Source organism: Eschscholzia californica, unplaced genomic scaffold, assembly GCF_041429995.1.
Source record: "Eschscholzia californica isolate CP2 unplaced genomic scaffold, dmEscCali1.0.p SCAF_1, whole genome shotgun sequence".
NCBI classification, from domain to species: domain Eukaryota; kingdom Viridiplantae; phylum Streptophyta; class Magnoliopsida; order Ranunculales; family Papaveraceae; genus Eschscholzia; species Eschscholzia californica.
This window is the reverse complement of record NW_028238198.1, coordinates 50219059-50291147: the sequence shown is the minus strand read 5'-3', so window position 1 is coordinate 50291147 and position 72089 is coordinate 50219059. Positions and strand designations below refer to the sequence as shown.

At 38.6% G+C, this 72089-nt stretch overlaps 1 protein-coding gene and 1 long non-coding RNA gene across 6 annotated transcripts; one reads left to right on the top strand and one right to left on the bottom strand.

The window, feature by feature from the left end:
• Positions 1-53773: 53773 nt before the first annotated feature.
• Positions 53774-65145, bottom strand: LOC147567403 (uncharacterized). 5 transcript variants are annotated; one of them, XM_086654061.1, is made up of 9 exons: positions 63436-65145; positions 62805-62873; positions 60655-60703; positions 58827-58956; positions 57570-57636; positions 56515-56565; positions 55548-55812; positions 55204-55446; positions 53774-55110 (listed from the first exon to the last, which is right to left on the bottom strand). In XM_086654061.1, exon 9 carries the CDS (start codon positions 55097-55099, stop codon positions 53858-53860), a length of 1242 nt encoding a protein of 413 aa, XP_086510187.1. In that variant the 5' UTR covers positions 55100-55110; positions 55204-55446; positions 55548-55812; positions 56515-56565; positions 57570-57636; positions 58827-58956; positions 60655-60703; positions 62805-62873; positions 63436-65145; the 3' UTR covers positions 53774-53857. The 5 variants fall into 5 exon arrangements, 4 of the variants coding, with proteins under 4 accessions (XP_086510187.1, XP_086510185.1, XP_086510184.1 ...); XM_086654059.1 differs by lacking the exon at positions 56515-56565 and having other exon boundaries at positions 55548-56475; XR_015230757.1 differs by lacking the exon at positions 58827-58956 and having other exon boundaries at positions 55016-55110; positions 63436-63772.
• LOC147567402 (uncharacterized) lies at positions 64409-67893 on the top strand. Its single transcript, XR_015230758.1, has 3 exons — positions 64409-65052; positions 65402-65489; positions 67736-67893. It is a non-coding gene; the product is annotated as an uncharacterized LOC147567402 (long non-coding RNA).
• Positions 67894-72089: the final 4196 nt, after the last annotated feature.

Here is a 72089-nt window from a genome sequence, read left to right as displayed (position 1 = left end):
TGTCTCCTTTCTTCTTCTCCTTTCTTCCTTCCTTCTCTTCTTCCCTTCCTCTTCTTGCCTCTCTCTCTAACTCCCACCAAGAACACTCTCCCAAAACCCTAAAAACTTGATTGAGAAGATGATAGAATGGCTGGCCTCTTTTGTTTCTCTATCCAAAAAGTTACTTTACCAAAATGCCGTTGGGCTTAATTAAAGAGGATGCCTTCAAGATCATCTTCATTTCTCTTATCTTCTCTTCTTTCTTATTTCTTCTTTGTCATGGGCTTGGGCTTTGGTTGTCATTTAGAAACCAAGAGGTGCCTCCATATTATGTCTCTAATCTCTAATTTTCTGAAAAGGACCAAAATGCCCTTTGGCTTCTTTCTTCGATAACTTGTCTGTCCTAACTCGGAATTGACTTCCGTTTTCACCGTCGGACTCGTCCTTGACTCCACTTGTCATTTGATTTGCTTGAAATTCTTTTCTCTTGTTTTGGGCACATGAAATGATAGCGACTAATCCTTCGTTTTATTCTAAATAACATGCTAAACTCCAAAATGGGTACCTAACATGGAAAACACATACAATATTATTAATAATACTCAAAACGAACTAACTAGGCTTAGTTAGGCTCTCTAAATGTGAAATTTTCGTGTCACATCAGGAAGCAGGAGTAGGGTCAGAGAAACGTGGTGATGTTGGACCACCAGCTGAAGGAGATGGTGCAGTTGGCAGCAGATGAGTGGGAGGAGTGGTCTGACGTGTCTCAGTGAAGGGTACAACTGGACCAGGAGACGAAAGAGGAAAAAGGGAATTTGGGCTCCATGTCCAATTTAGGGCTATTTTGAAATTAGGGTTTTCTGTAATTGATTTTGGAGAAGAGGAGAGAGGAAAGTTTTCTTCATCAAATAGAACATGGCGGGAAATGAAAATTCGTGAGGACGACTCATCGAGACATCGATATCCTTTGTGATTAGGGCTGTAATCAATGAAGATGCATGGTTTCGACTTAAAATCCAGTTTCGAAGAACGATAGGGAGATAATCGAGGATAACATCTACAACCGAAAGTACGAAGTTCTTTGTAATTAGGTTTGATGTTGAGGAGTTTTTCAAAGGGGGATAGACCAAGAAGAGTATTGCTAGGTAGTTTGTTAATGGTATATATGGCAGTTTGAAAAGCCTCTAGCCAGAAAGTATGAGGAAGAGAAGACTGATGAAGAAGAGTGACAGAGGTTTTGACCAAGTGCCTAATTTTGTGCTCAGTCACTCCATTCTGCTGTGGGGTATGAAGACAAGAGCTTCGATGGTGAATGCCATTGGCATTAAGAATTCAGAAAAGGCAGAGCTGACATACTCGCCACCACCATCAGGCTGAAGTACTTTAATGGGTTTTGAAAACTGTTTTTCCACAAAGATTTTAAAATTTTGAAAGTATGTCTGAACTTCTGATTTAGATTTTAAAAAGTAAAGCCAAGTAAACCTTGTGTAATCATCAATGAGAAGTAAGACATAACGATGACCAGAGGGTGAGATAATTGGAGAAGGGCCCCAAAGGTCTGAATGCACAATCTCATTTGGAGAAGATGAAGTATGAATAACAGAATTAAAGGGAATACGATGATGTTTGCCTGAAATGCAACTTGAACATTTAATAGATTTCATTACAGACTTTTTAATTGGTAGAACATTGTTTTTAACTACTAAATTAAAAAACTTGAAAATGAGGATGAGCTAATCGGCGATGCCAAACTTCAGCTGTAGCAGAGGATGCAGATGATAGGGATGAAGCAAAAAGGATAGTTGGGGTTGAAGTGGCTTTCTTTGGGGAAATTCGAAAGAGACCCTCATCAATTGTTCCTACGAGGAGATTCTTCCCTGATGGGATGTCCTGAACATAGAATCCATTACGATGAAATACAACAAAGCAATTAAAATCACGAAGATGTGAAACAGAGACGAGATTCTTTTTGAAGGAAAGAACAATTAGGACATTTTTGAGTTTGAAATTAGTAGAGGGAAGAGAAATATTTTGTATACCTGAAACAGGGGTGACATTTCCAGTTCCCACCATAACATGGTCAGGGATTGGAGCATTAGATCGAGAAGAAGTAGAGGCAACATCAGAGGAGATATGCATAGTAGCCCCTGAGTCTAAGTACCAGTTGGGATCAGCAGCCACTGAGTCAATCCCCATTGAAGCAAAAGAACGAGCCATATCATTTAGTTGGGGTAAGCTATAGCACTGGGAGCAGTGTGGCCAGCCTTTCCACAGTATTGACAAATAACAACTTGAGGATGAGGTCCAAGAAGAGATGAGGTGGGTCTTTGATATCCTCCTCTGTTGGAATAACCACCTCTGTTAGATCCTCGATAGCCTCTGTTATTGTTATGACGACCTCTACTATAGCGAGGAGAAGAGAAGGAAGGAGGTTTAGGAGCTGGAGGGGGTTGAGAGAGGAGAGCTGCTGGTTGAATGTTCTGAGAACGAAGAAGATCAATGCGAAATTCTTGAGTGAGCAGAAGAGAGTGTAACTCAGAGGAAGTTGGAGGTACCATACGAGTAGTAATGGAGGTTACAAAACCTTCGAAGTCTGGACCAAGACCAGAGAGAGTCACAAGAACCAGCTCAGAATCAGAGATAGGATGACCTACAGCAGCTAGAGAATCAGAAATGGACTTGATTCGAAGAAGATAATCAGTAATGGAAAGGTTTCCTTTCTTAGTTGTTTGAAGTTGAAGCTTAAGGTTCATTAACCTAGCAGGGTTAATGGAAGAAAAATTTCTTTCGAGTGAGTCCCACACAGCTTTAGAGGAAGTAAGTCCAAGAACATGACTCAAAATAGGTTCAGTGAGAGTGGCATTAAGCCAAGAGAGCAACATTTGATCGATTCTATACCAAAAAACATAGTCAGGATTTGGTAAAGGAGAAGAGGAAGAAGATGACTCAGAAGCTGAAGGAAGGAATTCAAGGGGAGGAGGGTAAGAGCCATCAACAAACTTGAACAAGTCTTGAGAATGGAGGATTGAGAGAAGTTGGCTTTTCCATAAAAGGTAGTTAGAGTTATCCAAACGAATGGAAACCAGATGTGAGATGTTGGAGAGGTTAGGAAAGGAAGAAGAAGGTGATAGAGAGGTATTGGTGGTGTTGGATAGTGATGGAGGAGGAGGAACAGTGGAGGATGTAGTGTGGACAGGGGTGTCGGCCATTGAAGACAAGAAGAAGGAGAAAAAGAAAAGAGGAAGTAGTAAAGGCACTGAAAACCAAAAGGAAAAACTTTCTAAAGAGTTGCTCTTGATACCATGAAATTGGAGAACTCAAGATATCCTAAAGGTTAGGGTATTGTCTTGTATTTATAATCAGATGAAAGTTTACAATGTACAAAAATAACCTTAAAAGAATATAGAAAATACATGAGTGTATATTTACACTAATAGTTGGATGTGATCTGATGGGGCAATCTTTTTGGTTTCTGTAAGTAGTTTAGGATTTCCTTGAGATGACAAGAGATGTCTGTCTTTCATTACAAAAGTTACTGAGCTGCTGCTAGAGAGATCATGGTCACCTAGAAGGTATTGTTGAGAGTTAAGGTTCTTGATGTTGTGGTCTTCATTAGCAACGCCAAGAGAAGAAACCATGAACAAGAAAACATTGAGTAACACTATCATCCTAGGTATCTCCATATAAAAATATTATGAATGCTTTATATTTCATATAGAACCTGATTGAAGTAGGCATAAATTTATATAAATCCATAACACCAATTATCTATTGCCTTAGTTGCTTATCTTTAAGATTATCAATTAGAATGTTTTTATCTTTAAGATTATCACTTAGATCCTTTTTAGAAAGGGTTAATTCTGTTTTGACTCCCAATTTGTGACAATTCGCCATTTTACCCCCCATAACTGTTTGGCAGTTCATTTAGGCTACTAAGGGCAAAAAAATTCAACTCTTCCCGGAAATACAGTTAGGGACCAAAAGGGATTCTATAGAACATAAAAACAAAATAAATCCAATTCATCTCTCCCTCTCTCCTTCATTTCGTAACCTATCTCTTTCACTCCATCTCTCCTTTCGCCATCTCATCATCTTCTCGGGCAAACTCTCCCACCGAGCAATTATTCCGGCTATATGCAAACCCAATTTTTTTTTATTATCTCTTCTTAGCCTCTCTTCTCCCATCTTGCAGAAATTTTATAATCTCAGGAAAATGTGAAAAGGGATGAACCTCTTGATAAATAAAGAGAAGAAAGATGGTTGAGACTGAGAGAGACGGAGAGAGAGAGAGAGAGATAGAGAGAAAGAGAGAGAGAAAAATAATTGATATTAGATTAATTCTCTCTGTTACATTCTTGTAAGTTACATAGATGCCTATTTATAGGATACAAGGTGAATTAGGGTTTCCTAAATTAAGATACACAATTGCTAAACTAAATTATGCAGTTACTAACCTAAAAAATACCTTAAAGATCTTCATGGACCGGTCCACTCAGTTTGGCCGAGTGGAAGTGGGTCGGTTGATCCTAATACTCTCCCTCATGGTGGAGCGGAGATGGAAGTAACGCCCAACTTGCCAATAATTTTCTTGAACAAAGCCGCCCCAGAGGCTTGGTGAAAATGTCTGCTAACTGGTTTTCTGAAGATATGAAGCGCGTGGCATAACGTTGTCTTCGATCTTCTCACGAACGATATGGCAGTAAATCTCAATGTATTTTGTACGTTCATGGAAGACGGGGTTGTCTGCAATATAGAGAGCCGCCCTATTGTCATAGTAAACTGTCATCGGGCTAGAATGATCGATTCCAAAATCAAGTAAAAGATATTTTAGCCATTGGAGCTCACAAGTAAGAATCGCAAGAGCACGATATTTTGCCTCAACAGAGGATTTGGCAACAGTTTGTTGCTATTTCGATTTCCATGATAAAGGACTAGAACCGAGCATCGTAAAATAGCCGGTAGTAGAACGACGGGTGGATGGACAACCAACCCAATCAGAATCGCAGTAGCCCGTGATGTGAAGAGAGCTGTCAGCGGAGAGAAAAATACCTTGTGAACGTAACCATTCAAGTAGCGTAGAACTCGATGAGCGGCATCTAAGTGAGTCTGACTAGGAGTTTACATAAATCGACTGAAATTATTTACCGCATAACTTATGACAGGTTGTGTGACAGTCAGATAGAGAAGGCGAGCAATGAGTCGGCGATAGACGGAGGGGTCAGGTAAAGGAACCCCGTAAGTAGGACTTAAACGATGTTTTTTATCCATAGGATAATCAGAGGGACGGGAGGCGGTGCCACAATCTTTAAGTATATCAAAAGCATATTTCTGTTGACGAAGGAAGATGCCTTGAGAGGAGCGAGAAACCTTTATACCATAGAAATATTATAAACGACCTAAGTCTTTAAGAGAAAACTTATGGTAAAAAAAAATTTAAGTTTTGAAATGACAATCTCATCATTTCTTGTAATGACTATGTCATCTACATAGACGAGGACAAATATTTTTATGGAATCTGAGTGATATTTAGATTGAGAGAAGCCTCTAACCAGGGGCACGGAAGAAAATTTAGAGAACCACTTGTAGAGTATTATACCCTTATACTAGTGTTTATTGCGGATAACGACATCTAATGTCTACCACTAGTATCCCCCAAGATCATCATGCAAAACTAGTAATTAACTAATAGGAAGATAGTAGATTACCTTAATCGCTATTTCCCTCGAGCTAGTTGAATAGATTAAAGAAGACCAAGAGCTTCAAACGTAGCTCTTCTACTTGGGACACCAAACGGTGTATTTAATCCCCCTCTTTGAAAGCTCGCTAGCACTCCAATGGTGGTTTGATAATAAGAAGACCTTCTTCTTGCTTGACTAGAAGATAGCTTGGGAGTTAGCTCCTTCTTCTTGCTTGACTAGATGATAGCTTGGGAGTTAGCTCACTTTCTCCTCTCTACTTGATGTGGTAGAGTAAGAAAGCTTAGAGAGAAATTCCACACCTTATTCGTTGCCCTAAGAGTGTTTATATAGAACCCTAATCAGAATACACCTCCTCAAAGGTTTCCTAAAACACCCTTTAGAATAAGATTTAGGGAAATAGTCGAAAATAACAATTAATGATATTTTCTCAATTCCCTAAGGAGAAGGTATCCAAACACCACGAAATTTTTTGTGAATACTACTGGGTATGTCAGCAACTCACCCTCAAAAATTCATCCCAATCCGAGTGCCGGAAGTACCCGAACCGGCCTAGGCCCAAAACCCTTATTTCGGGCCTTTTTGCTATCTTTTGCCCAAATTCTATTTGAGCCTGTGAGATATATTTATGGGACATTCCCAATGTTATATCACACTCCCACTAGTCATATCATCCGATTCAATATCCATTCTTATGTGTAACCCGATGTAGGATCCGATCGAAGTTAGCCGCGAATTACTTCGTAATTCGACGATCGTAGTTGGTTTCTAGCTAAACACTACGACCCCTAAATCAATCGGACTTGATGATCTTCTTCATCAATTGTCCTAGCCGACATATTGCTCGCATTGCCATCTTGGTCGAAGGACATCTCCTTCAGACTCCCACTTGGACTTAGAACAAGTGCAATGCCTCGATTCCCGTGTCAATTTAGTATCCCATCTGATACGTCACGTCATTCAGACACTTTTGACCTAATGCGATTAGGATGACATAATCCATTCTTGCGCTACCACTTAACTTCATGTCTATCCTGTCCGTTCCAGTATCTTTCTTTATAACCTCCTTTTACGGCGCGGTGTTTGACGGAACCAAAGTCGGACATTCCTTACATAAGATGAGTGGAGCACTCATGTTTTGAGGAATCTCTCCAATCTTGTCTTTTGAGAAGTATTTGACGTTCATCAAAAGTGATGTACTTCTCATTAAAGGGTTATCCAGTGTATAAACTTTTTACACACCCACGTAGTCGAATCGAATACATTATTCCTATAACCCATGAAACAACGCTATCCCATCGACTCCCGTACTAGTCTTCATGAGTCATTGTTGTCCATGCAATGACCTGGACTAGGGATTTGACAATAAATATTCCAAGTTCACTTAATAGGGTTTCATTTATCAGATCACGTATCTGACAAACCTATTCGGAATGTTTTATCATCAATGGACTGTCGTTTAAACACTAAACCAAATTTAGACGACTTGTGAAATAACTCTATTATTTCCGATAACGAGAGTTGTAAATCTGAGCCTCTTCCGTAAAACTCTTTTTACCCACTCAGTTTCACTTGTCGAGGTTTATTCCAAATTTACCTCATGCCTTAGACTGTGTATGAATATCATACTATGTCTTAGGTGACAATTTAGTTTGACTACCGTGGTAGTCGGTTTTACACTTTGATTATTATCAATTAATTTGAAGATTGTTATCTTGAACCTTGATAATATCTAGTAATCTTTACTAGAGTTAAGGCTTTTAATTTCTTATGTAGAATTTACAACGGTTACGGCTTAAACACTTTTAAGCCTACTTTCCTTCCATGTCTGGAAGTTTGCTACGATGATTATTTGTACTACTTTCATCCTTTAGCCTTCTAGGATGTTTCAGTAGTGTTTCGGGTTTCCAATCCGAATTGGATGTCTAAATGCTAATCACGTTCAACATGACTTGACTTTATGTTTTCAAACATAAATGTCTCTCTCATGCATGCTTGCTCATCGGTGTCTTTTCAAACTCCGATTTGGCAACGCTCTTTGTCGTAAGTTTTGGGTCGAAATTCTTTTAAACTTTTCAGAGTCTTAGATTTTCTGTTTCGGATCTCGAGCATCTCAGCGTACTGAGTCTCTCTAATCCTATCATCTTTTTGATTATGCTTATAGATCTTCAGATGCCCAAAATGGCATTTCATCCTTGTGTGTGGTCCTTTTATTGAGTCAGTGTGTTCACTGTTACACAACATCTTATGTCGTACTCAATCTTTTGTATGTACTCTGCATACGGACTCGGAAGGTTTGTTTCTCCCACTTACCTTCTTGAAACTCGTGATTCAAGATTTTTCTTCATTCCTCAGGAATCAAACTTCTTTGATTGCCTCTTTGAATCGAAGATTCTAACTCTTGCGTTCTTTTAATCCGTCGATGGATTTCTGAAGCATGCCTATGGACATAACTTGATTGGAAGAATCTTATTCTTCTTGTCTAGTTTCGGGAAACATGAATGTTTCCATCCTTCTCAGTTTTCTACTTTGGAAAACCAATTTATGTCTTCCATTGACTTAAATTATCAAGATTCATGTCTTGACGAGATATGGATTCCATGATGATTTTGGCTTCTAACCAAAATCTAGAGTCAGTTTCCGTTTCTGCGCAGGTCTCTTATCTCTTCAGAAATAACCTTTATTTTCTGAGTCTTTGAGATTTTACTAGTGTTTACAGCGGATAACGACATCTAATGTTTAACACTAGTATCCCCAAGATCATCATGGAAAACTAGTAATTAACTAATAGGAAGATAGTAGATTACCTTAATCGCTATTTCCCTCGAGCTAGTTGAATAGATTAAAGAAGGCAAAGAGCTTCAAACGTAGCTCCTCTACTTGGGACACCGAACGGCGTATTTAATCTCCCTCCTTGAAAGCTCGCTAGCACTCCAATGGTGGTTTGATAATAAGAAGACCTTCTTGCTTGACTAGAAGATAGCTTGGGAATTAGCTCACTTTCTCCTCTCTACTTGATGTGGTAGAGTGAGAAAGCTTAGAGAGAAATTTCACACCTTATTCTCTTCCCTAAAAGTGTTTATATAGAACCCTAATGAGAATACACCTCCTCAAAGGTTTCTCAAAGCACCCTTTAGAATAAGATTTAGGGAAATAGTCAAAAATAACAATTAATGATATTTTCTCAATTCCCTAAGGAGGAGGTGTCCAAACACCACGAAATTTTGCGTGCATACGACTGGGCATGTTAGGAACTTACCTTCCAAAATTTAGCCTAGTCCCAGTCCCTGAAGTACCCGAACCGGCCTAGGCCCAAAACCCTTATTTTGGGATTTTGCTATGTTTTACCCAAATTCTATTTAGGCATGTGAGATATGTTTTTGGGATATTCCCAATGTTATATCACACTCTCACTAGTCATATCATCCGATTAAATACCCATTCTTATGTGTAACCCGTTGTAGGATCCGATCGAAGTTAGTCGCGAATTACTTCGTAATTCGACGATCGTAGGTGGTTTCTAGCTAAACACTACGACCCCTAAATCAATCGAACTTGATGATCTTCTTCATCAATTGTCCTAGCCGACATATTGCTCGCATTGCCATCTTGGTCGAAGGACATCTGCTTCAACTCCTTTAGAAGCTACATATTAAACCACATAAGAATATTGTGACCGTAATGGTGTGACCACAACCTTACGAATAATTCACTAGATGAGAAGATGAATCAGACCTTGTATTGTGGATTTCTGGGTAATCGTACACATTCATTCATTTATGAACTTCGATCAGATTATTTTGAGAGAGTTGAGGTTGACTTTGATCGAGTTGTTTCGAGCATGTATTGGTTCAGTTTGACTACAGATAAGGTATGATCTGGTTGAGAGAGACACATATATTTTTATTGACTATAGTTATTGGTGGTGAGATTTAAGGGCATCAGACACATAACCTTATCGATAGAGACTACTTCACTGAATGGTAGTTAGTCACCTACAAACTATAGATGTGTTGGTTTTCAAGTTTGTATATGTGGCACAGGTGTTCGTTATGTCTCGGCCCAGAGTAGTTGTCAGGATATAACCAGTAAGAGGGATAGTTCTCAGGGTCAATGGTTATCGGTCACATATTTTCTCTTAGTTGTTGTATATATGAAATGGTATTCTCATGGTATATATTGAACGTAAATATGATATCGAGCCTGATCTTTCTGAACAATGGATATCTTTTCATATAAGAATATTATGGTTTTCATTAACAGTTCTGTTTAGAGTTTAAGGAAATATAACCTAGCAGGCTAATGTATGGGATTGAATTATATTGGTTCAACGAGATACTTCGATAGTAGAGGTTGTATGGATTGAGATAGTGTTGGGTGTCAAAAGTATCGGGAGTTCTAAAGATATTGCAGAATTTTTTAGTGTTGGTTTCTTTATGACTTGTATAGATATTATATCGGTCTTCTATTTCTGTTTATCATCTTATCGACAACAACTATATTTTCCTGAGATTATAGTGTGAACGGTAGTGTTGACTTGAATTTATTATAGATGTCTTCATTCTTTATTTTCTTACATTATCGAAGCAACGGCATTTTCTTATATTATTGAGAACAATATTTTGTTTGAGGATGTGCGATCAGCGACAAGTTATTATTATATATTGACTATAGAGGCTTTCATTTTTCTTCATATTTTCATATCAGGGATAATTATTGTTATAGAATATTCTTGGGTCGTGTGGTAAGATGGAAACTCGGTTTCATTGGTCAAATGTTTGACATTTTAGAATTTGCTTCAGAGTGTGAGTTCGATGTGGGAATAAGAAACATATGTGTCATCTTATTGCACATATTAGTGTTTATCCTCATTTCACTTCATAATATTATAAGTTTTGTAGAACAATTCGAGTAATGAAGGGTTGGATCTAGGTTGTTTATAGAGTTTAGCCAGATTAGTTTTTGTTAGATAAAGTGAGTTTGTGATTTCAGAAATGGTACAGGTTTTCTCGAATTTAGAGTTGGTCGAAAGAACTGAGCAAAAGAATATAAGAGGTTGGTTAGTTGTCTTCTTAGCATACAGTCAGATTTATAACATCGTAGTCGCTGGTTAAAATGCCATCGAGAGATTACTTATCAAGGGTTCATTGCATTATCTAGTGAATTGTCAGATTCCACAGATTTCAGTGTGGACTACTTTGGAAAAGAATTCGGGAGTTGGTTTTAGTGGTGAAGTTATCTAATGGGGTGTCAGTTTGAATTTTATATCCATTCCTCGACAGGTGTTTTATGTTAATAGGCTATTCAGATATTAGAGTATATGTAATCTATCTTTTGTTTGAAGCGATAGAGTATTGTGGTGTAAGTATTTTCTTGACAGTGTTTTCTCACAACAACAACAATACTCAATTTATTCTCATCAGAATGATTCGTTTGAGTTTTTGTGTGGGAACTTGTGTTGTCAGCATTTATCGGGTTGAGTTATAGACTTTCTTGGGTCGGATTGGAAGAGAGGATAAGGGAGTTTTGCTGACCATTCGTAAGGATTCTTTACTATGAGCGCGAGTTTTCTTCTTAAGTTAGAATGTCACGACAGAATAGTTAAGGAGATTCAGACTTTGGTGATGTGCACATGGAATCATGAAATCGTAAGAAATTTATTCGTTACAGAAGTTTGGGTTTATGTTGAAACAGGTTGTTCTTTTGGTTCGACATTTTGTTACAGATTATATTGAGATTGACAACTGTAGTTTGATTATCTTCTCTCTTAGAATTTCGAGGACGAAATTCCAATTAAGGGGGGTAGTATTTTAACACCCAGATCTTTGAGTTGGAGAATCAGACGAGTTAGACCACAGAAAAGAGCTCGTGATTTATAGGATTTGGTTTCGAAAACTTGTTTGGTTGAGCTTGGGAATTCACCAGGCAGATTTCGAGAAACCAGGAATTTGCTAGCTATTTGTGAGGTCCTGACGTTTTTGACTTCGATAGATAGCGGGTAGAAGTCACTGTGAATAAGAAAAGTCGGCCAGTAATCGGGTGAGAAGATTTTCTAATGACTGATAATAATATTTACTTCTTTTTGTTATTTTAGACTAAAATAGTTTACAAATAAAAATGATTTCTAAAATGATCATATTTGTAAAACAATTTGGTTTAGATTTCTACTTTATTGAACTTGTATATGTTTTATTTAAATTTAATAATTAGTGTCAAAATAAAACACAAAAATACTTAGATTTTAAATGGGTTTTGTCATGCTATTTAGATTAGAAGTATTTTAGTATAAATAAAATAAACCAATTTGAAAAGTCAATGAGTCAAAAGCTTTTGAAAGTGGAATGGATTTTATGAAAATTAATTGGAAGTAAATAAAGGGGGTGTTGTGTCGGCTTTGCATGAAAACGTGGTAAGTGGTGGCAAATGGAGTTTTAACCAGATTTTTATTTTGGACCCGCCGGTTATTTTGAAAACATTTCATTCCATCTTCTTTACTAATCCACCAAACCAGAGAAAGGATAGAGAGAACCGAGGGTTGAAAGGTGGTTTTAATGGTTCAGTTTGTGCGGTTGATTTCTTCGCGAATTTCCGAATTCAATGAAATTTGTTTCAGGTAATCCCATTCTACTTGTTCTACATATCTATCCGTTCAGAATTTTCTTTTTCGTTCAAATTTGGTGGTTATTTCGATAACTGTATGGTTTGGTATAATTTCTTTTGGGTTCATGATTTGGAGCAGTTATTCTTTAATTTCTTCGAATGACTTATGTTCAGGATCACGTTTAGGATATTGTGGACTATTTTGGGGTGTCTGTATATAGACGGGTTGCTGCCGAATTATTTTACTGCTTGAATTTCATATTTGGAATAGTTTTGGAAATGAACTGGAATAGAGATGGTTACCCGAACTTTGTCATATTTTTGAGTTATAGATTCATATAATTGGGTTTGTTATATGATTTTTCAGAATATGAAGACTCGGAAATGTAAAATAGAGTTCATAGTTTGTGGGTTGGTTCAAAAGTGTATTAGTTGATCGGTGGAACGTCTCAGTGACCTCTTTAGTGCCGATAGGAAATTTTTAGTTTCGTTTCATACTTCTTATGCATTCTTGTTTCGCAAGAAAACTCTTGACAGTTATGTAACTGTCAGATGACTGTTTTGTTCTTTTATATTTCAGGAAGACTATTGTACAGCTATAGGGAGGTCGAGGAGAGGTGGAGTTTTGTCAGGAGAGGACTATTGGAGGCATAAGAAGAGGTAGGATCCCATGAATCTTACTTGGAGCACGGGTATTCCCCGTTTCACCACATATATATATATATATATATATATATATATATATTCATTTCCTTCTTTTTATAGTTCTCTAGTTCAATTTATGATATGATATGGTATGATATGAATGTATGTGGTGTGCTCTATGTTATGGATGTTTCTCTTTGCAAAACAAATTGATTTTTCTGAAAAATAATCACATGGAGGCGGAATCGCTTGATCTGTGTGTTTTGTGTGAATCCTAAACACGTGGTAGCGGAATCGCTTGAGCTGCGTGTATAACATGGAGGCGGAATCGCTTGATCTTTGTTACGTGTAATGGTTGTTTTATGACGGGCATTGGTACACTGCAGTAGTCAAAACGTTCGATAAGGCGCCGCCTGCCAACATACTAACAAAGGCCTACCGGTTCTTCCTAGCCGAATAGTAGGTGACCCCGACTGAGGGCATATTCAGTCGTGATCTTGGTAAGCTAGAAGAATTATCTTGCTATATTGCTTTGCTTCTTGTGCATAATGATATCTTTGTGTATATACATATCACTTATAACTATTGATATATCAAACTGTTGATGTGTGTGGTGCGGGTAGGATGTCTAGGTATCCTCCTACTGAGCTGACCTTCAGGTTATCTCATTCCTATTTGTTTTTGTTCAGTTGCAGGTACTGGTGGCTCGAAGTGACATAGTTTACTTCGTTGGTTCACATTATGTAAGAATATAATTTCTATTATATTTTCAACTTACGATTTTATCACGACATTAATATTATATATGTATCATCTAGAATAGTTAGGATCGTTAGCTCACTTGTCTGTGATTGTCCACATGTAAATAGTATGCACATTATCACTATGAATTTGATGTTAAAGTTTGTGAGATATGTATGAATGTTTGACAGGTTTTTCAGGTTCCATATGTTCAATTTGTAGAAGAAACTCTGTCCAAATTTAGTCTCTCATGTGAATTGTTCATATATGTGAATTCAAGTTGTTTTTCTCTTTATGAAAACTATTTTTGGGTTACATATATTTTCCTAGCATATTTTCAAAAGGTTTAAATTATATTTAATATTCCGTTGTGTTTGTTCTTGATTTGTAACCCGTGATGAGAGTTTTGGCTTGGGTTTATATTTGAAACTAGTTTTAGTGAGTCTGAGACCGAGTTTCTTTTATAAACTGCATGGCAAACCGTGATTTGGAACAAGGGGCGTCACTATTCCATGATCCTTTGAGACCTATGAGGGGCTTGAGGAAATATTGGAGTTTTCTCAATTGCTTGAGATGTCTCTTGCAAATTTGGTTCGACTTCTGCAAGAGGTTCCTCGAGTTCCTCTAACTCTACCTCATTATCCTCTTTCATTCGTTGTGGATAGATAGGAGCCGTTAAACCTCTTGATATCTCCATATCATTGTTTATTTGTTGCTCATATCGAATTTCATGGATATCTACATTTCTCCCACTTGTCTTCTTGGAAATAAATTTCTTTTCAAGGAAAACACTATCACGAGCAATGAACACTTTGTTCTCTGATTCGTTGTAGAAGTAGTAACCCCTTGTCTATTTTCGGATAACCCATAAAGAGACATTTGTCTGACTTGGGTGCAAGTTTATCTCCTTGTAAACGCTTTACATAAACTTCACATCCCCAAACTTTGAGAAAATACAACTTTGGAACCTTTCCATACCATAACTCATATGGCATCTTTTCTACAGCTTTTGACAGAGCTCGGTTAAGTGTGAAAGCGGTCGTTTCTAGAGCATATCCCCAGAACGTATTTGGAAGGTTGGCTACACTCCTCATAGATCGTACCATGTCTAACAATGTGTTCTTTCTCCTTTCGGAAACTCCGTTCATCTGGGATGTTCCAGGCGGAGTGTGTTGGGATATTATTTCGCAACTCTTAAGATGATCATCAAATTCTTGACACAAATACTCACCACCCCAATCGGATCGGATGGATTTTATTTTCTTGCCAACTTTATTCTCTACTTCGTTCTGAAATTGTTTGAACATTTCAAATGATTCGGACTTATGCCTCATCAAATATATATAACCATATCGAGTGAAGTCATCCGTGAACGTTATGAAGTAGCTAAAGTTAACTCTTGGCGGTGTGTACTCATTGGTCCACATACATCCGTATGTATGATTTCTAATGGTTCTTTGGCACGTTCTCTTTTTCCCTTAAAGGAAGACTTTGTCATTTTACCCATTAAACATGATTCGCATATGTCGTATGATTCCAAGTCATACGATCCTAGAAGTTAATTTGCATGAAGCTTTTCCATGCGTTTTAGATTAATGTGACCTAAACGACAATGCCTGAGATAACTTGGGTTTGAATCATCCGATCTTAGCCTCTTGGTTTCTATGTTAAAGACCTCGTTATCTATACTTGTCATATAGAGACCATCGTATAACTTAAAACTGGTATAAAACATTTCACCTTTATATAAGGTAATATCCCTCTTTGTCTAACACTAAGACAAAGATAATGTTTCTAGAAATAGAAAGTACATAATAACAATTATGAAGTTCTAAAAATAGACCAGTTTCTAAAGGCATACTATAGATTCTCACAGCTTTCGCAGCAACCGTTGATCTATTCGCTACCCGTAAGACCAGCTCTCTTTTAGACAAATATCTGATTCCCTTAAGCTCCTTCACATCAGAGATGATATGAGCACCACATCCGGTATCAAATACCCATCAGGGTGAATCAACTATATTTGCTATGTTAACTTTAATAACATAGATACCTTGGTTGGAATCGTGAATTCCTTCCTCTTTCCCTTTGTTCCTCTGAATCAATAGAAGTTCCTTCTTTGATTCAAACATTTCAATGCCCTGCCGGATTGCCTTGGAAGTCCTGTACTTCCTCAAACACGATCTGTTTCGGGACATGTCCCTTAATCGTTGGATGATTGTGTGCGCATCCATTTTCTTGAATCTTTTTTGAAGATTAGGTTCCATTGTGGCCAATATAAGGCATGTTACTGAAATCGATTTCATCCAGATACTTTTGACCTGCTTTTGTTCCTCAACAGTTGAGGTCGCAGTTATCATTGGAATTACGGTATCTAGTACGCTTTCTTTCTTTGTCGATCTGAGAACACTTATCAAATTAACCTCCCAATTGTGGAAGTTATCCATGTTAACTTTGTCCTCATAGAGGATGAACACATGTTGAAAAGACTATCTTTTGCCATTGTAAAACTACATGAAACAGAAAAAGGATTTTGCTAAGTAATACATTCGATATTTTGCAAAAAGACTATATATTTGCCACACCATCCAAGAAAACTGTCCCTGGTTGAATAATGCGATTTCGAGATCCCATTTCTCAAGGATTAAGCGGGCTAGGGCCCTGCCCTTAATCTCATCGATTTAGGTGAGTGAACTACTTCACTGATCATACCCTATGACTCTCGGTTGATAGATTACATGTTTTACGTAAAATCCATCCTTTTGCTCGTTGAGTGAAACCATTAAGACGTGTAGGCCTCAGCCATAGGCTTACCCGCATTGGCCCAAGGTAGAGATGGCACCCTAAGAAGGCAGCCCCACCATCACGAATATGGGATCAACGAGTGTCTTAACCTGGATAGGCACTTCACTCAAAATTGCTTTTAGGGACTTTTACGTTTTGTCAAGCATGCGTTATAGTGAACTATTTAACCTACCCATCCACGACATAAAAAGTAAATAAATAAGTAAATGCACGCGAGCAAGTAAATCAAACACATATGGATCCTAGTATGACCCCTAACCTAGAAGATCTAATCTCCTTTGGTTTCTTCTTGTTTCGCCTCGATCGCCATGTTTGAACCTCCATTGATTTCTCCCACTCGAATTAGGATTCCATCCTTGAGCTTCTTCAATGGACTCATAGACCCTAAACTCTAATTACAAGACTCAAACGATTCGCAGAAAGTATAAACTTGAAATTAAAGTTATTATAAATTTGCACCCATCCGTGCTTAAAACAAGAATAGGATTTCTTTGGCCATACTAGTTTCTGCATTCACATCACATGCATTCATATAATATCCAAGGCTAACAATTACATATGCATGATTATCCGGGAGATACTTTTGTCGACATCTCTACGTAACATACAGACATTAAGTCTCTATTCAAGGTATTAGACTAATGGTGCGTCCCGGCTTTGACTTTTATGATTTCCAAGAGAAATTCCGTTTGGGCCTACGAGTGGCCTGGGTCAATTTCGGAAAAATTTGGTTGGAATTGGGAGAAAATTGCAAAACTTTCACTCGAATTAAGGTCCTTGAACTAGCTCAAAAAGGCCAGGGATAAGTCTTGACTAAAGCTCAAGACATAGTCCCCACCTAGGCCTAGCTAGGCCCCTATCATTAGCCGGACATGGTACTGCAATAGGCCGGCATGTCCTGGCCCTAGGCCAGGATGCTGGTCTTTCGACCCAGACGGGTCTAGCCAAGATCGGACCAGCTCTGAACGTCTCGGGTAAGACCGAGACATTCCAGAGCTTCCCAGACGCGTCTGGTGGAGTCCGAGGTCTTAGCGTCTCGGTTTCTAAGACCGAAACCTACTCGGACTCTAAGACGAAGACCTACTAAGACTCCCTGGACGCGTCTAGGACGCCTCGAGGAGGTTCTTGGAAGTTTCCGAGGTGATCTCAATCTCCCAAACCGAGACGCATCCTCGCCCGCTCCGGCCAAGAAGCTTCCAACCGCATCCTAGCCGGTTTTTGGGAGTTTCTAAAAAAACTCCCAAGCTTCCAACCGAGTTGAACTTTTTTTTTCTTCTTTTGCAACCCTAATTTGCTATTTCCTTCTTTTAGAACTTTTTGAAAAAAACCAAACTTGTTTCTCAATCTAAACAAGAATAGAATGATCTGAAACTTAGCAAAAATTAGCAATGTGAAAGAGGCTCTGCAGCCACTGTTGGATTATGGTGTCTTCTAGTGTTGTAAGAGGAATCTCATACATCTAATGTCTAACACTAGTATTCCCAGGATCTCATGCGTAAGCTAATAATGATAAACTATGTAAACTAGTTTGATGATTACCTTAATCGTTAGTTTTCCCTCGAACCTTTCCAATCGCTTTTGAGAAGACCAAGAGCTCCAATTGTAGCTCCTCTACTTGGGACACCGAGCAATCACCTTGATCTCTCACCTTGTTTCTAGCTAGAACACCAATGGTAGTTAGTTGAAGAACACCTTCTTCTTTGACTAGATAGATAGGTTGGAATTTTCTCTCTTTCTTTCTCTACTTGATGTTGTAGAGATTGAAAGCTTGTTGAGAATTTTCCACACCTTATTCAAGTCCCTTAGAGACCCTATATAGAACCCTAAGTTAGAGTCCAACCCTAATTAGGTTTCCTAAAAGTCCCTCTTGAATAAGATTAAGGAAATAGTCGAAAATAGAAAGTAGTTTCTATTTTTCTTGTTTCCTTAAGATGTGGCCGCCCCATGCATGCCCCTTTGGGCAGATCTGTTCGGTCCTATTAGGGCACCCGGCCAAACATGGGAGGCCCCTCTTTTGGGCCCAAAACATCCCTTCAGTGCCCCGACCCAAAATCCTTCCATTCGGGCCTTTTGTACTATCTTTTCCTAAACTTTTTTTAGGCCCTTTGGACATATCTTATGGGTCTTACCCATGTATATAAGCCTCATCCCTCTAGTCATATCTTCCAATCAAGTTGACACTCTTTGTGTAACCGTTGTAGGATCCAGACAAAGTTAGCCGTGAATCGCTTTTGCGATTCGACGATCGTAGTTGATTTCTAGCTAAACACTACGGTCCCTAAATCATCCGGACTTGATGATCTTATTCATCAATTGTCCTATCCGAAAAATTACTCGCATTGCATCCTTGGTCGAACGACGTCTCCTTCAGCTACCCCCTTAGATGAAAAGTCGGGTGGAAGTTTCATATAGACTTCTTCACGGAGATCTCCTTGAAGAAATGCGTTGTTGACATCAAGTTGGTGAAGGGACCATCCTTTGGCGGCGACAATTGATAATAAAACTCTAACGGGGACTAATTTTGCAACCGGAGCAAATGTATCATTATAGTCTAGGCCCTCTATTTGAGTGTATCCTTTTGCGACCTGACGAGCTTTGTAACGTTCAATGGTACCCTCGGATTTGAATTTGATTTTGTATACCCATTTGCATCCAATTGGACGCTTGCCGGGAGGGAGCGAGACAATGGCCCATGTATTATTTGATTCCCAAGCTAAAATCTCTTTGGCCATGGCCTCCCTTCAATGAGGAGATTTCATTGCTTGAGTGAATGAAGTGGGTTCTTCCGTTGTGATAACAGATGAGAGTAGTGACTGGTGAGATGTAGAAAACGAGTTGATAGTCTCAAGTTAACATTTGATGGAGGAATTATTAGAACATACGAAATCCTTTAAATGGGTCCGCGGAACATCGATTTCACTGGGCACGAGGTGGGCGAGCAGCGATGTCGGAGGAGATGGAGTCATCGACATCAACCAAGAGAGAAGGATTAGCCAAAGTAGTCGACGGAGAGGGGAGCACCGAAGCTGAAGGAGATGTCCTTTGACCAAAGATGCAGTGCGAGCAATTTGTGAGATAGTGAAGGATATATTCCCTCGGTCCGAAGGAATGGTATCCTTCTAAGGGATGTCCTTCGATCAAGATGACAATGCGTAAGATTTGGCGAATAGGATCATAATGACCTTATTTGGAAGATCATTAGTCCGGTCGAATTAGGGGTCGTAATGCTTAGCTAAAAGCCAACTACGATCGTCGGATAACTTCGGTAATCCGCGGCTAACATAGACCGGATCCTACAAGGGTTACACATAAGAGTGATGGTTTGAAGGGAGAGATATTGACTAGATATAAAGTGGAAAATAAGTGGATTGGATCCATTATTTGAGGCCAAAAGGAGTTCGGAAGAGTCCGGACAAGTGTACATAACCCCGGGCTAAAAAGGGAGCCCGGGGGTGCCCAAAAAGGGGTCGGCCATGTGATGGCCGACCTTAGGAAGGGGCCGGACAGCACATGGCCGGTTAGACCCCTTGTGTGGGCCGACCATAAAGCCCATAGAGGCTTATATTGGCCGGCCACACATAAACCCTTTTAGGGTTTTATATGGGACACAAAATGATATGTCTTGAAGGAGATATATCTTTGACTAGACGAATAAGATTCGAGCTTGAATGACTAGAAAACACCATTGTTTGAATAAAGATTTGAACATGAAAATCAGGGATTTTGATGTAGATTCAATAGCTTAATACACTAAAACTTTAGTTTTTTGAAAAAGGTTTTCGAAAACTAGTTTTAGGGTTTTGAAATTTAGCAAAAAAGGGTCAAAAACCACTGTTTTGATGATGAAAATCATCAAAAACAGTGAAAAACAGCAGCTGAACCATATAGGAATAAAAGAAAAATCGAGGGACTGCAAGAAAATAGGAGGAAGATGAAGTCTGTTGATGGGCCTAGAAAGTTTCCTAAATAGGTCTACACCCGCAAGTGCACGGGTGGCAAGTTGTAAAATTCCGGTAAGACCGGTTCGTTCCTCAGAGACTAAGTCAAATTTCAATTCTAATCTTAAAACTATTAGGTCTTCAAAAAGTGGTTTGATTGATAATATTTTTTTTTCAAATAATAAAAAGATAAATAGCAATTCAAAATTAAATAATACTAAAGTTGATATTCAGATAAAGGGAACCTAGGGTTTTCGAATCCGTTCTTATAATAATTCTAACAATGATTCATTATGATGTAGTTAGCATATTCTTTATATAACTCAGATTTTTGGTCCATGAATGGTCAAAAAATCCGGAATATTTTATCATGAAAATCAATAAAAATTATTAACAAATCATATATAATATTAAGTACGAAGAACTTTATCTAAAACCCTAGATAGATAAGATTAGTTACTCATAGGCATTATGTAAAAAGAATTGGAAAATAAAGTAAAGGGAGGGAGAAGAAAACTTAACTTTTTCCGCTATTTCAAAACCAAACAGGGCCTTAGGGAAAGGATTTCCTTCTGTTTTCCCAGAATTCTGCCAAACGCACCCTCAGGGAAAATTATTTTCTCGTCTTCCCGGAAACGATTTCCAGGTGAGAAATAATTTTCCTTCCCTGGTTTTTCTCTTTCCTTCTCTGTTTTCTCTTTCTTTCTCTAAACAAGCTATGAACACTTTGTACTATTTTTATAACCGAACCAATGAAGAAAGAAGAAGAAGAAGAAAGTTTAATGAAGTTTTATAATTTGAAATAAATCTCTTTATCTCTCTCTCTCTACAATATCTTTCTCTCTCTTAACTCTCTTAAACTAACCTTCTCTCTCTCACTAAGATGAAGAATCAGAAGAAGAAGAAGAAAAGAAACATAAATAAACACTACAAATTTCTCACTCTCTCTCTAGCTCTCGGCTCTCGGCTCTAATGGTGGAGTGATTCTCCTCTTTCTCTCTGTCTAAACTCTTATCTCCCTTTTCTTCTTGGCCGTGAGAGATCATCCTTGGTTCCTCCAACTCTTTGTTTCTTATAGCCCGAGTTTCTCTTCTCTCTCTAACTTCCATTTTAAGCCGAACCTTACCATTTCCATCTTTTGGTTTTAAAATTTGTTTCCATCTCTTCTCATTCTTTCCTTCTCTCTCTCGGTTTCTATCTTTCCATCTTTACAACCTTCCATTCTCTAATTTATCTTCAGCTCAAATCATCTCTAATCTTCCTTCTATAGATACTTCCCTGTTCGGTTAATATACTCCACTTGATTGCTCCCAAAAATTTCCATCTCTCGGTTCCCTCTCTCTACCAATTTCTCTGTTGGTGATTTTCCAAAGATGGAGAAGAAAGGAGTGATTTGTTGTAACAGCAGCAATATAAGAGGATGAGATGCACAAATTCGAGTTGCTAGATAACAAGGGTTGCACGGCAGCCGTTAGATGCAGCATGAATGGTCGTGAAGCACTCAGGACCATTGTAATATCTTGCGCCTGAGATTACCGTAGCGAGAATTCTAAGAATCCCGTGATTTAACAGGTGGTGTGAAGGAGTTGTTATAGTGCTTCGTGGACAGATTAGTAAGATACAACGAGCTTTAGAAGTAATACCACGTGTAAGAAGTTAACAGCAACCGTCCAATCGAGTACGTGGTTCAAAGTGAGATCACTGGATCATTCGGGGAGCACTGAAGTATTGCTAACGTATTGCACCGAATCATAACCGGTCTGACTCCCGAAAATATCTCCTCTGCCCACCAGTGTACCGAGAACGTGTCCCTCACCGCCAGACTTTTCGCCACGTGTCTTTGACAATCTAAGTTGACTTTGGTCAACTTATCTTGGCCCAAACTTTGACTTGACCTAGTTTTGTCGTCCGGACTCCGATTTGACTTCCGTCTTCGCCGTTGAACTCGTCTTCAACTCTATTTTCACCCGCGTATAAATATTGACCAGAATACCCTTGTCATTAAAATGCCAAAATACCCCTCAAGTATGTCTTTATTACGATGTTTTCGCATCGAACTCCGTAATTGAGACCTGAGAAAGAAAATCAAACATATAATCAGAGTAACCGCTCGAACTGGACTAACTAACCCGAGTTAAGAGATTCAAATGAGACATTTTCATGTCTCATCAAACATCCCCAAACTTAGATTTTGCTAGTCCTCGAGCAAAATAGAAAAATAAAACTAAGCCCAGTTCACCACTTTTGTAGGGAATCACGATTGCACTTAGCTCGTGCAACAAGTCGTTAAACCTCTAGGTTACCCTAAAGGACGAGTTTTGTCTCGTGAGGGTTTGCAGTGAATATACCCACAAAATTCAAAAATTTCAAAAATGCAGAAGGGTCTAAATATGATATGGACTAAAAATGTTTATCCGGTAAGTTTTCGAAAGTTAATAGAAATGAAATCAAAGTTGACCAAACCATACAAATGCTAAAAATCCCTTCACTAGTAATCAAGACCTAAAGTGCACATGACCAGCCAATATGAGTATCATTTCGGTTCCAAACAGACAAGACCTCGATTACCTTCTCAATACATTTCGCCTCGACTACTGCCTCATGGTCATACACTCAAAAATTTAAGTCACTCAGAAATGGTTCGCTCAATGTGCGAGTATGAGTATGAAGGAAAACTCAACACATTACAAAAGACGGACTGAATTTTTGGTAAACGACTGATCTCATAGAAAGGAAACAACCACTAATACGGAATGGGGAAGCTAACCAACTCTTCTCACCTGATCAACTATCTAACAATGCTTCCTAGAGGTTAATAGACTATAATGATGATGTCACTAGAACTCCTGAGAACTCGACGTCTTCAAATCTTCAAAAACTACTTCAAGGGATAAACACTTAAACAAAACTACACATCTTACTTTCTCAACAATTTCCTTGGGTATAATTTTCTCCTCTTTGTTTCATGTCTTATTCTCAGGGTTCTAAATGATGGATGAGATCTATTTTCCTCTAGTTGACATTGCTTTCAAGTTTCTCAGACTACAAGAGAAGGGTTTACTTCCTGATGACATCCCTAGTGGTTGTAAAATTTGAACTCAGGAGATCAAATGAGTTCTAATGAATATTGCGAGGCTGAGTAGCTCTTCACTCTACTCGGAATTAGCTCAGAAGAAATCACTCAAAACAACAAGAAAGGCTCAGAATCTCACATAGGTTAAGTCCCCACTAATGATTAATCAGGTTTTCTTAGAAGTGTCTACTCTTCACCTATCTAACACTCACATGGCTAGTGCAAAACAACTCCAAGACTCGAAATTCATGGAAGAACTTTCAGCAAAAGCAAAGTACGACCAACTAGACTCTATAACTATTAACAAGCAAAAACAACTAGACTCAAATTTTCAATCAAAAAATTAAAATTTTTGAACCCTTTTGAATTTTTGAAATAAGGACTAAAAATTCAATCCCCTATCCCCAAACTTAAACCGAACATTGTCCTCAATGTTCTGAAGACTATGCAAAAATAATAGGATGTAAGGAAAGATGTTACCAGATTTAGAAGTCCTATGCATGGGTTGCCTCCCAGAAAGCGCTAAGTTTAACGTCTTCAGCCAGACGATACAGATGATTCAACAATCCTTAAGTAACATCTCCATAAACCAATAGGCGAAACATCTGAGGATCTACCCAAGACACGAAGTGATTAGTGAATGATAGTCTCACACTTGTGCAAATATGTTGCAGTACCCGTGAGACTATCATGATCAGGTAAGAATCCCCAAACTTAGACGACAATAAAGTCGTTAAGTTTGGCCATGGACTAGAAAGAGTATAGTCCTCGTAGAAAGGATCTAGGTATGGAGGAGAAACCAAGTGAGGTATTGCACTAACTTCTAAACATGCTTCCGAGGGATACGATACAAGAGGATCTAGAGGACTATCAAATACACCCAGAGTTAAACAAGAGGTTTCTAAAACAGGTACACGGAGTTCTTCCAAAGGAATCACTTGGTTACCAGACTTAAGCTCTACCAAAGTTGGTTCAGATAAACCCTCTATAATTTGTTTGATTAGGATGTCATTAGTGTCCTTAAAGAACTCCAGATCCTTGACTAAGTCAAGCGAGTCATCATTCTCATTTACTAGATTGAGCAGCCAAGATTCATCATCATCTTTTATGGTGGGTCCATAGCTCAGTGATAGAGCATTGGACTCATACGATGGAAGTGGTGACTCTAAGGTTGGCAAAGTAATCGGCTCAGACACTAACAAGGAGGTAGACGCTGACATGTTATCTATCTCATTAATACTATCCTCCTCATCTAAGCATAAAAGTGCCAATAGAGTTTCTAAAGGATCCTCGGATAAAGTCTCAGGTAAAGAATCCTGAACGAACATATCTATTAGGTTCATCTCACTAAAATCATTAACATCATCAGGGAAAAGTCCAGCCTTAAAGATGTTCATCTCTACAGTCATGTTTCCAAAAGATAATTTTAAAAGTCCACTCCTACAGTATATGACAGCATCAGATGTAGCTAAGAATGGTCGTCCTAGAATGACGGGAATTTGGTTTTGGGTATCACTAACTGGTTCAGTATCTAAGATGATGAAATCTACCGGAAAGATGAATTCACCAACTTTTATTAAAACATCTTCCACTATCCCACGTGGTCGCCTAACAGACCGATCTGCCAACTGGAGAACTATAGAAGTGGGTTTTATTTCTCCTAACCCTAACTGTAAGTAAACCGAGTAAGGAAGTAGGTTAACACTGGCACCTAGATCTAACAATGTTCGTTCGATCTCATGTTCCCCTATGGTGCATGATAAGGTAAGGCTTCCTGGGTCTTTATACTTAGTTGGAAGGGTTTGCTGGAGAATAGAGCTGACTTGATTAGTCAAGAATACTTTCTTATGCACATTCATCTTACGCTTCATAGTACATAGGTCTTTAAGGAACTTAGCATAAGCTGGGATTTGTTTAATAGCATCTAATAATGGAATGTTAATACTAACCTGTTTGAACATTTCCATTATCTCCTCAAACTGAGTCTTCTTCTTTAGTTCTACCAAACGCTGAGGATATGGGGCTCTAGGAACATACGACTCAGGCACAATGGGTGGGTCTTCAGACTCAGGAGCCTTCTCAGGCTCTTTACTAGGGACACTAGTTGGTAAGGTGGGTTGTTCAGAGTTTAGTTCACTATCTTCGAGAACTCCTACCTTATTGTCAATTACCCTACCACTTCTAAGGGTGGTTATTGCATTGGCCTGGTCCATCGACTGTTTACCCTTCGGGTTTGGCTCTGGTTGACTAGGAAACATACCCTGATCTCTTTGCCTAAGGGCTTCTACCTCGGTTTTTAGACTAGAAATTTCCTTGGAGGTTTGTTGCATAAATTTAAGCATGGTTTCCTCTAAAGATCCCTGAGGAGTATTTTGGGTATTAGGCTGACCCTGATTTTGAGCATAAGGATTCCTAGGAGCATTAAACCCATGAGGGTTCATGGAGCTACTAACCTGACCCTGATTTTGACCATTGGACCAAGCAAAATTGGGGTGATTTCTCCAACCCGGATTATAAGTGTTCGAATAAGGATCATATTTCTGACGGTAATCTTGCCTAGAGTTTAGGTAAAGAGCATTAGCTTGCTCTTTTTCGTCAAAACAAAGAATAGGGTACACTTATTCCCTGTATGAGATGGGTCTCCACAGACGGAGCATGGGTAAGAGATGGATTCATTTCCAACACTCATGGCCTGAGTGGGATCCTCCCTAACTGCTTTAGGCTGACCAAGCTCTAGGGGTTCTATCCTTCTCGTCATGGCGGCGAGTTTAAGTTCGGAGTCATCAACTCTATAGATGCCGCCTTTATTCGGAGTAGGGTTTGCCCTAGTAGGAGGTCCTCTAGAAGTTTCCCATTGATGGGATTTCTCAACTAAATCTTCTAGAAATGTCATGCAGTCATCGACGGATTTATAAGTAAATCCGCCACCACAGAATGACTCTACCATGGATGTAGTGGGATAGTCTAGTCCGTCATAGAGAAATTGGACTAGTCTGCTCTTTTCATAACCATGGTGTGGACACTGTAGTTCCAGTTCTTTAAATCTCTCAAGATATTTGTAGAGAGATTCTCCTTCTTGTTGCACAAAATTATTAAGACTTTGCCTTAAAGCGGTGGTTTTGTGCTTGGGAAAGAATTTCAGAAGGAATAAACTGGTTAATTCTTCCCATGTGGTGATGGAATGAGGTTGTAAGGCATACAACCAAGATTTTGCTTTCTCTCTCAAAGAGAAAGGGAACAACCTAAGCCTCACTATTTCATCAGACATATTGGGGAATCTTATAGTCCCACAGATTTCTTCAAAATCCCTAACATGGTGGTAAGGATTCTCGTTCTCAACTCCACGAAAGAGTGGGAGCATTTGGATAATGCTCGGCTTTAACTCAAAGTGAGCCGTGGAGTGGGGCAACTGTATGCATGATGGTTGACATGTTCTAGTAGGGTTCATGTAATCCCTGAGTGTCATAGGTGGATTTCCATCCCTGGCTTGGTTTAGATTTTCACCCATAGTGTCACTTAAAGAGAGATTGGCCAGAAGATTACTTAGATGAGTTTCTCTACTAATGAAACGACCTCTCTTATCACGATATCTATCGGGCATAAACTAGAGCCCAATGACCAAGGATATTCTCAAATATATATATATATATATATATATATTTTTTAAATCGAAAACCGAGGAATCACTACGAAGATCCTAGAGGAAAGCAAACACAATCAGTCTGACTCTACCAAGCAACCTAAACAGAATCTAGACAGACAAGTTGGTCAGATTCACCCTAAAATTCTAGACAGCTCCTACTTCATTACAAAGCTTGAACTATAATTGTTATGAGGGTTACTCCGTCAAAGTAATACGGTCAAACAATTCTTGGTGACGACCAACGATGAACGTTGTGATAGCCGTCCAACCTTCAGTAGCGTTGCCTCTTCTCGAGGTGACCTTTTAAAGAATTGATTAACACTTTCCTTTGAGGAATGCCCAAATAAAAATTAAGTCCCTGAATTGTTTCAAAGATCCTATGAGCTCGAAAACCTTAAGGGCTGATGTCTAATTCAGATTTTAGATTTTAGGTGAAGTTTGGGATCGTGAATGTTGTTACCTATTTGGGCAAGAGAACGGTGATGAAATCCGTCTCCTATCTTTCAATTGGGTTATTGCCCTTACTAGAATGCTTACACTAAGCAATTCGATCAAAACAATTAGGCACACGAAACACGCAAATACCCACTGACAGGGGAGGGGCTTCGTGGGTGATTAAAGAAATTACCTCCCGTTCAGGACGGGCGATGACCCTTGCAGACGACCCGGGCCACTCTCCCGTTGAGTGCTCCAACCCGAGGCTTCGTTTTGGTTTTCGGTTACAATTTATAAAGCCCTCCAATTTAGGGTCAAAACTTTAATACCAAAAATTAAAACTAGAAAGTCTAAAAGTCTCTCTCACCAAAAATACAAAAAATAAAAAATAAAATGTAAATTTTCCTTCTTACGCTCCTCTCCTTGTTGCGCCTTTTCCTTCGCTCCTTAGCGTTCTACACACCAAAAATGGAAAAGCAAGTCAAAGTGTCCAAAAATAAAAACTTACCAAAAATAGAAATAAAATTATATTCAATTCAAACTAAGTCCCCGGCAGCGGCGCCAAAAACTTGATGGGCCTAGAAAGTTTCCTAAATAGGTCTACACCCGCAAGTGCACGGGTGTCAATTTATAAAATTCCGGTAAGACCGGTTCGTTCCTCAGAGACTAAGTCAAATTTCAATTCTAATCTTAAAACTATTAGGTCTTCAAAAAGTGGTTTGATTGATAATATTTTTTTTTCAAATAATAAAAAGATAAATAGCAATTCAAAATTCAATAATACTAAAGTTGATATTCAGATAAAGGGAACCTAGGGTTTTCGAATCCGTTCTTATAATAATTCTAACAATGATTCATTATGATGTAGTTAGCATATTCTTTATATAACTCAGATTTTTGGTCCATGAATGGTCAAAAAATCCGGAATATTTTATCATGAAAATCAATAAAAATTATTAACAAATCATATATAATATTAAGTACGAAGAACTTCATCTAAAACCCTAGATAGATAAGATTAGTTACTCATAGGCATTATGTAAAAAGAATTGGAAAATAAAGTAAAGAGAGGGAGAAGAAAACTTAACTTTTTCCGCTATTTCAAAACCAAACAGGGCCTTAGGGAAAGGATTTCCTTCTGTTTTCCCAGAATTCTGCCAAACGCACCCTCAGGGAAAATTATTTTCTCGTCTTCCCGGAAAAGATTTCCAGGTGTGAAATAATTTTCCTTCCCTGGTTTTTCTCTTTCCTTCTCTGTTTTCTCTTTCTTTCTCTAAACAAGCTATGAACACTTTATACTATTTTTATAACCGAACCAATGAAGAAAGAAGAAGAAGAAGAAAGTTTAATGAAGTTTTATAATTTGAAATAAATCTCTTTCTCTCTCTCTCTATAATATCTTTCTCTCTCTTAACTCTCTTAAACTAACCTTCTCTCTCTCACTAAGATGAAGAATCAGAAGAAGAAGAAGAAAAGAAACAGAAATAAACACTACAAATTTCTCACTCTCTCTCTAGCACTCGGCTCTCGGCTCTAATGGTGGAGTGATTCTCCTCTTTCTTTCTGTCTAAACTCTTATCTCCCTTTTCTTCTTGGCCGTGAGAGATCATCCTTGGTTCCTCCAACTCTTTGTTTCTTATAGCCCGAGTATCTCTTCTCTCTCTAACTTCCATTTTCAGCCGAACCTTACCATTTCCATCTTTTGGTTTTAAAATTTGTTTCCATCTCTTCTCATTCTTTCCTTCTCTCTCTTGGTTTCTATCTTTCCATCTTTACAACCTTCCATTCTCTAATTTATCTTCAGCTCAAATCATCTCTAATCTTCCTTCTATAGATACTTCCCTGTTCGGTTAATATACTCCACTTGATTGCTCCCAAAAATTTCCATCTCTCGGTTCCCTCTCTCTACCAATTTCTCTGTTGGTGATTTTCCAAAGATGGAGAAGAAAGGAGTGATTTGTTGTAACAGCAGCAATATAAGAGGATGAGATGCACAAATTCGAGTTGCTAGATAACAAGGGTTGCACGGCAGCCGTTAGATGCAGCATGAATGGTCGTGAAGCACTCAGGACCATTGTAATATCTTGCGCCTGAGATTACCGTAGCGAGAATTCTAAGAATCCCGTGATTTAACAGCTAGTGTGAAGGAGTTGTTATAGTGCTTCGCGGACAGATTAGTAAGATACAACGAGCTTTAGAAGTAATACCACGTGTAAGAAGTTAACAGCAACCGTCCAATCGGGTACGTGGTTCAAAGTGAGATCACTGGATCATCCGGGGAGCACTGAAGTATTGCTAACGTATTGCACCGAATCATAACCGGTCTGACTCCCGAAAATATCTCCTCTGCCCACCAGTGTACCGAGGACGTGTCCCTCACCGCCAGACTTTTCGCCACGTGTCTTTGACAATCTAAGTTGACTTTGGTCAACTTATCTTGGCCCAAACTTTGACTTGACCTAGTTTTGTCGTCCGGACTCCGATTTGACTTCCGTCTTCGCCGTTGGACTCGTCTTCAACTCTATTTTCACCCGCATATAAATATTGACCAGAATACCCTTGTCATTAAAATGACCAAAATACCCCTCAAATATGTCTCTATTACGATGTTTTCGCATTGAACTCCGTAATTGAGACCTGAGAAAGAAAATCAAACATATCATCAGAGTAACCGCTCGAACTGGACTAACTAACCCGAGTTAAGAGATTCAAATGAGACATTTTCATGTCTCATCAAACATCCCCAAACTTAGATTTTGCTAGTCCCCGGGCCGGACTGGCCTGGACGCGTCCCAGTCCGTCTCAGACTGGGACTCCGAGATTGTCTCGGACGCATCCCAGTCCGACACGGACTGGGATATCCGAGTATATCTCGGAAAGGTCGCGTCTCCAGACGCGACCTGCAATATCTTCGGACGCGTCTTCGATTAGACTGAGACGCGATTTTCTTGGCCGACTCCAGACGCGTCCGACGCATCCCTAGCATCTCGGATGCGATCCGAGATGCTATAAACTCGGACAGACGCGTCAAGATGCATCTGTGACCAAAGGACGCGTCTGTGGTTCATGGGACGCGTCTGGCCTAGGACCAGGACGCGTCCACCCAACGGACACGACACAGCTCGGAACGTGCCGAGCCGGGTCCGGACCTTGACCGACCTTGGTTCCTCCTTGACTGGTCAAAGGTCCCTTGACCGAGTTTGACTCGGGTTTGACTAAGGGTTTGACCAGAGTTTGACCAGGACTTTGACCAAAGGTCTGTCCAGGGTTTTACCAAAAGTTGACTTGGGTCCATTTTTGAGTTTGAATCGAAGATTTTGGATCTTGACCCGAGTGGGAGTTTTTCAAACTTTTCTCCGAATTTCAAACTTATTTTTCCGAAATTGACCCGAGCCATCAGATGACCCAAACGGAGTTTTTCCTAGAATTGATTTTGGAAATCATTAAGGAAGAAACATAACATGTTATAAGTCTGTATTTTACGAAAATAGACTTAGAACTCACGTTAGACATAGGATTGTCACAATTTCCCACAATTAGCTATACGAGACATAGCGAATCTATAAACGAATCTAAGATACATACTTTATCTTATATGATTGTCATATTTCTGGATGTATGTATATTTTATGTGATTTCGTAGCTTAGTATACCTTTAGTTAGGTAAACGTTTCTTGTTCCTAAGCACTAGTGAAAGTGCCCGAATAATACTTAGAGTATAGGGTCTTTAGTAGCCATTGACGAATCGAATGATGAGATCATGATTTGAGTGGGAGTACTCAATGGTTGTTCAAGGATAAGAATCCGTACGAACCGTAGGCGAACAAGAAATAACCTAGAAGATGAGATCTTTTAGGGGTAATACTAAAAGATGTAAGAAATCTTTACGCAAACCCACATAAACTTTACGTAATAGATCATAATTGGTTATGCCAGAGTTCATAGTAACGCAACTTGATAAATTACGTAAAAAGTCCCAAAAATAATTTTGAGTAAATATCTACCTAAATTAAGACACCTGTTGTCCCTTGTTCATCGATGGTGGGTTAGTCTTTGCAGAGTGCCATCTTTTACCTCGGGACAATACGAGTAGATCTATAGCAGAGATCTACATGTCTAAATGGTTATTCTCAACGAGTCAGCGAAAGGGTTTTAGATTTCGAGGCAAAAGGACAATTTGACACACAAGAGTGAAATTTGTCAACCAAGAATCATAGGAGTATGATCAGTAAGGAGTTACTCACCCAGGACGATGGATTAAGGGCAGTGCCTTAGTACGCTTAATTCCGGAGGAATGGGATCTTGGAATTATATTATTCTTAGGGGATAACAAATATAGAATAATATAGGCATACAGGAATTATGCCAGGATAACAAGTTTAAATCACTTCGTGTTTCTTACATGTAGTTTAATTATGACAACCAAAGAATCCTTCAACATCCGTTGGCTACTAGAGAAAGAAAAACTGAACGGAGATAACTTCATTGTATGGGAAAGGAATCTGGAACCTCGTTCTCAGATCCGAAAACAAGGCAAGCATTCTAGACACACCACTTTCGATAATCACTGAAGATTCGACTGATGAGGAGATAGATTCACAAAGAAGTCTCCGGAAGAAGGCTGAACCCGTAACATGCCTTATGATAGCAACCATGGAACCTAATCTTCAGGATAAGTTCATTCACATGGATGCGTACACCATGATTCGTCAACTTAGGAATTTTTTCCAAAAGAAGTCGAGGATGGAAAGGTATGAGACTTCAAAGACAATATTGGATATGCGCCTTGAGAAGGGAAAGCCTGTAGGGCCACATGTTTTCGAAATGATTAGTCATTTTGAGAAACTAGCTCGACTTGGAGTCGACCATGGCCGAGATTTTGCCACAGATATTATCCTGCATTCACTTCATGATGGGTTCAGTCAGTTTAGAATGCACTACAACATGAATGGATGGGATAAATCTCTGGAAGAACTACACGCTATGCTCCAGACAAGCGAAGAGAATATCGCAGTGGTGGAACCTAAGAAAGAAATTCTGATGGTTCAAAAGGAAAAGGGATTTAAAAGGAAGGAAAGCAGAGATTCAAGAAGATGGGCAAATGGAAAGGCAAACAAGTTGCCAAAAAAGGAAGTGCCCAATCTAATTCCAACTGTTTCTACTACAATGGCATAGGCCATTGGAAGAGAAACTGTCCCAAATTCCTGGAAGATAAAAAGAACGTAAAGGTGGTTTCCGGTCAAGGTAAAATATATTAAAAGTTGATTCAATTAAATACAATTCAACAAAAGGTATTGGATACCTGAAATTGTTCTTTTCATTATGAATGACAGGAACAAGTGGAAGCTGATTATTTAATGAGTAAGGAAATGAACCTGTCAAAAGCTAAAAGGAGCAATAGTTGCTGCATAAAGCTAGAGAAGGATCATGGACTCCATAGGGATAACCCTAAATTAGTTTTAGTTTTCCTTTTTCTTTTTCGAACAATGACTCTGTAATGAGATTATGGAGATAAATAAAATATTCAGTATTTTATGATGTTCTTAAAAGATGCCTACTCAACTTTTAAAGAATTATACCAAAGAATCCAATTTAGTTATTCTAATCTAGTCAAACAAATTTGAAAGAACATGGATGAAGCTAAAAGTTGAGTGATCTCGTATCCCTCAACGATAGTTAATCATGGTTCAAATAAATGTATTTGACAAGATCTCAAGAGTCAATTACTCACTAAAAGCTTATGTTAGACATAAGAAAGTGATTAATGTGACTGGAATATACTAAATACTAGATTTAAGGAAGTCTTGGAGACAAAACCTGAATCAAGTAAGGATCAAATGTGACTAAAAGATTATGATAAGATCATAAGTCTATAAGTCATAAAGTCTTCCGAAAGCAAAAGTCTAAATGCATAAAAGACATACCACTAAGACCTAGAAAGCTATAGTGAATAAAAGGATTCCATACGAATATGGATTTTAGAAGAGTTCTAAAATGATCTTTTATTCCAAGTCTAAAGACCTTTAAGACATAGATTCTTCAAGCGAAGAATAACAGGGTTTTTCCACAAATCATCGAAACACAATTAGATTGTTGCTCTTGATGGTGTCCTATTAAAAAGAAAGAGTTCTTTGATAATCGGACAAGTGGGAGGAAATAAAACATTCGAAAGAAGTTCGAATAAAAAGAGCAACAAATAGGAGCAAAGAGTTACTCGCTATAATGGAAGTAAGGAGTTACTTGCCATAACGAGAGTAAGAAATTACTCACGATGAAACCTTTTAAAGAAACTAAGAAGGTATTGCTCAAAACCCCGTGTGAGTCTTAGAGAAGATTCACAGGAACTATAGCAGAACTACTCCGAGTTTAGACTGAGAGTCTAAAGAGATGAGATCTAAAAGGAGTGGGGCTTGAACATTCGCAAAGAAATTTGATCGGATTCAATTTCTTAGAATGAATAGTCTTGTTCGACAAGAAGGTAAGCGGGAGTGAAACAAGATCGTTTCAAAGTCCTGTATGTGGAGACATACTGGGATTGAGAAAAACAGTTAGAGAATTGACTCAATAGGACAAGAGACGAGGGTAAATTTATTAGGGCATCACAATCTATGTCAATAGATTAAAGTGATGAAGAGACTCATTTCAAAAGAAGTTTTGAAAGAGATCAAGAACTCTTGGAGAAGAGTTTCCACCCATCTCACATGAGACCTGCCTAGCGAAACTCAGAATTTGGAAATCCTGACAAGTGAAAGCAGAACATGAGAGAAATACTTATGTCAGGAAAACATAAGATCGATCATGGAGATGATTGATGTTTACCCGCACATCTAAAATGTACTTAGAGTACAAAAGATGTCGTCACCCATGAAAGTCAGAGAAAGGACCGAGAGTGCTGAGAGCATTCAAAATTATGTCTCTGAAAACAGAAGTTGAAGAAAGTCATAAAAGGAATCTTCCAAAAATAAAGATAGAAATCTTCTAGGAAGGGCGAACAGATGAAAAGGAGTGTCGAACTTTGGCACCGTTAAATGCCGCACCGTAAAAGGAGGTTATAATGGCGGATTGCTGGGGGAGACAGGATAGACATGAAATTGAGTGGGAGTACAAGAATGGAATATGTCTTCCTGAGTAAAATCAAGATAAAATATCTTCGGGCCACTTGATGACAAACAACTGGAAAATGCATGGCCATGCTCAGATGGATTAAGAATTAATCATTTGATTTGACAGTTTGTTATCGGGATCAAAAAAGTCTGAGAAGTATGACATATCAGATGAGATATGAAAAGACATGGGAATCGAGCATTGCACTTGTTCTAACTACAAGTGGGAGACTGAAGGATATATTCCCTCCGTCCGAAGGAATGGTATTCTTCTAAGGGATGTCCTTCTATCAAGATGACAATGCGTACGATTTGGTGAATAGGATCATAATGACCTTATTTGGAAGATCGTTGGTCCGGTCGAATTAGGGGTCGTAATGCTTAGCTAGAAGCCAACTACGATCGTCGGATAACTTCGGTAATCTGCGGCTAACATAGACCGGATCCTACAAGGGTTACACATAAGAGTGATGGTTTGAACAAAGAGATATTGACTAGATATAAAGTGGCAAATAAGTGGATTGGATCCATTATTTAAGGCCAAAAGGAGTCCGGAAGAGTCCGGACAAGTGTACATAACCCCGGGCTAAAAAGGGAGCCCGGGGTGCCCATAAAGGGGCCGACCATGTGATGGCCGACCTTAGGAAGGGGTCTGCCAGCACATGGCCGGTTAGACCCCTTGTGTGGGCCGGCCATAAAGCCCATAGAGGCTTATATTGGCCGGCCACACATTAACCCTTTTAGGGTTTCATATGGGACACAAAAAGATATGTCTTGAAGGAGATATTTTAGGAATCCTAGTTTGGGTGAAATACCTTCTCTATGGTCCCTAAAAATAGACCTCCTTAAGACATAACTATGGACGGAAATCAAGAGACAATTCAAGAGAGCTTTTAGAGAGAAAAACCAAAAGAGAGACTAGGAGTTTTCTCGATTATCTAGTTAAAAAGAAGGTGTTCTTCATCTCAACCTTCAAGAGAGTTCTAGCTAACTCGAAGGAGGGAGTTCAAGTCATACACTCGGTGTCTCGAGTAGAGGAACTACAATTGGAGTTCTTGATCTTTCGAATCTTGACGGAATTTTTTTTGTTGGAAAGCGATTAAAGGTAATCATCTTTCCATATCTAGTTCATTGTTTAGTTCATGTATAATTAGACCCTGGGAGTCTAGTGTTAACATTAGATGTTTGAGATTCCGCAATAAACACTAAAAAAAGTGTGTTAGACACATCCGTAACCCTACAGTGGCATCACGAGCCGGTTACATGAAAAGGTGTGTTAGACACATCCGTAACCCAACAGTGGCTTCAGAGCCTCTTGCACGTAGCTATATTTTTTTCTAAGTGTCAGACTAATCCATGATTGATTAGATAGATAGATATGTCTAAAAGTGTTTTAGACTTCAATTTGTTTAGTTTGAATGTGATTTAAAGTTATTCAAATTGATTTTCAAAGTTGATGATTGAAAAGAGTTTCAAAAGATTCGATTGTGATTTAAGTATTTGTCTCTCTGCTGACAACTTTCTTCATATCACGGATTACTGTGACTCTGACCGAGCTGGTTGTCTATCCACTCGTTGTTCTACCACTGGCTACTTTATGATGCTTGGTTCCTGTCCTTTATCTTGGAATCTAAAAGGCAACACACCGTTGCTAAATCTTCTGCCGAGGCAAAATATCGTGTCTGTGCGATTCTCACTAGTGAGCTATATGGCTAAAATATCTGTTACTGGATTTTGGTATCGACCACTCTAGCCAAATGACAGTTTACAGTGACAATCGGGAAGCTCTCAATATAGCCGACAACCTTGTCTTTCATGAACGTACAAAACATACTGAAATTGACTGCCACATCGTTCGCGAGAAGATCAAAGACAACGTCATTGCCAAGCTTCACGTCTTTAGAAAACCATCTAGCGGACATATTTACCAAGCCTCTGGGAGTGACTTTGTTGAAGAACATTGTTTGCAAGTTGGGCGTTACTTCGATTCCTGCTCCAACTTGAGGGAGAGTATTAGGATCCACCGACCCACTTCCACTCGGCCAACCGAGTGGATCAGGTCCATGAATGTCTTTAATGTATATTTTAGTTTAGATACCGTTTATCTTAATTAGGAAACCCTAATTCACCTTTGCATCCCTATAAATAGACATCTATGTAACTTACAATAATGTAACCGAGGCCATTAACTTAATATCAATATCTTCTCCTCCCAACTCTCTCTAGTTCTCGATTTTTGTCTCTCTCTCTCTCACGGTCTCAATCATCTCTCTCTTTGTTCATCAAGAGGTTCATCCCTTTTCACACCATCCAATTTCTTATCTTAAAATCCTAGCCCTTGAATTTCACCTTCCCCTCGTTAAAACTCAATGAATGTAACTACTTTAAAGTATGTTAATTGCCACCACTAAATTCTAGCCTAGAATCATCATTTCGTATAGAAGTTGTTATGTCTTCGGTTATATTATATGTCGAGGATGTCATAGATTCTTTATTCGAGGATTTTAGGATTTTCAGGCGAACGATCGCCTGAAACCCGTTTGCCTTCATCTCAGAGGAAGGGGGTTTTAGCGGAGAAAACCCTTCTCTTCGTTGTAACACTGAAAGGGGAGAAGAAAAAAATGAGAACATTTTTTTGGCGCCTTGCCGCCTTGGTTAGGAAAGTTAGACAACCTTTAAATGACAAAACCAGTTCTTTTGGTACAAATGACCAAAGTATTGGTGGAAGGTCCAAATATGGACTTTAATAGCACAATAAGTCCACTATCACCTCAAAATAGTCCAAAGGTCAAACAAAAAGTACAAATTTTGAAATGTAACAGGCAAATCATTTTTGCATATACCATTTTTTGGGATTCACCAAAAAAATCAGCTTTGCATGACATCATTACCTTGTTGCATTAAACAAAACGTAAATAACTCTATACATTTTATTGTTGAACTTCACACAATTTGATTTATGTTGCATATAAAAGAAACCTATTCCTACACATATTACACATTCACTAAACAATGAACACATTGGTGATACATTTGTGTATTTGTACGAGGCAAAAACAGATATTCAAAAGAAATGGACTTTTTACCTATTTAGATTAAGTTTAAACTTTAAACCCAATTTATTTTTTTAGTTTGGATTGTTTGCCGACTGACGTTTTCTTAAATATCTTAGTTGGTAAATAGCTTTACATTTTTTTTTTACCAAAATAAACTATTTCGGATCATTTGGCATTATTAAAGGACCTAGAGGCCTACAAATTTACTAGTTCTTCAAGTACTTGTTGGTGGAGACTTATGGTGATGTTGATGATCTGGGCCAGAGGGTACTCTCCTCTTAATCTGAGAAGACGAGTCACTTGATATAACTGAATTGTCGCGAAGATATGGAATAAACTTATCTAGTGATCTTCTGGAGTGAAGTTGAGGGAAGTACTGAAAAACATGCGGAACAACTTGATCTTGGTCGCTTGACATTCTTGAATAACCACTTAATTGAGTTTCAAATTCATGTTGGATGTGATCTGATGGGGCAATATTCTTGGTTTCTGAAAGTTGTTTAGGATTTCTTTCAGATGATAAGAGATGTCTATATTTCATTAATAAAGTATCTCCATATGAAAGCTCATCATGGTCACGAGGAAGGTGTTGTTGAGAGTTGAGGTTGGAAGCTACAACGGAAGAAATTGCCATGAACAAGAAAACATTGGATAGCACTATCATCCTAGGTATCTCCATATGAAAGGATTATGAATGCTTCAGTTCGTACAGAGGCCTGATTAGAGTATGCAAAAATTTATATAAATCCACAAACCAAGTATCCATTGCATTTATTGGGTATCTTTAAGATTATCACTTAGGTTCTTTTTATAAGTTGAATAGCTGCTCAAGTAATATCACTTAGATTCTTCTTATGAATTGACTAGTTTTTTAAGTCATTTAATTCGACAGTAGCCACTTTTATGACGACAGGCAACCAGACAAGAAATTTTCGGATGGACCGTCAAGACACTAATTTGTCCCTAACTGTGAGTTCAGGCCCGCATAGGGAAGGGCTATCTGGCAACCAAGCACTCATTGCCAATTGGTTTTAAGTTGGATGGCCACAAAAATTTAACATTAACTATATTTATTTTCATTCTTGGTGGTCTTTGTGGTGTTTCTTGTGGTGGTCTCCGCAGTGTTTTATGTGGTGGTTTAATTGTGGTCTGCGGTGGCAGTATGTGGTGGTCGTTGTCTGATTTGTGGTGGTAGTAAGTTTGTGGTCCTGGTGGTGGTGGTTTGTGGTGGTAGTGGTGTGTTTGCCGTCGTGGTAGTGGTGTGTTTGCCGTCGTGGTAGTGGTGGTGGTGTATTTGTTGTATGTGGTGGTGGTTTTGTTGTTCTGATGGTGGTGATGGTCTTGTGGTTCTAATGGTGGTGGTGGTGGTGGCTTTGTCGTTCTGATGGTTGTGGTGGCTTTGTGGTCATCGTGGTTTTGTTGCCGTTGATGGTTAAAATTGAAACAAGATTTTTCTAAATTACAGAGGCATAAATGTCATTTCACACATTTCGGAAATTAGGACTTTATTTCAAACTTGTTCTGCAGTCTGAGATAAGTTTTCACATTTTGTTAAGTTTGAAAATCAAATTTCAAATTTGAAAAGATAAAATAACAAAACGCAGCAATAGAAAGATAAAGCACGTGGAGGGGATTTGAAATTCAATCCCTAAAATCCTAGCTCATTTTTTTTTTTTGTTGTTGAAATTTTATCTCATTGGTACTCCAACTCTACATATCAATTTTAGTACTTGAAAAAATGGATAATGATGTTTGAAGGTGCTCACAAAACTTGTTTTGTACCAAATCCCCAATCATCACTTGAGCTAGTTTGGGTGTATGTAACGATAGGGGTGAGAAATGGATCGGACTGGTAGTCCACGATCACTTGCTCTTCCGGTTCGGGCAGAAGGGACAAATTCTCAATTTGTCCGTTCGGACATCCGGAAAAATCGGGTGGGCACTTGACAAAGTTTGGTTGTCCGTTTCCCATCAGGGCCCGCCTAAATTGCCGCGTACCAGACTGGTCGGAACTACAAAGCTTTATAAATAAGAAAAGTAATCTTTTCATGCACATACGTGTAAGTGTGTAGCTTAAATGCTAACTATATTAATTGATTATAACTATCCATATACGATTAAAATGTCTAAATAAGCTGAACATATCAATCGGTCGGACTCGGACGACAAGACGATTAGAGCCATTTGTCTGTGCCCGTCTGACTAAAGCTTGGCAGTCCACACGGGTAGTGTCCGTCTCGGGTACCGAGCGCCCAGACACATCGAGCACGAGCGGTTTGCGGGTAGATACGGGCTAGAGGGTTTTTTCCCACCCCTATGTAAGGACTAAGGTTGGGAACAAGACCACCTAGCTTTTGAGTCAATCGTGCACGCCCCTCCAGTAAGAGGGCCACGAGTGCTCGCTACCTGGCTTAGGTGGGGAAGACCAGTGAAAACGGGCAGACATGGTTAGTATATGGGCAAGATCCTTCACCCAACCCAAAATAATCGTACATGAATAGCCTGATCATACCCGATCAATAGATCAACTCACTCTATTGCTTCCTCTTTTTTCCTTAAAATATTTGTAACATCTCTCTCCCTCTCTTTTTCTCTCTCTTAAGTCTAAACTTGACTCTCATTTTCTCTCTATTTTTTTATCTCTTTCTTCAGGGGGCGTGGGAGAGGGGATTCCATAGGTGCGACCGCATAGATCTCCCTCAAAGGACAGGAAAAACTGAAGTACTTGGACCCCCTCAAATAACTAATTTTGGTATAAATATATGTTTGAAAGATTGAACTTTTACAAGAACTTAGTTGTAGCTTAGTTGGTGAACGCATTGTTTTACAACTAGAGGTTAAGAGTTCAATCCCCTTATCCACTCACATTTTTTCTTTTTCCAAATAGTCAAGTACGAGTATAACTTCTGGGCTAATGATTGAAGGATATGTCATTTTGGTCTGATGGAGATGTCCATCTGAAGGAGTGTCCTTCGACCAAGATTAAAATGCGCTCAAGTTGTCGAATAGAATTATGATGACTTTACTCAGAAGATCATCTAGTCCAGTCGAATTAGGGGTCGTAATGCTTATCTAGAAACCAACTACGATCATCGAATCACTTCGGTGATTCACGGCTAATATCGACTGGATCCTACAACGGGTTACACCAAAGAATGGTGGCTTGATCAGAGAGAGTTGACTACAGGGATAAAGGCAAAAGGATGGATTAGATCTAATTTGATAAGTCCAAAAGGTTCGGATTAGATCCAGACAAAGATAGGAAGAACCGAACCCGAACGGAAGCTCGGATCAAAAGAAATGGGTCGGTCATGTTACGGCCAGTCATAAAATGACGGAACCAAGAATGACACGAGGAAGGGGATCCCGAGCGGAGAACCCCACTACTTTCTCTCTCATACAGAGTATCATCAACCCACTTTCTCCCCCATAGAGTCCTGCTCTTCGATAGAGTCCCGCTTCATCATATAGTCTTACCTCATTCTTCTCATCTAAGTACCATTACTGTCTTGTATCCTTATACAGGACCTCATAAAATAACGTGCGCAGAGGATACGAGGCTCTGCACCATTTATCAAGGTACAGGACCTTGTCAAGTTCAAGCCATTACCAAATACAGGGATATCTTATCAAGTGCTGGACCTTTGAGGAAACAAACACATACTTTCCCGAGAAAGTGCAAGTAGGTCTTACCAAGGGTCTGCCTACTTTCTCCTATAGCCTTTAACGAGGGTTCGTCTACTTTAAGGGTTCGCCTACTTTTGAAAGGTCAGACCCTTCCAACGTCACCCACGGGACAATCAACAAGGGTTGGCTCACTTTATCTCTCCTAGGGGTCAGTCCCTCAACATACCACTCACGTGATTAATTACAAGGTCAGACCCTTAAAGCTTCTCACTTATTTACGATACATACCCTTGGAAAAGACAAACCACTCCAGGGCTGCCTCACTCAAGGACATACCTCGTAGGCTGTCATAGTCATTCTCCAATCAAGTCAGTCATCCGTAGAGAGCGAGCTCCGACCACTCTACGAGTTGTGCTTAAGCTCTGACCATTGTTCAACCAACGGTAACATTCCAAGGCTAATATCCACGTACATTTTACTTCTCTTGCAAGCTTACTGACTTGACCGTCAGAGCCCCCTTAGGCCGGCACCATCCCGGTGTTCTCTAAGACCCCACGATCACGCGTGTGATTGTCTATTTTGTCACAGGTAGAGTCCAAAGACGTCGTCGGTGCCCGCAAGAATATTAACAGGTGGAAGTTCGACATGCGGTCAATGACCCGGTCCAGCTGATTTCTTGACCCGCGATTTCCTACCCTCACAGTCATTGCGTCAAACTGACATAAGACACATGAGGAAGATCCAATGGTACGGAATTCCAAGTCTAATGATTTTGAATCATACAACACATGTGAATTTTGTTCAAAAGGACTATTTGACAAAGTCACCTATTGAAAGGAAGATATGACTAGTGAACTAATAGTCTTCGTACATACGGATGTATGTAAAACTATTAATACACTAACTAGAGTTAACCAGATTCGACTTGACAAAAATATAAGTATTCAATTGGATCGAGATGGTGAATATTTAAGTCAGAAATTTGATGACCATCAAGAAGTTGAGAAATAGTTTCTCATCTTGCTCCAAAAACATCATATGGGTGATGAGTCCAGTGGGAGTGATCGAACATGTTAGACATGAGACGATTAATGATGGGTATAGGCCAATCTTCTGAACACTTTATGGGATATATTCTCAAACACGGTCGTTTATCCTACCTATCCACATTCCGTCTAAAGCTAAAGAAACATAGGGGATTTTTCTACAATCCATCAGAGAACAAAGAGTTTGTTGCTCGTGATGTGTCTTATTGAAATAAGAGTTTTTCCAATAAGACAACTGGGAGAAATTTAAGATATCGAAGAGATTCGATAAGAGCAACAAACTGACAATGGTATTATAAACCAACGATGGTATACGAATGTCAGACATTGCGGTTCATATCTATTCTAGCTATTAGATATGAAAGAAAGGTAGAGATAGTAGATCTCGGAGATCCTTCCGCATAAGTCGAATTAGATTCGAATGAGAACACTCAAGAAATTGAGAGCGTCTCAAAGTTGTTCGAACCCCTAGTAGGCCTTGAAGGCTCATAGATCTATCTCAGAGGACTAAATACTACTGAAGAAGAGATGAGCTACCTACACAAAAGCTGTGACGGAACCGCTCCGAAATATGGCTTTGAGTCATAAGATCAGAATGGAATCCATGTCTAAAATCAAGTTTGAAACTTGATCTATTTTTCTTAAAGGAATAGTTCCTGTTAACTACAAATAGATTTTTCATAGTGAAAAACAGACAAGGATGGAAATATTGGTGTTTCCCAGGGCTAGACTACAAAAGAAGGTCAAAGAGTTCTTGGTTTAGGCCATGCAAAGACCATCTGTCAAGTCACGATGCTTAAGACCACAATGATCAATCACTAAGAAAAAGAATGTGTACGAGACACATCCTGGTGGAAGTAAAACACTTCTTAAAAGTTAGTGAAAATTGCAAGCTTTAGAAATCCATCGAAGGATTGAAGCATGCAAGTAGGAGTAGGAATCATCGATTCTGCAAAGTAATCAAAAGTTGGTTTCTTTAAAGAATGAAGAGAAATCTTGAATTCAGAAAATTCAAGAAGGTTAGTGGGAGTGACCCAGTTTTCTTTGGTCCGGTATGTAAACTACATACTAGAGATTGAGGACAACATTCTGATGTTGAAAACAGTTTAGAACTGACTCAATAAAAGGACCACACACATAGGTGAAAGGCTTTTGGGCATCAAAAGATCTATGGAAATAGATCGAGAAGATGATAAGACTCATTTAAGAAAAGTCTAAAGTGAAAGACTCAAGAAGAGTAATTCTACCGAAGTCTCAGGGAACATAGCTTAGCAAGATTCAAAATTCGAGATATACTAATGAGCAAGCATGCATGAGAAAAGATGGTTATGCTGAAAGCATAAGATCGGTCATGTTAAACATGATTTGCATTCACCTTGACGTCTCATAATACTTGGAGTATCTATGGTCGCCACTAATCAAATCCAGATAAGCTGACCTGGATCGCATAAAGTTCTTGAGAAGAACTTATTCGCAGTAGGAAAATAAAACGGTTGAAAAGTCATATGTTGCAAATTTCCAGAATATATAAGATGACAATCTTGACTTGGAAGAACAGTAAGCTGGAAGAGTTCCAGGGGAAGACTGTTGCAAACTTTACAAATAAAAGAAAGTAGTTAAAGCTTAAGAAACTTTAATTTAGTATTAGAATACTAAAGATTATCATCGGGATGATAACCAGCAAAATCCACATAGATTGAAATCTTCTAACTAGACTGTCATCTAACACTAAATATGGATGTGATTCCAGGGTCCTAGGCATTAAGCTTTCTTGAAAGCTTAGACTGGTAAAACTTGAGGGTGTAAGGAATTACACAGGAAGGCTCAAGATTTACAAACTCTTATTATCTGAAATAATTTAATTATTTCGTCGTTAAATCGTGGTTTAGTATTTAACCGACAGTCCAAAAATAGTGAAGCATTCCAAGTAGGACTATCAGATATGTGATCTGGTAAATGAAACCCTACTAAGTGAATTTGGAATAGATTCATTATTAATTCCCTAGTCCAAGTCATTGCATGGACAACAATGACTTAAGACTGTAACTCTTATAAGTTTAGGCATATTGTCGCATTCCAGGAAAACGCAAGGGAATGGCTGACTCGCATTCTTTAAGTTGGGCAGCTTCATCGATCACCACTACCTCTGTTTTCTGAATTTTATATAACTTCGCGCAGCTAGAAAAAGTACAGAATATAAGGCAAGCATTTTGCAAACAAAAGTCTCTCATTGAACCTTTCACAAGTTTGTAAGAAACCGAAAATTTTCCAATATATTTAAGACTTTCAAGGCGTTCTTTTTTGTCTTACTTAACAGGAGTAAAGACGAGTCACAGATATTGTCGACAGTATTAGAATTGGAGAATAATTCCATCGTGTTTTCGTCTGTCAGAGAGTCACTATCTAGCAAAATTCTCAAAAGCTCAAGCAACTCAAGGCCATATACATATCTTCCACCATTTTGACAGGAAGTAACGAGGTTGGCATGTGAGGGCAGATATGTCTGATACAACTTTTTATTTTCTTCCGAATGAAACCAAATTCCGTTCGTACAAAGTCTCTGATTGTAAGTTCAGTATCCAATGTTTTGAACAAATATCTCATTGATTCTAAATACGTGCCCTTTCCGTCAAGCATCCTAAAGCAATTCTTTAGTTTTTTAACACGATAATCGAAAAAGATATCTTGTAAATGTTCACGTTCATCAATCTTCATTCGATCCTTGTTCCCAACTAACACTTTATCTCCCAACCCATAACCCTCATATTTCATTTCTTCCCTAACAGTTTTGCAGTTCATCTTTAAAAGAACAGAATGAAGGGTTCCGACTGTTTTCGTTCTACCAGTGCCAGGAGGACCCCATATAAGCTTTACAGAGTTTTTATGATTACATCCAATAGCCAAAACTGAGCTTAAAACCGCATCAAGTTGAGTCTTGTTCAAATTACACGAATTCAAGTCTTTGCATTCCTCTTTCTTTAGGACAGAATTGAGTTCTTGAGGACAAATACTGCAGCTTTCACTACCCTGTAAAAAGTAAATAAAAACAGAATAAGCAAATTTGGCGTTAATGCGTATTTGATGGCAACAACAGATTTGACGTTGACACAATAGTGTCTAGCTCCCGGCTGTCATTATATTGACATTAGAGGTCCTTATTAGCAGAATCTCACATCGCATGAGCCAGTTTAAAGAAAATTGGGCACGACGGGCTGGACAATATCGGTACTTGTTGGCATTATCCCACTTTGGTATACAACTCTTCTGCAAGGCTTTGTTGTCAAGCCGATTCTGAAGGAGAGTTAGGCCCGACGGACTCTAACAGTACTAAGTTTGTAAAATACCCACGAAAAAGAAACAAGCATAAAAGGAAACGAGACTTACCAGAGGAGAAGCACATAAAACCTGGTCAATTATGTTTGCGTTTAGCTGCTGCATTCATATTCAGCAACTGCTTCTATCTTCTCAATTTCCTTTTTTTCCTCGGGCGTCTGGGCAACAGGGTCCCTTGTTGGCTCTGTAAAAGGACCCAACATTCAGGATTACTGGATTCTACTACTCTTTGTTAGAAGCGTTAGGAAGACTAAAAGGAACAAAGTAAAGAGACAAGACTAACAGTTTCTTCTATTTCCCTCGTAGCATTGGATTACTACAGCTCAATTTCATGATAGAATTATCCTACAAGACAACAGTCTGGTCTTTGGATTGTACAAGCCATCTCCACTATTATTAATGTACAGTTTTACTACCTATATCGCGATCCTTATGAAAGAAGGAAACTAATCCTCTACGATGTTTTTTTACCGCCAGTTATCTTAGACTAAAATTGAATAATAGCACCAAACATATCAAATTTGTTTTCTTGGATATATTTGGATCCAAACCATTAGTGACACAAATTACTTTTACCTACGAAACCAAAGCAATCCCATTAGTTATGTTACTAACCTCTTTGTCCTGGCAAAAGACTCGTACTCGGAAGTGCATACGTTAAAAGTTGTACTAAACAATGAAATGGTGATGAAATATTCAAAACCAGTAATTTATATTCTACAAAGTAATTTCATACATTTGCTTCAATCTTATGGGACGAAAACAAATAAAAGCAAAGAAAGAACAACAAGTAGAAATGAAGAATAAAGAAAGGGCGTTTTTATGTAGTTGGTCACGGTCTGGCCGTGAAACTCGGGCGACACAGCAGGTACAATATTTTCCTACACCAATCTCCTATTATTAGTTAACTGCACCAATCTCGAGTAATCTTGTTATTAATGTTACACTATTACCTGAACCAAACTTAAGATTTCTCCTGACTTTACACTTAAAATTGCACGGCTCCTCGTTACCTCGTAACTCTCCTGAACTTAAACTTAAATCTACTTCAATCGTTCACAATAAACAAAATCTTATAAGAGTTCACTTCAATGAAATAAATAAATAACGAAGTTCATACTTTGTAAGTATTCAATAACTAATAAGTATTAAACATAATAACTCTTACTACTAAGCTATGTTGCTTCACTTAATCCCTATCACCCTCAAATTCACTACCATCATCTTATATTTCTATATGGGCCCCGCGTTGGTGTTGGGATGGCAAACTTCCAAATTGATGAAAATTCATCAAGATTTTTTCATCAACCTCTTCATCTATGAGGCTACAAGTGGGTTTGTGTCGGTCTGGATCAACCGAGGGAAGCAGTACGACTCGGCCGACGGGCCGAGATAGACGAGAAACTCGGCCAAACCCGAACTCGGTGTTTTGGCCGAGTCTCGTCTAAGGAAGAAGACTGAGCCGAGACACGAGATTCTCGGCCATCTTGGGCTGAGCCGGACTACATAGGTCACTCTATATTGTGAGAAGGTTTAAACCTTGAAGTAAACAACTCGATGAAACTCGAGGAAGACGGATGTGTAGAAGCCGAGAGAGATAACACTTCGGTGAGACCGAGTGAACCTTGAAGTTCCTCTCGGGTATAGCCGAGCTGGAGCAGTGTAACTCTCGGGTATAACCGAGAGTGCACTGTGGGATTCTCGGTGAAGCCAAGAACGATTTGATGATCGTCTCGGTTGAAGATCGAGGGACTGTTGCAAAGGCAACTCGGATGAAACCGAGTGATGATAGTGATGATCGAGTGAGAGGGAGAGAGGGAGCTAGGTAAAAACCTTGTTATTACTTTACAACTTGATGATTACAACATTGAGTTTGATCCATATATATAGGATTCATAATAAGAGTTTTAAGTATATAAGATACTATATTACATGTTTATCTATACAATAATCCTATTAGGAGTTGTGTTAGGAATCCGATAATGATAACAATCCTAATCCTATATGGATTCCTATAGCTTCAATATTCGTCCTAATCCATTCGGATAAACCGAGTGGAGTGGATCTCTAACACTCTCCCTCAAGTTAGAGCGGGAATGGAAGTAACGCCTAACTTGCCAATAATGTTCTTGAACGGTTCTGCTCCAAGTGGCTTGGTGAAGATATCCGCTAACTGGTTGTCTGAAGTGGTAAAGCGCGTGGCAATGACGTTGTCTTTAATCTTCTCACGAACGATGTGACAATCAATTTTAATGTGTTTTGTACGTTCGTGAAACACTGGGTTATCTGCGATGTGGAGAGCGGCCCGATTATCACAGTAAACTGTCATCGGGTCCGTGTGATTAATTCCGAAATCAAGTAATAAATACTTGAGCCATTGTAATTCACAAGTGAGAATGGCTAGAGCTCGATATTCTGCTTCCGCAGATGATTTTGTAACTGTTGGTTGTTTCTTTGATTTCCAAGAAAGTGGGTTATCACCCATCATTGTAAAATACCCGGTAGTTGATCTACGGGTTGTAGGACCGCCAGCCCAGTCTGAGTCACAGTATCCTGTGACATGGAGAGAGCTATCTGTTGATAAGAAGACTCCTTTATCAAGGGTGCCTTTCAGATATCGTAGAACGCGATGAGCAGCGTCTAGATGTACTTGACTAGGTGTTTCCATGAATTGACTGAGATTATTTACTGCAAACGGAATGTCCGGTCGTGTGACCGTTAAGTAAAGTAATCGGCCGATAAGACGTCGGTAAACTGATGGATCCTTTAAAGGAGTGCCGTCGGTGGGACTGAGGCAGAGCTTTTGATTCATGGGAAATTCAGATGGACGTGCAGCGGTTAGTCCAGAATCTTTGAGGATATCAAGAGCATATTTTTGTTGACATAGAAAAATGCCTTGTGAAGAACGAGATACTTCAATGCCAAGGAAGTATTGAAGACGACCTAAATCTTTTAGGGAGAAAGCTGTATTTAAGAATATTTTTAACTGGGAAATAGCATGATCATTATTTCCTGAAATAATAATGTCGTCTACATAGACGAGAACGTAAATTTGAGTGGAGTGAGAGCGAAAAGTGAAGAGAGAGTAGCCACTTTTAGATTGAGAGAAACCACGTTCAGTGAGAACGGAGGAAAATTTTGAAAACCACTGGCGGGAGGCCTGTTTAAGACCATAAAGAGACTTATGAAGGCGACAAACGCCAGACTCCCCCAGAGATGAAAAACCGAGAGGAAGTTTCATGTATACTTCCTCATGAAGATCGCCTTGGAGAAAGGCATTGTTAACATCCAACTGGTGGAGGGACCAACCTTTAATGGAGGCAATAGAAAGTAATACACGGACAGTGACGAGTTTGGTAACCGGAGCGAAAGTATCGGTATAGTCAAGGCCCTCGATTTGAGTATAACCCTTAGCGACTAGCCGAGCTTTATATCGTTCAATGGAGCCATCGGAATTAAATTTGATCTTATACACCCATTTGCAACCAATGGGTCGCTTTCCTGGTGGAAGAGTAGTAATTGACCAAGTCTTGTTAGCCTCTAAAGCGGAGATTTCTTTGGCCATAGCTTCCTTCCAATGAGGAGATTTCATTGCTTGAGTGAAGGAGCTAGGTTCAGTAGTAGTTAACACCGAAGAGAGAAATTTCTGGTGAGATGATGGAAAAATAGTTTTCAAGTGGATACTTGACGGAAGAAGAGGTGGAACACACATAATCATCCAAGTGAGGTGGTGGTCGCCGAGATCGTGTGGGACGACCGAGGATTTCTACGGGGAGGTCAGTGGTGGCGTCTGTTGTCGGGGAGTCAGACGGGCCGTCGTCGAGGGAATTCTCGTCGCTAGAGGCAGGTGGTGTGCCTGGAGAAGGAGCAGCAGCAGAAGGTGCTGAAGGCACCTCAGACAGAGGGAAAATAAGGGGCAAAGACGAGCCCAGTTCAGCAGGGGTGTCTGGAGGCACCCCTGCATCGGTGATGTTCCTGGAAACAGGAACAGCACCGCTGTCAGCGAAGTTCCTGGAAACAAGAACAGCACCATTATCGGTGATGTTCCTGGAAACAAGAAGGGCAGCACCACTGTCATCGGTGGTGCTGCTGTGTGGCACGGCGACCGTGGAACGCCCGGTCGCCGAAAAGTTGAATGAATCATTGTCGTCGATCGTTATGAAGGGTGTTGGGCGATCGAGATGAGAAGAAGCAGCCGAGTAAGAGGGGTGCATAGGGAATCGATTTTCAACAAAAGTGACGTCGCGGGAGATGAAGATCCGTCGTGTGGAAATATCGTAGATTCGATAACCCTTCTGGCCATTGGGATACCCAAGGAAGATACCGGCGGAGGAGCGGGCGTCCATCTTGGTTTTGACCAAAGGGATACGTGCATAACAAAGGCATCCAAAAACACGTAGATGGGATAAATCAGGAGTAATACCAATGAGTTTTTCATGGGGGGATTTACCATTAAGGGTTGGTGTCGGTAATTTGTTAATCAAATAAACCGCGGTGAGAACACATTCTCCCCAAAAGGAGAGAGGGAGATGAGCTTGAAGGCGTAATGAACGGGCTACTTCAAGAATGTGACGATGCTTGCGTTCAACTATCCCGTTTTGTTGCGGGGTATAAGTACAACTACGTTGGTGGACAACTCCTTTTTCAAGGAACCAACTTTGTAGGGATGAATTAGTAAATTCGGAACCATTGTCCGAACGAAAGGTCTTAATGGTGCAATTAAATTGCGTGGAGACATATTGAAAGAAATTCATAATCAATTTATTGTATTCGGACTTAGAATCCATGAGAAATATCCAAGTACAACGTGAATAATCGTCGACAAGGGTAAGAAAATAGCGACACCCGGAGGTGGAGGGAACCGGAAAAGGTCCCCATACGTCCGCATGGACTAACTCAAAAATATGAGAAGAGGAAGAAGTACTAATCGGAAAAGGCAATCGAGATTGCTTAGAAAGAGGGCAATTATCGCATGGTACTTTATTTGATAAAAAATTAAAATTCAAACATGGAATTTTAGAATTAAAGAATTTAAAACGACTAAAAGAAGGATGGCCCAAACGGGAATGCCATAAAGAAAAAGACTCATAACTAGAATTATCTAAACTTGAAACCGAAAGGATGGGACGCTCCATGCGAAGGAAGTAAAGGTCATCATGAAGACTACCATGCCCAATCTCCGTCCTCGTTGTTCGGTCCTGAAAAAGACACAAATCACGGTCAAATAAGACGGTGCAACGAAGGGATTTAGATATTTGAGAAATAGATATGAGATTAAATTGAAAAGATGGAATATGAAGCACATCTTGTAAATAAAATCTATTGGTAAAATAGACGGTACCAATGTGTTCTACCTTGACTCGGGAACCATCCGGTAAACGGACATATAGGTTCGGTGGTGCAAGGGAATAAGAAGAAAATCTTGAAATATGTGAACATATATGTTTAGCGACTCCCGAATCAATGACCCAAGGAGGATGAAAAGAAGAAGTGTACTTACCGGTTAGGTTTACTTGGGTATCCTTGTTGGAGTTACCGTTGGATTGGGCTGCGGTGGCTTGCCGATTTCGGTTAAGGAGTGCCAAAATCCCTTGATATTGTTCATTGGTGAAAGAAGTTGTTGGAGGCACCCCCTGGCCCGTTTGGTCCGAAACCGAGAGGTTGATGGTGTTTTGGCGGTTTCGATTCCGGTTTCTTTGTCCATAATTTGGTGGGTACCCATGGAGTTTATAGCAAGAGGTGACATCATGACCATGAATCTTGCAATTGTCACAAAAGGGTCGAGGGCGTTTAGTACGTTGCCTCTCAGATCCGTTAAAACGAGTTTGATTGTACTCGTTGCTTCCAACGGCAAGTGCCGCATTGTTGGAATCAATAGTCATAGGAGTGACCAAGTTTTGTTGAACCTCTTCTTTTTTAATAAGTGAATGGATTCGAAGAATCGAAGGAAAAGGTTCAATCAACAAAATTTGACTACGAATAGATGAAAATCTATCGTTAAGCCCTTGAAGAAACTCCATGGCTCTATCTTGATTAGTACGTTCAAGTAAAGAACGACCATGACCACATGTACAAGGCTCGGTGATAATCAAGGAATTGAGTTCATCTTGTAAGGCCTTGAGATGGGTAAAATATGTAGAAACGTCGGAATTATCTTGTTTGAGACAAGAAATTGCTCTCTTCAATTGGAATATTTTGGGAGCATTGCGTTGGTGAAAGCGATCATATAGATTATGCCATATATCAAAGGCCGATTCATCATATAAGATTGAATCGCGAAGAGGTGGATCAACGGAATTGATGAGCCAACTAGAGACGAGATCATTACATCGTCCCCATAATTCTAATTCTTTAGGATCGGTGGGTTTTTCAATGCTTCCATCAACGAAACCAAGTTTAGCTTTAGCCCTTAAGGCCTTAGTCATTCCTCGCGACCATGAGGAGTAATTGTCACCGGTTAGAAGCGGTGTGATGAGAATAGTAGTAGGAGAATCCGAGTGGTGAACATCAAACGGCCCACTATTAGTGTTAGGATGAATTTGAGAGATCTCCGAAGATTCGGGAGTAGTCATCTTTCAAAAAAAAAAATTTGAATTCTTTAGGCTCTTATACCATGTGAGAAGGTTTAAACCTTGAAGTAAACAACTCGATGAAACTCGAGGAAGACGGATGTGTAGAAGCCGAGAGAGATAACACTTCGGTGAGACCGAGTGAACCTTGAAGTTCCTCTCGGGTATAGCCGAGCTGGAGCAGTGTAACTCTCGGGTATAACCGAGAGTGCACTGTGGGATTCTCGGTGAAGCCGAGAACGATTTGATGATCGTCTCGGTTGAAGATCGAGGGGCTGTTGCAAAGGCAACTCGGATGAAACCGAGTGATGATAGTGATGATCGAGTGAGAGGGAGAGAGGGAGCTAGGTAAAAACCTTGTTATTACTTTACAACTTGATGATTACAACATTGAGTTTGATCCATATATATAGGATTCATAATAAGAGTTTTAAGTATATAAGATACTATATTACATGTTTATCTATACAATAATCCTATTAGGAGTTGTATTAGGAATCCGATAATGATAACAATCCTAATCCTATATGTATTCCTAAAGCTTCAATATTCGTCCTAATCCACTCGGAGGAGTGGATCTCTAACATATATATATAATGTGTGTTGCTTACTCAAGGCCAAGATGCTAAGCCACTATATTTAATTGTAGCAAGAAAAAGAAGACATAAAACAATTAATAGACAGGAAAAAATGACTTCCACAAGAAACTAAAGAAAGAAGAGGATATTACATACCTCGTTACACCTCAGCACCCACACTGATAGCGGGGGGACAGAGTCAACTGATGATGGTACATCTTCCCTTGTTTTAGAAGAAAGCATGATAAGCTAGAATTCAAATTAACATATAACTGCATACTGATATGTTAGAGAAGATAAGTGATGAAATAAGAGAGGTAAAGATGATGAATGTTGCAAACGCGGTCGGAGGTTGACGAGGAAAGCGGTTATTCTTTAGGTTTTCGCAGTACATCTCATACCCTTTCGTAAACTCCTCTATGTCCATTGATCTTTCTTTCTTATCCTTAACAATTCTCTGTTTTGCAAACTGAATAGAGATGAGGATAAAAATAGGGTTTAAAACTTTAAACCCCTTTTCCCAACTTTTTGGATGTTTAAAGGGGAAAATACTCCTGTAAAGACCAAAATACCCCTCCTAGTCTGTTTCTGGCGCGGGAAAACTTTACATGTGAAAATAAGTGATGCGTCTTGACAAACCCCTAAATTATGGAGTGCCTTTAAAATCTCAAAATTAAGGGTTTTCGGGATCAATAAATTAAGGGCTTTGATGAAGAACGATTTATTAGAGGAACAATTTGCAAGAAGTCAAGTTAAAAACTACGAGGAAGGATGGATGATTCATCAGCCTCCATGACTTCCTGGTTATCTTTGCCATTTCACTAAATTGATTCCTTTAGGCATCTTTAATTCTTGGTTTAACTTGGGCAGTTATCGAGCTTATCACATCTTAAGGATGTATCAATGCCTTGTAACGACTATCTTAGTCGATTTCTTCAAAAGAAAAAAAAATTATAGAGTTGTTTAAATTTTAATATATATGTTAATAGGTTACCAAATTATAGAATTGCTAACAGAATATTTGTGCAGGAATTTCAGTTTCTCCAGTGTCTTCAAACTAACAGTATGGATTTCGGAAACCCAATAACTCCGAGCAGCAACAACAAATTGGTTAACATCCATACTAACCAAATCTCCTTTCTTGCTAAGGGTTTTCTCGTTGATAGCCTTTCTCCAGTAGGAATTAGCATTTAGCAACCGATAAGAGAAAGTTTGATCACCGTGCTGTTTACTCACACCCATGTAGCCCAGGCACAAATCCTCATAGCTCTTGTAGTCTTTTTCGGGCTCTTTCTCAATAGCATCGAGGCATTTTAATATGGTTTCAATCTTCTCCCTCCACAAACTCCAAAAGTAAACCAATGTATCAACAGAGTGCCTGTTGTGGGACATTGAATCTTCAACATAACTCACTGGATTCAAGATCACATTATCATTCCATTCATACTTTGGAGGAGCAATAGAGATAAGGAAATCAAGAATTTTCCATGAAAATACAATTTCGGCTTGAAGATTTCCGAGCCTTTTAGAAACAAGTAAACAATCTCCCATCTGTGACAGACTACTAACTTCTTCTGTTAGTGCTTCGCACTCCATACAAACATATTCATGAAAGATATCATCTTCTTTCGCTGCTATCAACTTTGCTTTTGCTAGAAGCTGTTCCTTGTCTATAAATTTCTTCATTGGCCAACCTTTGCTTCCATTCGACCACAGAGACTTGCTAAGGACGTAGTTTAGAATGGTCCTGGATGATTCTTTGAACAACCCAGCCTTCTCAAAAATATCAGCCTCAAAAAGGAGATCACCTTTGAGCCTTGCTATGTTAGCAGCCTCACTGAAATATCGAGACTCCGCCTCTAGGAACATAAGCTCGACAAGATAACCACGAGAGTTCAAAAATGTTCGTTTCAAGTCCATAGAATCGAATGTTCGAACGAACTTCATCATATTAATAGTATCTTTCAATTCATGATAGTGAACTGCACATCTATCAAGAAACTCTTTTTTCATTTCTTTCAAGTCTTGATTTTTCGTAATATCTTCTGAACTTTCTTTCCAGTAATCTAATAACTGAAGCCCTGTGTCGAAGAGATTGCCATTGGCGCAAACCGACAAGCACTTCGCGTAACAATTGGCTTTGGAATATACTTCAGCAGCCTTACTCCAAAGTTTAGCTAGAGAAAAACAGTCACTAGCATCCTCTAGCCTCAACCCTCCACATTTCTCCATATAGAGATTAGCTGTAATGAAATACGAAAAGACAAAACGGCAATTTACACAACTACACTTAAGAGGTACTCTTCCATAACTTACAAGGAAGAACTAATCTTTACCTGCCCTTTCGAATTCTTTTAAGTCGATATAACATTTAGCAGCAATTTCAGCCTTCCCAATTGTTTCATAAATCTTAGCAGCCTCTAGCAAAGCTACACAACTAAGATCTGGATCTGAACCACGGATACGATCTGATGATGCTTTAAGCCCTGCAGCCTTAGCCCATTTCTAAAGAGCTTGGGATGTCCTAAGGAGTTCAACCTTTCAAAAAGGCTTCTTCAGAATCCAGCTTCATCAGAAACCTAACAAAGACATAGATTGAAGACAATCTTAAGTTCCACAGATCGATATCTTTTTACCAAATTATCAACAAAAACATAACGTAAAAAGCAAAAGATATTACATTGCTAGTAACCATTGCTGGAAGCTGGCATTCATCACCGTTAAGAATGCAATGTTTAGCTCCAAGTTTTAATGGTATAGTTGATTCACATTCTTTCAATTGTGTCGCTTCGTCGATAACCAACAACTTCAAAGGATCCATTTCAACCGCTCGCAAATTATAAGAACTAGACGCCGTGCACAAAATGAGGGATGCGGATTGAAAACAGAACTCCTTTACCAATGCATGGGTCATAATATTTGAAAGGCGACCACCAAGAGCGTCACTGAGATATTGAAGGATATCAATGCACTCATTCTTCATCTTATGAAGTGAAGCAACAATAGAGCACGTAAATGCTTCACAACTACCAGAAAAGAGTTTTTCTAGTTCTTTGGCAACCACATTATTTTGAGATAACAAGTTTCTAAATGATCCAAGCAAATCGATGAGGTATACCAAGTTCCGAAAATCATCACTTGAAAGAAACCTTTTAGGAAGGTGAGTGCATAAAAGTGTAACGAATCTCTTTAGCGGTGATGCTATAGTTGTGTACCTATCTCTTATGAACTCGAGAAGTAAAATTTGATCTTTGCGAGTATCTTCATTATCTTCTTGTTTGATTAATTTATTCTCAACAAATAATTGACAATGAGATACACAATCTTCAAGTAAATGGATCATAGATCTGAAATAAACTTCATCGAAGTAATATTTTTAGTTAAAGTACGTTTGTACTTTGTAGTGTTCCTCAAAATAAATTCAGCATCAAAGAAGGGAAAAGAGAACACCTATATCTCGATCCTTATGAAAGAAGGAACCTTAATCCTCTACAATGAATTTACCGCCAGTTATCTTAGACTAAAATTGAATAATTGCACCAAACGTATCAGATTTGTTTTCTTGGATATATCTGGATCCAACCATTAGTGACACAAATTACTTTTACCTACGGAACCAAAGCAATCCCATTAGTTATGTTACTAACCTCTTCGTCCTGGCACAAGCCCCGTACTCGGAAGGGCATACGTTAAAAGCTCTACAAAATAATGAAATGGTGATGAAATATTCAAAACCAGTAATTTATATTCTACGAAGTAATTCATACATTTGCTTCAATCTTATGGGACAAAACAAATAAAAGCAAATAAAGAACAGCACGTAGAAATGAAGAATAAGGAAACGGCATTTTTATGTAGTTGGTCACGGTCGGGCCCTGAAACTCGGGCGAGACAGCAGGTACAATATTTTCCTACACCAATCTCCTCTTACTAGTTAACCGCACCAATCTCGTGTAATCTTGTTATTAATGTTACACTATTACCTGAACCAAACTTAAAATTTCTCCTGACGAAAAACTTAACATTTAAAATTACACGGCTCCTCGTTACCTCGTAACTCTCCTGAACTTAAAACTTAAAATTACTTCAATCTTCACAATAAACAAAATCTTGCAAGAGTCCACTTCAATGAAATAAATAAATAATGAAGTTCATACTTTATAAGTATTCAATAACTCATAAGTATTAAATATAATAACTTTTAGTACTAAGCTATGTTGCTTCACTTAATCCCTATCACCCTCAAATTCACTACCATCATCTTATATTTCTATATTGGCCCCACGTTGGTGTTGTGATGGCAAACTTCCAAATTGATGAAAATTTATCAAGATTTTTTCGTCGTCTTCTTCATCTATGAGGCTACAAGTGGGTTTCTGTCTATCTGGATCGACCGAGGTAAGAAGTACGACTCGGCCGACGGGCCGAGATAGACGAGAAACTCGATCAAACCCTAACTCGGTGCTTCGGCCGAGTCTCGTCTCGGGAAGAAGACTGAGCCGAGACACGAGACTATCGGCCATATCAGTTGAGACGGACTACATAGGTCACTCTATATCTATATAATTTGTGTTGCTTACTGAAGGCCAAGATGCTAAGCCACTATATTTAATTGTAGCAAGAAAAAGAAGACATAAAACAATTAAAAGAAGGAAAAAATGACTTCCACAAGAAACTAAAGAAAGAAGAGGATATCACATACCTCGTTACACCACAGCGACCACACTGATGGTGGGGGGGCAGAGTCAACTGATGATGGTACATCTTCCCTGGTTTTAGAAGAAAGCATGATAAGCTAGAATAATATTGCCTAAGGTTGCACAAGGATTATGGTCATACTTCCTCAATTCGTTAGGCATAAAATGGTGTAATCCTTCATCGGTTGCTGACCTTTTCGATCAATGGGAGAATACCCCTAAGCCGAGAGGTAAGAAAGAGATTTGGAACCTCATCCCGGCAGCTATAGTGTGGAGCATATGGAAAGACCGTAACTTTCAAGGAAGGAAATGTAAACTCGAACCTAGATGTCGAGGACATTAAGTCAGTTATTTTTGGTTGGGCTAAAAGTCTAAATTGTATTGGTCCTGCTAACTTTATTGATGTTGTTTTCAATTGGGAGGCGTGGATTGGTCAACATATCCACTAACCTCCCCGCCCCCCCCCCCCCCCCCCCCCCCTCTTGTATAGTTTTTTCCCTTTTTAATGATTGATTCAAAGTTTCAAAAAAAAAAAAAGAATAATATTGCCTAATGTGTTTGTTTTCAATAATTAAACAAGAATTCAAATTAACATATAACTGCAAACTGATATGTTAGAGAAGATAAGTGATGAAATAAGAGAGGAAAAGATGATGAATGTTGCAAACCCGGTCGGAGGTCGACGAGAACGGCTATTTTTTATGTTTTCGCAGTACATCTTAAGCCTTTTGTTAAACTCCTCCATTTCCATTGATCATAATTCTGTGTTTTGCAAACTTAAGAGAGACAGATAAAAATAGGGTTTAATTTATTAAACCCCTTTTCCCATCTTTTTGGAAGTTTAAAGGGGATTTCCAAAAATACTCCTTTACAGACCAAAATACCCCTCTCTCCCTATAACAACCATAATAGGGGGCTAGTAAAAGGGTCTGTTTCTTACGCGGGAAAACTTAAGATGTGAACATTCTTACGAGGTTTTTGACAAAATACAGGAAACAGACGTGATAAAATGCCCAGCCACTCTCCCGGGTGAATTCCGACCGGGTGAGGTGGTCGGTGCAGATTTAGAGAGAGACACCCGGTCGGGATTCACCCAGGAGGAAAATACGTGGCGGGTCTTTAGAATCCCCAAATTATAGTGTGCCTTTAAAATCCCCAAATTAGGATCTCTGTGATTTCACTTTAGGGGTTAACTTAGGTTATCTATCATCAAAACTAACTAACTAAATTCAAAACACAAATATAACTAGCATCAAAAGCACCTCCGACGACTTTAGCTGCTGCTTTCAGATTCAGTAACTGTTTTTTTCTTTTTCGATGAGATAACGGCTTCTTTCTTTTCAAATTCCTTTTTTTCCTCGGGCGTCTGGGCAACAGGGTCACTAGTTGGCTCTGTAAAGGACCCAACATTCAGGATTACTGGATTCTACTACTCTTTGTTAAAAGCATTAGGAAGACTAAAAGGGACAAAGTAAAGAGACAAGACGAACAGTTTCTTCTATTTCCCTCGTAGCACTGGATTACTACAGCTCAATTTCATGATAAAATTATCCTACAAGACAACAGTCTGATCTTTGGATTGTACAAGCCATCTCCACTATTATTCATGTACAGTTTTACTACCAGAGAAGAGTTCATACTTTTTTTTTTTTTTTTTTTGAAAAGATAAATAATTTTGATTAGATGAAGTCATGATTACACTGGAAAGACGTACTTGACTCTTTACACTTTTATTATATTTCCCCAATTTGCTACGAAGTCTAAGTACGAGTATCCCCTGGCCCATCCTATATTCCTGCTCCAATGGAATAGGAGTCCAAGCACGTCTTCATCCCCCACCCCTGAACTCTCTTGTGGAGTCTGTGAATATTCCTTTGTTCCTAGCTAACAAAATGCACCAACATACTGCAAACGGGACCAATGCCCACAGCCCTTTTTTACTACCAGAGCAAAGTTCATATTTTCAGACCTAAAAAGTAAATCTCCTTAATTCTTCCTGCAGCTTCTGAGAAAAAGAGGAATATCTCAACTTCTCATAAGTCGCAACTGAATTCCAGCCAGGTATGTTAAAATTTTCACACATCTATTACGCGAATCAAATGAGAACTTTCTTAGTTATGAGATATTGATGCCTAACTACTACTCTCAAGGCACGGGTAGCATCATTACATATGTGTTACTGTAGGTACCTAAGTTTTTTATGCAAATGAAATAGAAATAAACTTCATCGAAGTAATATTTTTAGTTAAACTACGTTTTTAAGTGTTCCTCGAAATAAACAGCATCAAAGAAGGGAAAAGAGAACACCTATATCGCGATCCTTATGAAAGAAGGAAACTAATCCTCTACAATGCTTTTTTACCGCCAGTTATCTTAGACTAAAATTGAATAATAGCACCAAACATATCAGATTTGTTTTCTTGGATATATCTGGATCCAACCATTAGTGACACAAATTACTTATACCCAGGGACGAAACCAGGAATCATAACCGAGGGAGGCCGAGTGTATATAGAATTCTAGAGAACATCTATTTTTTTTTTCTAGTTTTCTTACTTGTAATACATAACTTATTGCTACAAACTGTTTGCATTAATTCATCTCTACAATAAAACGACAATGTGAGGTTTGCTATTTTTACAAGGACGATTGTCCCATTGCACCAATTACTCTAAATGTAAATCATTATAATGTATTAATTTAACAAGATTATAAGAATTTTCACAATTTCAAGTAGTTAATTAAATTATCCATATTTAATGAATTTTTCAAAAGTAGTTGTTACTCCACAACTAAAATAAAAAAGAAAAATTCGACCCGCATTCGTACATGGCAATGACTTATAGATGTAGTGTTGACTCTTAATCAATGCCTAGAGACCAGTGGCCTTTTAATATGAACTTAACCAACCCACACACCCCCTGTTCTTTTAATATATTTTAACAACCTCCTATAGAGATTAGTGGCTTCCCTATAAAAGCTTACCTATGTTGAGGTCAGGAGGGGCCATGGCCCCTCTTGGCCTCAACATAGAAACGTCCCTGCTTATACCTACGGAACCAAAGCAATCCCATTAGTTATGTTACTAACCTCTTTGTCCTGGCAAAAGCCCCGTACTCGGAAGTGCATACGTTAAAAGCTGTACAAAACAATGAAATGGTGATGAAATATTCAAAACTAGTAATTTATATTCTACAAAGTAATTCATACATTTGCTTCAATCTTATGGGACGAAAACAAATAAAAGCAAAGAAAGAACAGCACGTAGAAATGAAGAATAAAGAAACGGCGTTTTCATGTTGATAGATAAATAAGACAAACAAACTTGCCACATCTATATAAGAAATAATGAATATAGACAACTTTTTTTTTGAAACTATGTATCAAAACGGTTGATGAACTATGAAGGGAGTAACTTAAATCGACCCACACCCAAACACTTGACAATAATTACAATATTACTGCAAAAGCTTCCCAATCACTAATAAAATCATAAAAGTCAGGAATATAGCCCAATCATTGTCCGTAGACCAACAAAAAGGATTTTTTTGAATCAAGTGGTGAGAACAACTTTTCATATGCTAAAAACCTTTCCACGTTTACAACCAAACCTGGTTGGGTGCTTCTCATGTGTAGCTTTCCAGCAAGGATTCCAAGGCGCAATCCTCAGGGGTAGGGATGTCAACGGGGCGGGTTTGGGACGGTTCATCCCCTTCCCAACTCCATCCCGTTAGTAAACGGATTTTACCATTACCGTACCAATAACTAATCGGGGTAGATATCCGATTACCATACCCGCCCCAATTTTAAAATTGCTAAACCATTACCGTCCCGTCCCGTTTAATATGAAATGAGTCGGGTCGGGTTCAAACGCAAAATATTCACAAAAGTTATTTTAGTTTGAAGTAACATAACAATTGTTAAGAATATTTCATAAGACTTTGAGTTTATCGTAAACACTACAACTACTTAAATAATGTAGAACATAAAATAGCTAAATTTGATAATATAAGATTAAAGTTTTAGAAACATAACCCTAAATAAAACGTATATTTAATATATAACATGCTAATCGATTCAGGGCGGGGTTTACTATCTAATACCAAACCCGCCCCGAACCCGATTATTTTTTGTAACTTCATACCAAACCCGAACCGTTTAATAAACGGGTCGGTAAAACCCACCCTATTAGGGGCGGGTTTGGGAAAAAAAAAACCCGCCGGTTCAGACCAAATTGCCACCTCTACTCAGGGGTGAGGTTCTTCCTTAATAGTCATGCTGATATGTGCCAAAAATTAATGAGAGTTTTTTATTTACACACGTTAACATTAGGTGGGAGCCTTATCATTTATTAACTAGTTTACAGTTTCCATCAATGACGGAAATTTTTGGTCACTCGTTATGTAATTGGTCAAGGTCAGGCCGTGAAACTCGGGCGAGACAGCAGGTACAATATTTTCCTACACCAATCTCCTGTTATTAGTTAACCGCAACAATCTCGTGTAATCTTGTTATTAATGTTACACTATTACCTGAACCAAACTTAAAATTTCTCCTGACTTAACACTTAAAATTACAAGGCTCCTCGTTACCTCGTAACTCTACTGGACTTAAAACTTAAAATTACTTCAATCGTTTACAATAAACAAAATCTTATAAGAGTTCACTTCAATGAAATAAATAAATAACGAATTTCATACTTTATAAGTATTCAATAACTAATAAGTATTAAACATAATAACTATTAGTACTAAGCTATGTTGCTTCACATAATCCCTATCACCCTCAAATTCAGTACCATCATCTTATATTTCTGTATTGGCCCCACGTCGGTGTTGCGATGGAAAAGTTTCAAATTGATGAAAATTCATCAAGAGTTTTTCATTGTCTTCTTCATCTATGAGGCTACAAGTGGGTTTGTGTTGGTCTGGATCGACCGAGGTAAGCAGTACGACTCGTCGGCCGAGATAGACGAGAAACTCGGCCAAACCCTAACTCGGTGTTTCGGCCGAGTCTCGTCTCGGGAAGAAGACCAGGCCGAGACACGAGATTCTCGGCCATCTCGGCTGAGACGGACTACATAGGTCACTCTATATCTATATAGTTTGTGTTGCTTACTCAAGGCCAAGATGCTAAGCCACTATATTTAATTGTAGCAAGAAAAAGAAGACATAAAACAATTAAAAGACGGAAAAAATGACTTCCACAAGAAACTAAAGAAAGAAGAGGATATCACATACCTCGTGACACCTCAGCGACCACACTGATGGTGTGGGGGGGCAGAGTCAACTGATGATGGTACATCTTCCCTGGTTTTAAAAGAAAGCATGATGAGCTAGAATATTGCGAAATTTGTTTGTTTTCATTAACTAGACAAGAATTCAATATGCCAGAATTAACATATAATTGCTACTATCCATAGTCATCCTGGTGTTGACAACTCTAATAAAATTACTAAACCAAAATATTTGCTTTGACCTTAAAGTTTCAAGTTAGTAGTAACTAGGTAAATTAACAGGCCTAAAATAAGAGGGATAAAAAGAACTCTTAAGACTCCTAAAAACAATAAAGGGGTGTTTAGTGATGAATAGGGCAACTCCAAATGTCAACAACCCTTAAACCAAAAGATGAACAATCTAAGGAGATATAAACACCATAGGTTAAAAACCTTCATCCTGTACATAACTACAAATATGAACACCATAAGTAAGTATACCCCATAGATTAGAACTAAAGAAAAATGTTGTAATTCAAACACAAGATTAGACAAGCTGCAAACTGATATATTAGAGAAGATAAGTAATGAAAAAGTAGAATCTCAAAAAAAAAAAAAAGATGGAAATAAAAGAGGTAAAGATGAAAGTTGCAAACCCGCTCGGACGTGAACGAAGAAATTGGCTATTTTTTATGTTTTCGCAGTACATCTCAAGCCCTTTCCTAAACTCCTCCATGTCCATTGATGATTGATCTTTCTTTCTCGCCAACAATTCTCTATTTTGCATGCTGAAGAGAGACGGATAAAAATTTGTGCGGCGTGTGATCCCTATAGTTAGGTTTACCAATGAAGAAAAGAGGGTTATTTCCCATATGTCCCCCAATTTTGTCCCCCCCTACTTTATCAAAAATAACCATGGCACCCTTTTTCAAATTCCGTTATAACACCGTTAACTAGTCATATTCTCTCTCTCTTCCATCTCATCTCTTCTCTCTGCCACCTCATCATCTTCTCCGGCGGAGGTCATGGTTTGTGAGCAGGAAGAGTGACTGTTTTCTGAATCCATTTAGGGGAAGCCATGGTTTTCTGATCGTTGAAAGTAGTTTGCTTGAGTTGAGATTTGATGTGAATTGAAGTGGAGCTGCTCACCGGCCGACGACCATTATTTGAAAATCTTTAATTTTTTACTTCTGCTTTTTTTTGTCCTCTCTACTCCCAAAAAAATATTTTTTTTTATAAAACCAAAAGATAAGTGAGAGTTTGGTATTTGCCCTATCTCTTTCTCTCTCTAGATTTGTTTCCTCTATAAAACCCATCTTCACTAATTGAGATTTTACAGGAGGAGAGATCAACCAAAACCTAATTTGAAAAGGAGAGAAATTGGGTGAAAGTAGCCGAGAATTCTTTTAGCCGGGAAATTGGGCGAAACTAGCCCATCGTCATTATACCAAAGGTTACGAGTTGATCTGATTATGATTCGAAGATGCTTCTAAACATTGTTTTTTGGATCGATATGCCTCTGATTCTTCTTTTCTATGCTTCATTGATATGTAGCAGATTGTCTGATCTGACATGTCTCTAGTTGATTTTTGTATAGGAGTGAAGTTGATATTGGTGTTACTTTTGCAGCTTATTTATGGCGTCTATGAATTTGAAGATCCCGTTTGGAAAATCAAAATGGCATTTGGTTCATCAAGGTTTGAAGGTTAAGAAGAGAAAGAGGTGGGAATGGGATTATTGATTGGGTGCATGTCAGCATGGAGGGAACTTATGAAGTTGCTCTAAATTCGGGGGATAAATGGAATCACATGAAATGTGATGGAACGATTAATGGCTTTTAAGATTTTCTCAAGAAATGATTAATTTGGGGGAGAATTGGAATCATAAGAAATGATTAATTTGAGTGGGAATTGACATTTACAAGTTCAAATTACCTTCTCGACATTGAAGAAAATCTTCTGGTTTTCTTTTGAGTTGTTTCCCTCTCTTGATGATCTTTGGCTTTTAAGATTTTCAATACTGTAATAAAATCTCAACTGCTCCTGTTGATTATCATCTTTGGCAAGTGTAATTTAATTTGATGATCATGTTGGAGACACTCCAAATCTGATTCTTCCGAGATCAATTCACAGCTTAAGGAGAAAAATCCATTGGTAGTGTGACCACGAAGGAACCGCAACCTAGGGATTTCATAAAATCTGCAACCCTAGATCGGGGTTTCAAGCTTGAAACCGCAATCTGGATGAGAGAGAAATGAGAAAGGACAAAAAAAAGTACTCCCTCCGCAATCGGGGTCTTCTTCCAGATTTACCCTTATTTATTTGACAACTTTTCTTGAAATAATTGAAGGATTATAGTTTCCATTCTAGAAATACATGTAACTTTTCTTGAAGTAATTAAATTTTCTTGAAGTAATTGAAAGATTATAAATAAAAACCAACTTTTGTATTGGAAAATGTCAACTTTTGTATTGGAAAAGGGTATTCATGGAAAAGTAAGTGATTTTATATGATATATTTGGAATGAGACTCTTAATTTGGGACATCCAAAAAAGGAATAGTGGACTCTTAATTTGGGATGGAGGGAGTAATAAGTAAAAAAATGTTTAAAAAAAAAAAGAAGTTAAAAGTTTTCAAATGATGGTCATCGGCCTGTGACCGACCATCCTCCGACGACCGGCAAGAAAAAATGACAAATGACTAGGGGATGGGCCTAGAAAGTTTCCTAAATAGGCCACCACCCGCAAGTATACGAGCGTCAAGTGATAATTCCGGTAAGACCGGGTCGATCCGCAGGGACTAAGAGAAACCTATTCTAACACTTAGAAGTAACACGGTTTTTATTTGGAAATTGGTTTTGGTGATAAAACGTGAAGTACTTGAACTTAACAAAACAACGAAAAGAAAATCAACGGAGAACTGGAGAAGACCCTAAAGTTCGGATTCCACCTCGAGCTTTCGTAAATAACCACACCCCTTTTCTTATCATGATTCTTTAACTTTATGACTCAATATTTAAAAGACTCTATTATCTAAACATCAGAAAATTGAACCTTTTAAACAAAAATATCTAGAATGAACTACACCGACATTGAACCCTAAATAATCATATCCCAACTATCGTGTATCAAATTTCAAGCATGAATCATCAAAGAAATCTAATCCTAAGCTTGACATATCAAGCCATAAGCATAAACGATGAAGTTTTTATAATTATCCGACAGAATCAATGACGCACATGAATGAGAATCACGAAGAGAAATGAAATAACCTAATTACTCATGCTCTAAGCTTCATCTTCACTCTAGGTGAAGAACTAAATATCATCATTATGATTATAAAATCAAGACTAAGAGAAAAGAAATCACCAAATACTTTCTTCTTCTTTATTTCACCTTCTCTTCAACTAATCAATTAATGCTCAAGGATGAAGAAACACAAGTAAAAGAATAACTCTCTGTTTTTCTGTGAATTTTTCTCTTTACAAATACCCTCTTGTCTCTCTCATAAAGATAAAAAGATAAACGAAGAACAAGTTGAATAATGATGATGATAGTCATTTTTCTCTCTCTCTCTCTCTGTCTGATTCTCTCTCTGTTCTTCTTGTCTCTCTCTGTTATACAATAATCTTTCTCTCTCTCCCTCCCTCCCTTTCTCTACAGAAGACATTAAATAAAGCTCAGAGATGATGAAGAAGATAGAGAGAAGGCCCCATGTTTCTGGTTAAAAGAAAAGATGTGTTTGTTTCTATATCCCCTTCCTGTTATATAGATGTAGAATAAGAAGAAAACTTCCTGATTTGTCTACCCTCTCTCCTGTGATCCTCCTCTGACTTCTTAATATCTCCTTCAAGCATGAATATAAGAATCAAATCCATCTCTGACAGTAAAGAAAGATAACCGAATCCAACATCCTCTGATTTCTTTCTCAACTGAATATCATCAACAATATTCCTTTGATTCTAAAATATCTTTCAAATCTTCATTCTCAATCATCCAGTTGCATATTCCAGCTCAAATCTCTTTCTGTGTACCACTGTAATCCTCAATGATTCAGTTCATCTCTTTCTAAAATTGTGGATTGAATCCTCCATTAGCCAAAGAAAAATCATTTTCCATCTCTCTCAAATCTTCACAATCAAATCTTGAATCTCTCTAAAATATCAAATATCTCTTTTGAAATCTTTATCTGAAAATAGAAATTGAAATAATCTCCAGCTATCTCTTGATTTAAACTCTCTCTCTCTCTCTCTCTCTATCTTCCTTTTTCAAATTTCGTTTCCTCTCTCTCTCTCTTTTATTTCTGTTTTTGAATTAGAAGATAAGAGATGAAGGAATGAGAGGAGAATCTCCCAAATCTGGGAGCCAACCTGTTAATGACGTGCTGGCAAAGGGGACGATAAAGTGTGACTCGAAGCAGTTCAAAATGCTGGAACGAGCTTCAGCTTTGTCCACATGTGTAGGGAGCTTCAGTGGTCGTCAGATCTCTAAAGCGCGGTCTGGATGTTGGGTCAGCTCGGGAGTACATTAAGTAGATGGTGGGCATTGCACTGAATCAAAGCACGGATCTGCACGAGGTATTGTGCAGCACGGTTCAGAAGACGCCACGTGTGCCTGCTATATCCCGAGTGAAAGAAGACGTCCCGATATAATCCCACTAGTCAACAACATTTGACCAAAACTTTGACCAGTTATAATCTTCCAATTTGGACTCAGTTTTGACTTCTGTTTTCGCCTATGGGTTTGTCTTGAAATCCAATTTCATCCGAGCATCAACATTGACTAAAATAACCCGAACACGTCTTTCTGCCGATTTTATCCGTTTTTCACACTAAACTCCATAAAAGACACCTGAGAAAGAGAAACACGTAATTTATCAGAGTAACTGCTCGAAATAGACTAACTAGCCCAAGTTAAGAGATCAGATGGGACATTTTCATGTCTCATCACTGGGAAAGAAAGAGGTTTGAAGAGAGGGGTAAAAAAGGAAAAGATAACTCAATAGTTAAATTGACTGACGAAAAAGATTAAAAGGGGGCCAAAATGGAAGTTGGTCATCTTTAGGGAGCCATTTTCGTGAGTTGGTCATCTTTAGGGAGCAAAATGGAATTAACCCAAAAAAAAAGGTTATTTTTAAGATCTGTTCGGTTGATGCCAAAGATGCGAGAATCCTTAGATGTGAAATCATTTTTTTTTTAGTGAGAAAGAAGAAATAAATGAAAAAACTTGGAGGTTAAGATGTCGTTTGGCAAATAAAAGTTATTCTGCTTCTATATGAAGTCTTTTTGTTTTTGTAAAGTACAAAATTATCAAAAGAATATTTGCCAAATAGTCTAAGTTAGTCGTTACAAGGCACTGATACATCATGAAGATGTGATACGCACGATAACCGCCTAATTTAAACCATGAATGAAAAAGGCCTAAAGTACAACAACGTGAAAGAGGCCTAAAGTCCGACAAAGTTATCACATTATTTACTTTATTTATAGCCTACATTGCATAGGACAAATCTTTATAACAAACTGCTTCCACCGAGTCTCGATCCCACGACCTCATGAACTTAAGAGGGGTGTCCAACCACTACACCAAAAGCCGTTGGACAAGTCAAAAAGTTATCATGTCATTTTTGTAAGATTTTTCTAATTTTTTTTTTCTCATGTAGGTGATTTTAATTAAGTTATAATTTTGGTCATGATTGAAGTGGTGGTACAGTGGTGGTGGTACAGTGGTCATGAGGTCGTCGTCAAAGTAATGGGGGTGATGGTCATCTGTAGAAGTGGTGGAGGTATAATAATCACATATCTTTCTGGAAAGCTGAGCAGTTCAGAAGCAAATGATCTGCATCTTCTTCTGCACACTGACATAACACGCATCTATTAGGGATAGAGTAACCCTTTTTTTTCTTCAGAAGATCTAAAGTAAGGATTGATTTCAGCAGTGTCACCCAAATAAAAATGGAGACTTTCTCTTGTACCCTTCAACGCCGATTTTCTTTTTATATATAGGAGACGATGGCTGATGATACTTCAGGAGTTGATGGAGTCGTGAAACGAGTGTACCGTGAAATATTTATTCTCAGGGAGGGTCCATATTCTGCTAACTTCCTCCATTGGTAGCACATGAGGTTCTCCGTTTTCGTCCAGAAAGTTGATCAAACCCTGCAAATTTTAAATTTGAGTATGTTGATTTGTGCCAAAGTTCCATGTTGAATTACCTTCCTCATTTGTTACTTTACAATCCACAATTTTAGCTTTTTTCTTGGATGAGGATCTCCACAACTCACGGTACTGTTCTTTTAGACGCAAATTACCTTTCCAAATATCCTCCCAAAATCGAACTTTACATCCATTTCGAATATATATTTCGATGAGGGAGAATCTTATACTTAATAGCAAGAATTGATTTCCAACACCCTACCTCTTATGATAGATTTGTTTTTCTTTCTTTTTCATCCATTATCTTCACTCTCATTGATTTGGTTTAGTTTCTTATAGTTAATAAGAAATTATTAGTAGAAGATTAGTTGGGGAGTTTACAGATAAACACATCTCTTTCTCTTTAGAAATTTTGTTATTTTTTTCGGTTTCTCTATACATTCAATTTCAGTTTTTCAATTGTTGGGTATACAGTGTTTCTGGAGTTGTGGATTTATGGTTAACAGATTCGATTCAGCATCAAAAAGTTGAAGGAGAAAAGGTTTTGCGGATGGAGATGTCGGTGGTAACTTAGATAACAACAGCAAAAAGAGCTTCAACCAAAGATCGTCATAAGAAAGTTGAAGGTCGGCGAAGAAGGATTTGAATGCCTACAACTTGTGCGGCTAGGATTTTTCATCTTACTCGAGAATCAGGGCACAAATCTTGATTACATATAATTAAGTATAATAAATTCATGACCTTTAGGGTCTCCTTTGTGATCTTTAGAATTTTAATTTGTGACCTTCAGGATCTTTTTATTTTTATTTTTTGCAATTTTGTACTCCTTTCTCTTCATGTTGTCTTTACTGTTGTAAGTTTCATGTTGCTATTTACTTTAGTAAATCCATGTTGTACTCAAAGGAGCCAAAACTATCAAATCCATGTATCTGTTGGAGGGAAGTTTTATAGGAGCCTTCCATAAGTGTTACAGGCGCCTCCTTCTTTCACAAATTTCCTCTCAAACTTGCCTTGAGGGGAGGCGCCTATAACACTTATAGGGGCGCCTTTAAAACTACCCTTTGTTGGATTGTATTCTTTCTATGAACAAAAATGATGCTATGCCCGATCGGAATCCCGACCGAATCCCGGCTGGGTGAGTTGGCAGTCCAACCGAGCATAGCATCGTGACATGTTAGCGGCGGAGTGTTTTGTGTGTAATTACAAACAAGGCCTTTTATAAAACAAATCAAAACAATCTCATTTCTCCAACAGAACGTAACACCTCTCGACCACCTTTCTTTCTCAACTAGGGTTCTTCTCTTCATGCTCGATTTTGGTCTGCCATCAACACCTAGGCTTCATCAAATCTGATGGAGGTGAGTAAGTTTCGTTTTTCTTCTTCTTCATCCTCTGTCAAACTTGAAACCCTAATGCGATTTACTGTCTAACTCGACTTCTTCTCTCTACAACGACAACCGCTCGAAATTGGGAGGGTTTCACTTGATTTTGGCCTGCAATCACCACCAAGGGCTTCATCAAATCAAATCCAGGTTGCAAGAAATCGGTTTTCTTCTTCATTCTCTAACTATTGCTATTGTACTTCACTTTAAGTTTTCATTGTTGTTATTTTCAAAACAAGTTTTCATTACTGTTACTACTTTGATTATATATATTGATTCGCTTTGATTCATGTTCTTTGATAATTTGAGCTTTATCAAGTTCATCCTGATTTTGTTGCTTAATTGTCTTGGCATTGGCAAATTCTTGTTCGGCTAATTTAATACGCTTTTTTTGCTTGTTGTCTAGCTTCTTCAGCAAATGGCTTCTCAGCCATAGCACCCTTGCTTGTTTTTTCATCCTCGAAGCATTTTTTTATTGGAATTTGTGGGTTGATCTGTTCATGCTTCCCCACAAAATCCATTTTGAGTATAACCAGTAATCATCAAATTTCATGTCACAATATCTCTCTCTGACGTTTTATCCAACACCTTCCTTGCACTATCAAGGACACCACAAGCACAAAGAGAAAGAGGTTAGAGAAATATAAAGAAAAAGAGAAAGAAAAAGAAGAAGATCTTTGAACCTTACCTCGATCAGATGAAGAACTCGTTGGGTGATGATTTGCTTACAAAAATTGATTTGGAAGACCCAAAACCCTTCTCGTTGATGTTTGGAATGAACTAGTTTTTGGTCGAGATTTGTTCTGACCAAAACCTAGTTGGGTCTGGGTTGTTGTAAACAACTGCCCTTATCTTAAAACGACCAAAATTGGAAGGACTAAATCAGAAATTCACTTCAAAACACTCCGCCCCTAACATGTCGCGATGCTATGCCCGGTTGGACGGCCAACTCGCCCGGTCGGGCATAGCATCATTTTTATTCAATGAAATTCTCGTTTATCTCCAAAAAAAAAGAAAAAATAAATTAAGGATCCGTTTGATACATGTGAAAATTTTGGGTGCGAAAATCATCTATTCATGTGGGAAAGAAAACAAACTTTTTCATATTTGAAATCCAAATGTTAGTGTTTGATTAGGCGCAGAGTGTAGGGAAAAAATTGACTGTATCATCTTCTACCTTCCAACATTAGATTTTCTTCTTCTCATAACTAATACCTGAAATTAAGGTTTAACTAAAGTGGGTTTGAAAGGACCAGCAATCCGGATCCAAATCTCAAATTAGAGTTTAAAAGAATTAACAGTCCGGATTCCATACAATTTGGTTTGGCTAATCAGGTGATTTTAGGGTTTGGCTAATCAACTTGTGGGCTTCACTAATCAATTTGAAGGTTTAGCGAATTATTTCTAGGGGTTTGGTTGATCAATTTTAAGGCGTGGCTAATCCATTTAGAGTTTGGCTTAAAATTTGTAGGTTTCACTGATCAATTTGGGGTTTGGAAAGCACTCTACAGCAATCTACCGGGAACGATAGGTTGAGAGAAAGCGAGATATAGAATTTTGCTAAAAGAACCTCTTCATGTCTTCATTATTAATCAATTTTTTTTTCTTTTGAGAAATCGACTCAATCTACGAAGAGGGGTGTTCAACCGTTGCACCAAAGGGTGGTGCACTGTTCAATCAAAATTTTGTTCCTTTTGTCTAAGATTGATTTGCGGGATGTTTCGGTGTCCCTTTTCTCCTACCGAAATCACAAAATGGTTAAATTTTAAAACTTA

Excerpts from the sequence above, each read along its gene's own strand:
- LOC147567403 (XM_086654061.1), bottom strand. The coding sequence starts at position 55,099 with ATGGAGAAATGTGGAGGGTTGAGGCTAGAGGATGCTAGTGACTGTTTT.